Source organism: Leopardus geoffroyi, chromosome B3, assembly GCF_018350155.1.
Source record: "Leopardus geoffroyi isolate Oge1 chromosome B3, O.geoffroyi_Oge1_pat1.0, whole genome shotgun sequence".
In the NCBI taxonomy this organism is placed as follows: Eukaryota; Metazoa; Chordata; class Mammalia; order Carnivora; family Felidae; genus Leopardus; species Leopardus geoffroyi.
The window spans coordinates 46,868,961-46,941,049 of record NC_059337.1 but is presented as its reverse complement, the minus strand read 5'-3'; the positions used below and the strand labels follow the sequence as shown (position 1 = coordinate 46,941,049).

The 72,089-nt window shown below is 42.8% G+C and overlaps 1 long non-coding RNA gene across 2 annotated transcripts; it reads right to left on the bottom strand.

Annotated features, from left to right (window-relative positions):
* Positions 1-33,594: 33,594 nt before the first annotated feature.
* Positions 33,595-55,607, bottom strand: LOC123582166. Of its 2 annotated transcripts, XR_006704256.1 has the most exons (3): positions 55,478-55,607; positions 36,825-37,010; positions 33,595-33,685 (listed from the first exon to the last, which is right to left on the bottom strand). It is a non-coding gene; the product is annotated as an uncharacterized LOC123582166 (long non-coding RNA). The 2 variants fall into 2 exon arrangements; XR_006704255.1 differs by lacking the exons at positions 33,595-33,685; positions 36,825-37,010 and adding an exon at positions 49,566-49,718.
* Positions 55,608-72,089: the final 16,482 nt, after the last annotated feature.

Sequence of the window (72,089 nt, the reverse complement as noted above, 5' to 3'; positions counted from 1 at the left end):
CAAGTAAAGCAACCAAAATAGGGAGTTTTCTCCACCTACACCGTGTGGGCAGGGAATTGGGACCTCTGTGACTAACCATCTACCATTAAGTCACATTTCATTTTGTACCATGTAAGTAGCCTTCACCTGGGGAAGTTGAAAGCAGAGGTCTGAAAAAAATTGGACAGTAGGCATTGAGTAGGTTTTGGCTGGGTAAGAGGAAGAACTGGGCATATACACAGCCTCTGGTCAGGACTCACTAGCTGCCCGCACTTGACACCCTGAATACCTGGGAGGGGGTTAGGAGATGATGAGTTCTAGATAGTTCAGGGTGAGCAATATGGTGCTGGGACAAGGTCAGCCGCCAGAAGATAACATTTTTGCAGATATTTCAGTCATGCTCCATGGCCACACTTGGTCTGCCTTTAAAGTGGCCTCTTTAAGATAAAGATATTTAAACAAACACTGAAGCTGGGGCCACAGTCCACTGAAGTGGGAAGGGTTCTGTAGCATCACATGGAAAGAGCTGGTTCCCAGAGAGCCAGCACCGAGCATCCTCAGGCTTGCTGGGTGGGAGGCAGACGGGCCCAACACGTCCCCTCAGCAAGGAGTCCCTCAGGACGTGTGGCCGCTGAGATTCCCACAAAGAAACAAGGCAGATAAGCATCATGTTCCCCACAACTCTCTTCTCAGATGCAGGGATATGCTAAATACCAGCATCAGCGGCAGAGAAAAAGGGCTTCAGGAGACCTGTTGGACCAGACCAATACCATTTGTCCACATCAGACAAAGCTGGAGAAACAGATTAGATACTGGCTCTGGAGGAATTGCACTGGTTGCTGGGAAGCTGGCCTCAGAAAGATGCTGCTGAGAAGGCCTTGTCCTCAGAGCCCAAAGGAAATTGGGGGAAATCATGAAGGCTATTACTGAGAAGCATTGTCCACAGCGAGGGTGGAGGAGATCGTAATGGACAAGAATGTGGCGAGGAAAGGCTCCTACTTCTCTGACTCAATTTGTCCAAAGCAAGGGTTCTTAACCTGAGGACCATGGACTCAGAAGAAAAAAAAGTTCTTATTTTCCTTAACTTCTCTTAAAAGTTATCTTTTTATTGAGAAGTTGACAGTAAGGACTTTCTCAGAGAAAAAAAAATGTTATCCTTTTCTTTCATTATGAATATGAACAACCAGCCACAGAGGTGGGAGCAGTACCTGTGACACCAATTGACATTATACATATTTTCATACCACATTCCAGTTGTAAATATTTCTAATATCATTTATGTTCATTAATTTTTGAAGATTACAGTAGTTATTAGGTCTGCCACTAGGTCTTGCTTATTTGTGCATTAAAGAAAGCACATACATAGAGAGATATAGATATATGACATACGATATATATCTCTATATAATACTATATCACAAATATGGTTTTTTGTATTATTTTAATAGTTGTATCTCAATATAATGGATTTCCTTTGTCATGCTATGTATTTTATGTATTTAAGAATGTTATTCTGAGATGGAGTCTACGGGCTTCACCATACTGCCAAAGAGGTTCATGGCATAAAACAAGAGAAACCCCTGGAAAGCAAAATCAGCTACTTAGTTTTCATTATAGGTTGCTCTTGTAGCAACCTATTTCTGTTGTGAATTGGTAAATAATTGTGGAAAATATAACTGAGCCGTTTCCTGTTAGGCAGTTTTCAATAGATGCCTCCAGAGAACCCACTTGGCAATATTCTATCTTCATTTAGTTATTCTTGTTTTGGGAACTCCTTTCCTTGCTGTAATGTGAATTCTTCTACTTTTCAACATATGGCTCATGTTTCATATCTGGGCAATGGCTGTAGGTCTTGTAGGCCCAAGAAATATGACCCTCCCACTTCCACCATGGGCTTGATCAACACCTTAGATTTTGGGGTGATTTTTCCCCAGTCTGCTCCCTCTACACCACTTCTCTAGAGGAAATGGATACTGCATGAGCACTGCTTATATTTTGGAAATGGTTGCTCAAGATTATAAGCAAATACACTAGAATCAGACTTTCAGAGTTATAAAGAATATGGAGGGAATAAGGAGACATAGATGGTACCATCAATGGAAATAATAATGGATGGCATGTTGAAGGCTATTGTACTTTATAGAAATTCTTATTTAACTCTCTCCATAGAGTAGCTGATATATTATCTTCTGATTTAATTTATAGAACAATCCTCTATGGCAGATATTTTTTTAATGTAGTCACATTTATTAGCCTTTGACTTTATAGTGTTTTCTTTTGTATCTTGTTCTTTTTTAATTTATTTAAACTCAAGTTAGTTAACATACAGTATAGTCTTGGCTTCAGGAATAGAACCCAATGATTCATCTTTTACAAATGACGCCCAGTGCTCACCCAAAAAGTGCCCTCCTTAATGCCCATCACCCATCTAGCCCATCCTCCTACCCGCCTCCCCTCCATCAATCCTCAGTTTGTTCTCTGTATTTAAGAGTCTCTTATGGTTTGCCTCCCTCTCTTTCTTTATCTTATTTTTCCTTCCCTTCCCCTATTTTCATCTGTTGAGTTTCTCAAATTCCACATATGAATGAAATCATAAGATATCTGTTTTCTCTGAGTTATTTCACTTAGCATAATACCCTCTAGTTCCATCCACGTTGTTGCAAATGGCAAAATTTCATTCTTTTTCATCACTGAGTAGTATTCCATTGTGTGTGTGTGTGTGTGTGTGTGTGTGTGTGTGTGTGTGCGTGTGTACCATACCACATCTTCTTTATCCATTCATCAGTCAATGGATAATTGGGCTCTTTCCATAATTTGGCTATTGTTGGTAGCATTTAAGGCAGATATTAATGTACACATTGTTTCTAGTAAGGAAACTGAGGCACAAAGAAGTTAAGTAAGGACATTCAGCTAAATGGCAAAGCCAAAGTCTGAATCCATGCCATTTTCACACCTCATGCCCTTAACCATTATGCTAATTTGCCTTTGTAGGAGGCAAATTCTTTCTATATATAGAAAGGCAAATTCTTTCTATATATAGGAAACCCTAAAGACTCCACCAAAAAACTACTAGAATTGATAAAATCAATAAAGATGCAGGATACAAAATCAATGTACAGAAATCTGTTACATTTCTATACACTAATAATGAAGCAGCAGAAAGAGAAATTAAGAAAACAATCCCATTTACAATTGCACCAAAAAGAATAAAATATCTAGGAATAAACTTAACCAAAGAGGTAAAGGATCTGTAGCCAGAAACCTATAAAACTTTGATGAAAGAAACTGAAGATGATACAAAGAAATGGAAAGACATTCCATGCTCATGGATTAGGAGAACAAATATCGTTAAAATATCTATACTAACCAGGGGCGTCTGGGTGGCTCAGTTGGTTGAGCATCCAACTCTTGATTTCTGCTTAGGCTGTGATCCCAGAGTCATAGGATCAAGCCCTTGCATCAGGCTTTGTCCTGAGTGTGGAGCCTGCTTAAGATTCTCTCTCTCTCTCCCTCCCTCTCTCTCTCTCTCTCTCTCTCTCTCTCTGTCTCCCTCTCTGTCCCTCTCCCTCACTTGTTCACTCTCTCTCTCTCAAATAATTTTTAAAAATGTCTATACTTAACCAAAGCAATCTACACATTCAATTCAATCCCTATCAAGATACTAACAGCATTTTTTACAGAGCTAGAACAAGCACCTAAAATGTGTATGAAACCACAAAAGACCCCGAAGAGCCAAAGCAATCTTGAAAAAGAAAAACAAAACTGGAGGCATCGCCATTCTGGACTTCAAGTTATATAACAAAGTCATAGTAATCAAAACACTATGGTACTGGCACAAAAATAGACACATAGATCAATGGAACAGAATAGAAAACCCAGAAATAAACCCACGATTGTATGGTCAATTAATCTTCGACAAAGCAGGAAAGAATATCTAGTGGGAAAAAGAATCTCTTCAACAAATGGTGGTGGGAAAACTGGACAGCCACATGCAGAAGAATGATCCTGGACGACTTTCTTACACCATACACAAAAATAAACTCAAAATGGGTGAAAGACCTAAGTGTGAGACCTGAAACCATAAAAATCCTAGAAGAGAGCACAAGCAGTAATGTCTCTGACATTAACTGTAGCAACATTTTTCTAGATAAGTATCCTGAGGCAAGGGAAATAAAAGCAAAAATAAACTATTGGGACTGCATCAAAGTAAAAGTAAACTATTGGGACTGCATCAAAGTTTCCTTCACAGTGAAGGAAACAATCAAAAAAACTAACAGGCTACCTACAGAATGGTAGAAGATATTTGCAAGAGACATATCTGATAAAGGGTTAAATTTTGGACTCCTTCCAAATCTCTAAAATGCATAAAGCAATGTAGAAATGAAAGATATTGTCTATGTGATATTAAGGTTAAAAAGATTACTAAAAGTAAGAGCTGAAAACCCAAACTTAATAGAATTATAATGTGATTATTATCCAACTCAAAAGACTTCCCTACAGGTGGACCTTAAATGCTGAACCCTCCGCTCAAATAAACTTGGCAAAGGAAAGGAGAGTCTTAGGGATAGAAAATAGATTAAGATCAAAGTTAGAAGTATCTGTTATCTTAAGGAGCTTCCAAAAAAATAGATCTTTTAACATAATGCAGGTCTCACCAGTTCAACAAAAAGTAACGATTACATTTACCTCCTTCCCACTCCACCTTCAGGCAAACATCTGCTGAATAAAACAGTAGTTTAGAACATTCCTGTTCCATTAAAGATCACACTTACCAAACAAATTTAATCCAATTGCAGGGCATATAAACATGATTCAATTTAAAATAGATGAAGATTTTGTCGTTTCAAAGAGCGGAATCTTTGTTGTTTCTTCCCAAATCTATGGTGATATTCAAATTTGAGAAAATGTGTATGGTGGGTCAGCTGTCACATGTGGTTTGGAATTAACTTTTCCAGAGGTTTTTAAAATTGGTTGGGTTGTTTTTCTCTGGGCCTGGACTATGCTACAGAGATGAGGCCCGGTGCCCATCTGCATCTCTTTCCCCAAGACCTTGACTTGCATTTGGTTGATTCTCAGCATGTGTATGTCTTAATTGAACTGTGACAGGTGGATATGAATAGTCCATGCGTGAAGGTCCCTGTAGCAGGATACCCCACATTGGGCATCAAATGGAAATAACCTCACTGAGTGTGCCAATACCCCCTCTTTCCATTCTGTTTCCCCTCCCTTTGCTTCAGGGCAAGTGCATTCTGGAGCTCCCTGTGGTGCACACTGGAAGGAATAAGCCCGTGAAACAATTTGCATTTGGCCTTCATCCAGGGTCCAGAGTCAAGATTATAGTGAGAAGCTAGGGCTGCCTGGAGCATGACACGTTTTAAAAAAAAATACCCCAGTGGGTCTTTTATGTTTGGACTTAATAAGTTAAAAATGAAAGATGAGGGGGCGCCTGGGTGGCGCAGTCGGTTAAGCGTCCGACTTCAGCCAGGTCACGATCTCGCGGTCCGTGAGTTCGAGCCCCGCGTCAGGCTCTGGGCTGATGGCTCAGAGCCTGGAGCCTGTTTCCGATTCTGTGTCTCCCTCTCTCTGCCCCTCCCCCGTTCATGCTCTGTCTCTCTCTGTCCCAAAAATAAATAAACGTTGAAAAAAAAATTAAAAAAAAAATGAAAGATGAAATGAGAATGTATAAAGTCATGTGACTCAAAATGTACAATTTACTCATTAGTCACTTAAGCATCAGGTAGAGCAGTGAATACAGGCCTGATGACAGCGTGATTCTGGTGTTTCTTTGGCCCACTCCTGTTGGGGTATTGCTGGAAATGTATCAAGGAGCAACGGGGAGGATGTTTTTCCTCATTCTGTCTCCAACTTCTTTCTTGGTTGCTGATCTGTACCCCGCCTTGGGTTGCATGTCACTTGCCCCTAGTATCAGAGTTACTTAATTATAGAGAAGTTATGACCTCGGCCTTCACACCCAGGGTCCTCCTCACCTGGATTTCCTTCCACGGCTCTGACTCAGAGGTGTGTGTGTTCAAAGTGCAGGTTCAGGAGCCCAACTTCCCGAAATCTAGTATGCAGTTTAGATTTAATATGTTTGTATAGGCAACCAATGAATTACACTTTGGGAAATACTGCTTTAGCTATGGCTATTTCTAATTGACAACTTTCAGTTTTCTCTACAATGACAAAATGTAAACTCTCCTCTCCTCCCACATGTCTCCTGAGGAAATTTCTTGCTGTAGCTGCTTTCACCTGGAAAATGCTTTTCCATGTCAATCAGCTTCTATTATAATCAGTGGGAAGAGTGGTAGAGGGTATGGGTCTGCATGGCAGCCAGACAAAATTCCACAGGGCTTCAACATAAGAAACTTATTTCACACCATTCTGGAGGCTAGAAAGTCCAAGATGAAGGTGCCAGCTGATTTGGTTCCTGGGAAGAATTCTATTGGCAGCTTGCAGACATCTGCTTTCTTGGAATGTTTTCTCTGGTGTCTCTTATAAGGACACTAATCCTTTTGGGTCAGGTCTCCACCCTTATGACCCCATTTAACTTAACTACATCCCTTAAGCACATGGAGAGTTAGAGCTTCAACGTATGAATGGGGGGGAGGTGGGCAATTCAGTTTGTAACAAACAGTAGACCACTTTGAATCTGGGTGGAAGTAGAACTTTCATGTCTTGGAGTTACCTGACAAAGGTTTCTCCTGAAAACAGATATTGTTGAAGGAACCTGAGAGTTGAAGGATAGCCACCAGTTGTGGCGGGGGGCGGGGGGGCAGTAAATTGAGATAACCCTCTGGTTCCACCTTGTTTCTATGCACATGAGTTGTGGGCAGCAAAAGCAGCCTGGACCATGTGACTTCACTCTCAGCTCAGACACTTAGTGAGGGCCATTAAGGACAAGCCCTGCAAAGAGCTGTAGAGAAGCAAAGAGGAATCTGACCATCACTGCCCCCAAGGAAGCTCAACTGGCACCTATTAGGGGTAAGGGGATATATACCAAGTTGCTCTGCTATGTAACTTCACGGTTTCTCAATGCTATGAAGCAATACTTTCTGGAGGGATCAGGGACAGCTTTAGAAGATGAGGCATTTGAGTAGTTTTTTTTTTTTTTAATTTTTCTAATCTTTATTTTTGAGAGAGAGACAGAGCAAGAGTGGGGGAGGGACATAGAGAGAGGGAGACACAGAATCCAAAGCAGGCTCCGGGCTCCAAGCTGACAGCACAGAGCCCCACGCGTGGCTCCAACCCACAAACGTGAGATCATGACTTGAGCCGAAGTCGCATGCTTAATGGGCTGAGCCACCCAGGTGCCCTAGAAAATGACACATTTGAATAGTTTTGAAGAATAAGGTTTGGGTTTGGACAGGCAGAGATTGAGGAGTGGCATAGAGGAAAGGAAAAAGGAGGGTGGTTTCTAAAGAAGAGGTAAGTTTGAGAGCAGAGGCCGAGGCTGGCTATTAAATTTGTGGGGTCCAGTGCAAAATGAAAACGCGGGACCTCTTATTGAAAAAAAAAAAAACAGGGAAAAAAGAGCCACTGAAGATACCAAAATACAAAACTTCTTCCTTTCTTCCAGTTTCCCAACTTGTCATGGTGGTTTTTTTTTTGTTTGCTATTTAGTGTTGTTTTAAGTAAAAAAAAAAAAAAAGAAAGAAATTACAGTTTTAATTTATTAGCATGGATTTTATGGTTCCTTTTTATATCGTGCAGTGCCAATTTAAAATGCCAATGTAAGAGTATTTTAATCCTCTGCCAGAAGTATCACAATTTTGGAATTTTTATTTCACGGTCTGCACATGCATGTGCATTTCTTCCCCGAAACAATGGAAACACGGCACAAAACTGACTCAGCTGCTTTGATTTCACTCCTTGGCAAGCGCATATTCTACAGACAACAGTCTGCATTCAGCTCTCCGATGAGTAAGGAGAGACTGGAAGGACCAGGAATTGTGGGCTCCTTTTCCGTCCATGTCCTCCTTCTCCACATGCTAGTACATGGAAGCAACAGGGACAAGAGAAGATATGAGAGGCTTCCTCAATCGTCTGTGTTCCTTAGAACACTATTGTCTTCTTTCCATGTTGAAAGCCAACTTCTCATTCAAACAAAAGGCATGGCCATCGGGGCTGCCAGCACACCCTCTTTCTCAGTCATAAAGGTAACACGCTTCTTCTACACTGGCTTTGGGTCTCTGTGAGGTTCCACACCCCACGCATTGAGAGGCCATCAGAATTTTGTGCTCAAGGGTGCATCACAACGACTCCATGCAGATGGGTAGGAAATCAACAGCGGAGACACCCACATTTGATATATCTCCTCGGCTCCTGTGCATGTTCCATTGACCCACTGGATTTCACTTAATAAACACAACTCAGAGGTAAAATATTTAAGAATTTAAACATGGCAACAGTAGGGGCATTAAAGCAAGTTGAAGTTCCTTCTGAGCATGGGGTCCTGTGTGATTGCATAGGTCACACACCCAGGAAGCTGGCCCTGGAAAAGGCATAGAAATAGAAAGGTTTCTGGCTTAGGGAAAGTTGATGAAGGATGTTTATCTTGAATGTAAAGCATAAGACACAAAAACTTAGAAAAATAATTTGGACCAGAACGAAGAGAGCCTTGAATGCCATAGCCCCAAGTCTGGGCTTCATTTAAATACAGTGGTGGGGCTGGAGGTTTTGAATAAAAGACTGGCATTATCTGAAGAGGGCTTTAGGAGGAGGACAGCACCAGTTGATAAAGTACATCAGAGAGGGTAACATAGCTAAGTGGGAAGGAACCGGCTGTGAAGTCATTACAGCAGTGTAAATGAGGTCCAGAATTAGGGCCGTGGTCAGGAGTAAGGAGAGGGGTTCCAGACACAAAGAGTCACACTTTGAAATTCAATTTAGAACAGTCCTTTCTGCACTGCTTGTCTGGTTTTGTTTTCAAACTTAAAAGTTTATTTTAAAAATAAAACTTTCTTTTCCCTTTGGAATTCTGAAGTTTCACATGTCTATGAAAAAATTACTTGGGTTTTAGAAATTTACTTTGGAAGCTTAAGGCTGTCAATCAACTTATAAGCTATGCCCTGAGTACTTGCAACCCTCAATGCCGCTCCCCACCCCCCAACCTCCACTTCGCCCCCATAGAGCAGTGCTAGCAATGTCCCAGTGTCTCAATGTCGGGGGATATGTTAGAAAACCATACCCCATGCAAGTAAGGTTTAAATGTTTCCCATCCTAAATAAATTTCTCTTGTCTATTTTGGACCATACGAAAATGATGTACTAAGAGTAACAGAAAAATCTAAGTGAAAACATCCTTTTTGGGAATTAGAGGATTAAGCTCTACCTTCAACTAGTCTTATCAAACCTTTGGAGGTAAGTCTGTGAAAAGGGATTCCTGGAAGTCCACAGGGGCAAAGTTATGTCCTGGCGAGCTGTGTGTAAAGTAGTTAGATGAAATTTAGCCTGGCTCTGATCGAACTCCCAGTTCTAGATTGGGTCAGGCCACATCTGTGTTTGTTTAATGCGTCAAAAGGCACATTTTACAAAGGAGGAGGTAGGCAGGGTTTTCTAGTTCACACCTTGTTAGGAATATTCCTTGACAATGAATGGGTATAAACACAGGTTGTGCGCAGTCATCAAATGCTTTGTTTGCTTTTGTCCTATAGATTCAAAATGTTTGCTGAGGTCCATGTGCCAGATACTTTTCAAAATAAAAACGATTTATTGTTTTCGCAGAAGCACAATTTTGCCGTGGCTCTGAGAAGATGTTTCTAAATACTCCATCCACAACTTCAAACAAGGGCAACAGGCCTTGCAGGGCTCTAAAACACTTCTCACAGCAAATCCTTACTTTAAAGATACCATAAATGTCTCAGTCACCTTTGGTGTTCTGCAGTCCTTGGTTACATCGTGTCATTTCTTTTCTTTTGTGTTCAAGGATGATCCAAGTGGTTCTGAACCATCTGAAGCTTAGATAAGGCATGTTGATGCCTAGGAATGAGGACGATCTAGAGGGAAATTATGTGGCACCTTAAGCAGTCATCTGGCAGTCCTCAGGGCTGGCAATGTGTGACAGTACATTCGTCTTGGTGAAACAGTAATTCTCAACGAGAGCCAATTGTGTCTCCAGGGGACATTTGACAACGCCTGGAGGTATCCTGGATTGGGGAGGGGGTGTTACTGGCTTCTTGTGGATAGAAGCTGGGAATTCTACTAACCATCCCACAAGACATAAGACAGCCAGGTATCTAGTTCAAAATGTTAATAGTGCACCCTTGTTGAGAAACCCTGGTATAAATTAACTACTGATTAAAGGAAGGGTGCCATTATTCCTGGGGATACCCTGACCCCTGCATCAAAACCTGAAGGATTCCCTGTCTGAAGTGATGGTCCAGCTGGTAAGGTGGAAGCTGGCATCCAGAGGAGTGATGAGTCTTCCAGGAATTCCCCTTCCCTCGCAGGGGAGGAATGCATCTTTAACTGGCAACATCCATCTCTATAGCAGACATCTGTTATTCTCACTGTCCAATGCCCATTCCCTTCTCCACCTGGGGAGAGCACCATGCTTGTCCTCTGAGGAACTACCCTTCCCGGAGCCACAGGGTGACTGACCATGGAGCAGAGGCTAGGATGGCAAACACTGAGCCAATTCATTCCCGAAGAAACTGTCTGTATTAAGCAGTACCTAGATTCCCAGAGCAGCTTCTTTTTTTTTTTTTTTTTTTTTTTTCCTTTCCAAAGTCTGGTAGCTCAATCTTACTTTTTCCTCTCTTTCCACTATACTCTTTTGATGATGCCTGTGTGTGTGTGTTTCAGCTCGCAAGAACAGGCTGTAAACAAAGAACCAAAATGCCTCCAGGCCATTGTTCTGAGAGACTGGGTGGTGTCACGGATTTAGGTGATACCAGATCTGCAAGCTGCTCCATTTCAGGTGCCTGGGTTCTGGAGATTTATACAGACCAACTGCACAGCTCCAGCCCGGGGGTCCACCCCTGCTGCTGAGCGCTTTTGTACACCGGGAAGAGTGGTCAGCACTCCATGCAAGCTTCAGCTGGTCATGGAGCCCCAGCCCCGCGAGCACGGATATCCTCAGCTCAGAAAAACAAAGCCGGAAAAGTGTGAAAGGAACCGGGAAATACAGTCCGAAATACCTCTGATTTCCTTCTACTTGTTTGCTGGGCAACTCTTTTAACTGAACACATGGTGACACCACCGATGGTGGGGATACTGTCATAAGTTGTGTGTTTGATACTTAGGGATAATTCATAAAGAGTCCCTCAAAACTGAATGAAAGTATCATAAAATATTTTTTAATAATTTTGTACTCCATTCTATTTTTTTTTTAATTTTAACTACAAAAAGAATACGTCTTAGTGTACAAAGTGCAGACGTAGACCCCCTCACTCCTTCCTCTCCTGTCTTATTCATTCCCTAAAAGAATAACCACAGTGAAGAGGTTTGTGTATGATCTGTAGGTCATTCCAGATATCTTTTCCTGCCTACCCGAGCACACATAGTTTGTTGTTTCCCTTGGAAATCATAAAATCAGGATCACACTCTCCATATTCTTCAGCACTTTCTTTTTTTTCCCCACAACATACCTCCTTCTGTGTCAATACATAGACATCTTATTTCATTACTTTTTAAATTTGTATTTTATACACTACATCAGCACATTACTGGTTAATTTCTGAATCACTCATACAAGCTGATTAAACAATAATGGTGATTCTAGGACCACCTCTGGCTAATCTGGGTTTCTCTGCTAAGTGAGGATCTCCTGGCCTGCTGCCCATGATGTATTATTGTCCTTGTTACAAAGAGCAAAAATGTGCCTCGAGTTATTTCCTCCAACCATCAAGCCTTCAGAGACAGGGGAAGGACCTGAAAGAACTGCTCAGCAGAGAAAGGTAGAAGGTCCTGGAAGCACATTCCTCTACCAAATGAGACCCAACGAAATAGAGCAGCCAATTTCTCCCACACATCCCCTCCCCCAACCTGCAATCAGCAATAATTTTGGAGAAATAAAGCAAATGGATCGCTGCATTCCTACACGTCTATTGCACTTGACTATTCTTTGCAAGAGCTACTCAGGAACAAATGTTTGGAAAGGAAGTTGGCCGGCCACAGTGTCTTTTTTTTTTTTTTTTCCTTTCCCCCCCCCCCCCTTTTAACTTATTCTGCTGCAGCTGCAAAATAGAAAAAGAAGAAGAGAAGAAGAAAAATCCAACCTTCCTCAACCAAAGAGCTTTCTGGGAAAATTCTTCCAACTCCATTTTTTTTTTTTTTTAAACACTTGCATAGTATACATTTGTGCTCACACAGGCTGAATCTTGATAATCTGCTGAGGCCTTTTAATTTTTTTTTTTTTAGGTTAAGGATTTAGAGATGTATTTTCTCACAAATCCTCTGAGTCAGGATTAACCGTTGAATTCCTTGGCTCCTATGTAGTTTTAAATGAGCTCTAAAGACAGCTTGTTTTCTTTGGGGTTATTCCCACGTGGGCTAACAGGCAACATTAATATTGATTATGACTAAGTTCTTTCCACAGTCTGCCTCAGTGTTTGTGTTTAGCATATGAAACCTTGGCCTTCCCTTCATTGCCTGTATCATTGCTGGCCTGTGTTCTAACAAAGAGTAGCAAGCATCATATTACAGAGTAATTGATTCTGGTATCTTAGCATGGCACAGGAAAACCCTTGGGTCCTTCCAAATCTGCCCTCCAGCCTCATCTACCTCACTGGGAGAACACCAGACCCACCCGAAATCCCTTCCATTGTCACAGCATTGGGCCTCCTCAGTCTACAATGCCCTGACCTTCTCCCCTGCCACCTGCCAAAGTTCTCCCCATCCTCCCAGGCCCAGATCAAGGGCCACCTTCTTTCTGACATTATTCTTACCCACGTCTCCCTCTTGCCCTCTGTAGGCAGAATTAAGCCTCCACGTTAGGTGGCATTTTGTTTATGCTCTTACATGTTGTGTCATGTTAGTTTTCAATAATCCTACCATCATTATAATAAAAACAGCCACTTTCAAGTATTCACTAGCTGTCAGAAACTGAGCAGAGGGCTCATATGAGGTCTTTCAAATCTCCTTTGATTTTGCTCCATTTTACAGAGGAGGAAGTTAAGGTTCTGAGGCATTAAGTTGTCCAGATGCACCCACTAAGTTACAGAGCCAAGCCCCAGCCAGTCTGATTCCAAAGCCTATGGTCTGCAGCCCCTGGGCTGCGTAGCACTTTGACATCGGTCCCCTTCTCTTTGTTGAGGTGCGAATTTCCAGGGAAAGCACTCTGTGTCACCTGCGTCTGCCTTCATTGTTCCAGGTAGAGAAAGCTCTCAACACTGCAGCACTTTCTTTCAAGTGGGGTTTCATCCAGATGTTGGAGGCTGATGAGCAGACAGGGCCAGGATGCTTGCTGATGGGGCAGGCTGAGCCTCCTGATGGTAGCTGCAGTCCTAGGACAGAATACTGCCAGTCCTGCAGAGATGTGTGGGGGCATGCAGCAGAGTGAAGGAGGGCCCACTGCATTCGGTAGAGGCCAGGGAGGGAGAGAGACTGAGTCTGAGGACACACAACAGTGGGGAGTGTGAGGTGTGTAAAGGCCACTCCAACCTTTGAACATCTACCATGAACCAGGTTCTTAAGTTTTGCTTTACACCCTTTCCCATTCAATCTCCTGTTCCCATTTTCAGATGGAAAACAGAAACTTGGGGGGGGGGGGGGCTAAGAAACTTGTCCCAAGTCACATGGCCAGTAAATACCCAAGATTCCTATCCAGGCATGAGCCAAAAGGTCACTGGGAGAAAGTATGCCTATTTTCATCTCAGGTCTCACACCACTGTGCTGTCACTTCCCGGGACCATGGTTCTAGGCGTAATGTGCCTTGTGGAAAAGGAACATATCAGCTTTGTACAGAAACATTTACTGCACCGATTAGTAATGGGCAAGGAGGGAATGCATTTCTGTGGCACGGGGAGACGCCGCTGAACTTTGACCTGGCACACTTAGTCAGCATGTGAGCAAAATGGACTACAAAGTGTAGCCAGCTGCCTCTCCCAGACCCTGGGAGTCTGGTGGGATGCTGCAGCCATCCTTGCAAATGGTGACCAGAGTGGGGAGTAAAGGAGAACCAGCATCCTTTGAGGTACATCCAATCCACAGAGGCCCTTTGATGAGGCATGGGGAAAAGCCTGGGGGCCAGAAGAAAGGTGATGTCACTCCTCAGCCTCATCTCCCCTGCTCTGAAGGTCTCACCCACGCTTCACCTCTGTAGGGCTCACATACCGTGTGTCTAAACATTTGAAAGTTATAAATCAAACCAACAACCTGTTAAATAAAATGCGTTCTATCCTTCTACTTCGACAAATGTAATGATAGGGAAGGGCCAGGCTGAAATTTACAGTTCCGAGGCTCTTGGAGCTTTCGGCTGAAACAAGGAGGTACCAGGGCACGTGGCCCCTGGACAAAGGCCCATTCACTGTCACTTTCTATCCTGTACCACAGAAGGCCTCAAATGTACACGTGGGCATATTCCAGCCCACACATTCTAATTCTGTCCATACCATCAGGATAGATCTGCCCTGTGGCCATTCGGAGCCTAGGATTTCATCATTTGAGCAGGGAATTCTGGGGTGCCAGGTATCTGGAATGAGGCCTAGATGGGAGTTATGGGCTCCTCACCCTATGTGCAGGGGTGAGGCTGGAGGGGAGCCAGAGCCAGCCCACCTTAAGTAACGGGCTCAGGCAGGGTCTCTCTTACCAGTGTCTACTCTAAAGCAATGAATACTGAGACAAAGAAGTTGCATTTGTGAATAAAAGCCGAGGGCAGAGACCTGGCCCACCTTGATTATGACTGTAGCCCTTGCACCCAGCACAGCACCTAGCAGAGAGTAGGTGCTCCGTAAAGGTGACTGAACTGCAAACACAGAAGCTCAGATTTATTTTAAGTCACTTGTTGTTAGGATCCCAAAGTCACTATACCCTTTGAACATTTCTGGAGTAAAGTGGGATTTGAGTAGCTGCTGATGCTCACTTCCTGGGTCAGGGGGTCGATACTTTCTCTCCACCCTTGGGCAACTCAAAATACCAAAGATAAGTAATTTTATATTAAAATGTCTGCATTTTATCCAAAACCTGTGTTGGAAACATTGAAAACAAGTAGCCTTCTTTAGGAAAGTTAGTTTTAATCACCTTTAAGCAGAAAACTTTAGATTCAAACACTAAAGTTTCCTCTGTTTAATCCTCCCCAGCTGGAAGGGAGGTAAAGAGTCATACCTCGAATTCACCAGGCCAAATGGCTCTCATCACTTCCTTGTTTCCTTTTAATGCCAGGTCCTCCATTCCACTTGGGGTGGTTATCCTGTGCCCTGATTTCTGGGACTGTAACTGCCTGGTTGTGCACGGGCACAAGCCAAGTGGAGCCCACGCTGGTTCTACTCCAGTTACCACACCATCCTTCCTCAAGGCATGCATGGAGGCTAAGCTGGTTTTACTGAAGTCCCATGACCCATCCTTCATGCCTACAATTGCATTCCCTTAGATCATTAATTACAAGTTCAACTGGGTTTCAACAAGGTACAGGGCTGAAACTACACATCAGCTTCATTTGGGGGGATGCCATACCAATGAATTTAGTTGTCCACATTTTCTATTCTGTTTTCAGGTGAAACATCTTGGTCTCTTCCATTTCCTGGTCTTTCTTTGCCAAGGTTCATGTAAAGAAATTGAAGTTTTGGTGAATGACAGCATGGTAATGCCATCCACAAACTTTGAGAGATAGGGAAGGATGGGTCAAATATTGGTTAAGTGATGGACACCAGGGAATCCCTTATCTTCTTTTCTTTTTTTTCTTTTCTTTTGAGAGAGAGAGAGAGAAGGCACAAATGAGTGAGGGGCAGAGAGAGAGAAAGAGAGAGAGAAGTGGGGCTCACCTGAAGTGGGACTCAAGTTCATCTGATGTGGGTCTCGAACTCACCAACCATGAGATCATGATCTGAGCCCAAGTCAGATGCTTAATGACTGAGCCACCCAGGCGCCCGGGGAATCCCTTATCTTGATATCAGTCCTATATGTTCAAGAAACTTGAGCCTTGGAGCACTCAATTCTTTTACCACTCCTTCTCTGAAGGATATTGCTGTCAGGGAGGAAGACTTTGAAATGTTAAATAAGATATTTGTGGTTTTAACAGGTTTTTCTCCTCTGCTGTTTGGTCTTTCCATAGCCGTCTTCACTGGCCCCTCCTTCCTCCTACCTAACAGGTTCTGCCAAACCTGTGTCCCCCAATTGACTGCTGCCCTCTGACCAAACAGAAGTGGCAATGCCACCAAGAGATTATGGATCTCCTAACCCCCAGTGGGTCCCCAGGCTTTTACAGTCCTCTGTCCAAGAACCTCAGAACAACTTCCACAGGTCAGACAATTGTTGATGTCAGTGGCAATTATTAACTCTTTGTTCTGAGGTAATTAATTAAGAACCAAGATAAGGAACATTCTTCATGTTTCTCCTACCTGGCTGAGCTCAAGTTCTTGCCTTCAGGGCTACCCTCCAAGGTTGACGTAGCCATAGTATTTCTTCTTTGTCTAGACAGAGATATTTTATTGATATATATCAATCAATCCCAGGTTTGTTTTTTTTTTTTCAAAACATCATAATCAATTTGACCTAGACATCTGCTATAGCTTCTCACTTTGCTGCAGGCATGGAATTCAAATACTATGTAGGCATTTGGAGGATTTTACCTTGAAACGTGCTCTAGATGTCCATAATATTCTTCAAGGAACAAATATTGTCTATTATGCAAGCTTTCTTGTGATTTATTAACAGAGGAACTGAATGCTTGGTTATAGCTGACTCTGAGAGCTCAGCGAGGTGCCTGTCACACAGGTCTTCAGTAAGTGTTTGCAGAAGGAGTCAACTATGAAGTTCAACATGTCAAGGGAATAGCTGGCAGAGGTGAGAATCTATTTTCTCACTAAGCTCTGGAATCGTAATAAGCAAGGAGATGTAAAGGCAAAATTCTTTGAATGGCATAGGTGCTTTGAATGGGATAGAAAGAAAAGAGAAAAAACAGAGGTACAAGTAGTTGAGGTGAACTTATATAGACACTGGACTCGGACTTCAAATTCAAGGTGATAGGCTGACTTCAAAGCCCCTTCTCTTCCAAAATCCTTTGGAAGTCACAGGAAAAAAGTAGAGTATAAATAGTGCTGGAAGACAGAAATGAGTGCTACCAGAAACTGAATTTCTATGCAATAGTGAAGATGGAATAATGCCAATGGCAGCAGGGGGAAGTCCCAGGGTCCCAAAACAGTTCTAGGAGAATGTCCTATAGAGGTAAGAATTTCTCAAGCCTGGCAGAACACTGAACACAGAGTGAACAGTTACCCAGACCATCACAGAGCTGGTATGATCAGGGACAGAGGGGGCTGACGGCGACAAGCTCTTCATGCTGTGCCTTCACTCTGATGCCCCCCCACACCCCTCTGTACATGGCACTAGGCTGGGCTAACTGGAGAAAACAGTTTCTCTAAACAAGAACATTTGTGTGTGTGCTCAGTGTGGAGAAAAGCTGTCGTTCCTGGTGTGGACACGGAAGCCAAGAATAAAGCTGAACAGAAAAGCTGAGCCCAGAGTGCCTCAAGAAGTGTGTATCTGTGTAGAGTGTGTGTGTGTGTGTGTGTGTGTGTGTGTGTGTGTGTAGGGGTGCACAGAATGGGCATCCACTACAGGAAGAGAAACTTGGGGGATGTTTGTAAGGGATTTTTGGAAAATGCTGTTGTTCAATCTGAAATGTAACTCCCCTCTCTGTTTCCCCACAAAACTTCAGGAAACACTCCGTGTTTTTGAACTGGTATTTAGATGTTTTCAGAGGAGGAGGGTGATGATATTAGCGTCAAGTAGCAATAAGACAAGAGCAGGACAGATCAAGGAGAACAGAACTTAAAAAGAAGAGAATTGTGACAATCGTCTTCAGGATATATGAGAATGTATGGTAGCCAGAAAACAGAGAGGAACCATAAAATTACTCAGAAATTCAAAAACGTTACCTAAAATAAATTAAGTAAAAAGCCTAATGTGGACATAGTTGAACAAAAATTAATACTTTAAAAGATAAAGTCAAGAATGTCTTCTGGAACAGAGAACAAGAATCCCGATGACGACATGACATCAGAACCCCAAGTGTTAGAGAGAAAACCCTGAACACTTCAGAGAGAATATCAAATATTTAAAAATTTTTGTAATGTTTTATTTGAGACACAGGGAGAGAGAGAGTGAGTGAGGGAGGGGAAGAGAGAGAAAGGGAGACACAGAATCTGAAGCAGGCTGTAGGCTCTGAGCAGTCAGCACAGAGCCCAATGCGGGGCTTGAACTAGTGAACTGTGAGATCATGACCTGTGCCGAAGTCGGACGCTTAACCAACTGAGCCACCCAGGTGCCCCAAGAATATAAAATATTTACAGAAAAATACAGAAGAAAGGAATAAAGGGAAAAAAAGGAAAAGAAAAAAGAAAAAAAGGAAGGAACGAAAGAAAGAAAAAAAGCAAAACTAAGAAAAAAATTGTAACGGCTCAAAATCAGGAGTGCAAACGACACACAATATGTGGCCATATTGACTACAATGCAGTAAAGTTAGAAATTAATAAAAGAATAAAGGGAAAAAAGAAATTTATTTGAATGCGAAAACTATAGATAACTATTAGGTTAAATAAGATATGAAATGGATATGAAAGCTGGATGTTTGAATACGCCAGAAAACACGTGCTCTGGAAAGTGTTGAAAAGCAGCAAGGGCAACAAAGACACGCTGATAAGCATTAGTGTGGATCTGAAGGGTTGTTTTAAAATATGTGATAACTGCATATAATTTTTATTCAAATATTTGAAGTCTGGATAAAAGAAATGATTTTCTATGAGAAAAAAAGTTACCAAAACTAGTTTGATAAGACACTGAAATAGAGTTAAATCCATTCTACCCAGTGTTCACAGGCTTATCCTTAAAAACAATTTCTGCAAAGCCTTTAAAGAATATTTCGTTGCCAGGTCATGTACCTATTCCATGGCAGAAACAAACACACATACACTGCTTGCAACTCATGTTGTACCACCATCATAAAATCAAAATAAATACCAAACAAAATAGATTATATAAACCAAATCACATATGAACCATTCTAAAAAATTCTAAGTGAGTTTTTCACAAATTCAACCAAATAAAGTATTAGGAGAATAATACATATTAACCAAGAAGGTTTTACGCAGAAATGTAACAATGACCCAACACTGTTTAAACTATTACATTAATAGTTTAAAGTAGCAACAACTGATGCTTTCAGTAGGTGCTGACAAGGCATTTGGTAAAATTCAACAATCATTGCCAATTAGAAAAAGAAATTAGGCGGGGCACCTGGGTGGCTCAGTCGGTTGGGCATCTGACTTCAGCTCAGGTCATGATCTCACGGTTTGTGAGTTCGAGCCCAGCGTGGGGCTCTGTGCTGACAGCTCAGAGCCTGGAGCCTGCTTCTGATTCTGTGTCTTCCTCTCTCTCTGCCCCTCCCCCACTTGCACTCTGACTCCCTCTCTCTCAAAAATAAATTAACATTAAAAAATTAAAAAAAAAAGAAGTCAGGCAAGGAAACTTGGACATAGTCCAACATTTTTGTTGCATAAGAGGAGAGAGCTATAATCTTTCCTATAACTAGCTATTTGGAAATCATAAAAAGGTTAGATTTCCCCCCTATTTTAGAGTTTGTAAGAAGTAATTGCTTATGAAATGTGATTTCTAAGGAAAAAATAAACACAAGTTTTCAGGAGACCGATCTCATGTAATATTCTGGCCCAGTTAAGAAGATGTTCACAGGGGCGCCTGGGTGGCGCAGTCGGTTGAGCGTCCGACTTCAGCCAGGTCACGATCTCGCGGTCCGTGAGTTCGAGCCCCGCATCAGGCTCTGGGCTGATGGCTCGGAGCCTGGAGCCTGTTTCCGATTCTGTGTCTCCCTCTCTCTCTGCCCCTCCCCCGTTCATGCTCTGTCTCTCTCTGTCCCAAAAATAAATAAACGTTGAAAAAAAAAAAAAAAAAGAAGAAGATGTTCACAGCCATCTTGGCTTCAAAAGTGTTAGGTCATCAATTTTTTAAAAAATATTTATTTTGAAAGAGAGAGAGCATGAGTGGGGAAGGGGCAGAGAGAGAGAGAGAGAGAAAGACAGAGAGAGAGAGAGACAGAGAAAGAGAGAGAGAGAGGGGAGGGGGGAGAGAGAATCCCATGCATGCTCTGTGCTGTCAATGCAGAGAATGAGGCAGGGCTTGATCTCACGAACTGAGACCACAACCTGAGCTGAAATCAAGAGTCAGACGCTTAACTGACTGAGCCACCTCCGTATCCCGAAAAGTCATAGATTTTTAAAGGTTTTCATCAAATGGGAATTTCTAGTTATACTTCAAAAGTACTCATTTCTGGTGCCCCAGTCAAAATAATATTAGATGAAGCATTCAGTGGTTCAAGATTTGCAAATGATTTAAGAGTACATTTCAAGGCCATCTCACTTATAAGAATTATTTCAGAGCCCAGCCAGTCATTTCATTTTTAATTTAGAGATAGGTGTTTCTGTGTAATTGGTAATTCTGCTTCTGCTTTTTACTTCTGGGAGTACTTAGGGGCCACATGACATCCCTCAATGAATATGACAAGATTTGGAGAGACAGCTTAACACTGATGCAATATCTCTTTGGTGTAAGACAATCACTATATTCTATTTGATAAACCCAGGGATGATATCTCAACTGCTTAACAATCATTGTGGCAAAGGCAGAGACCAGCCAGAACAGATGCCTGCCCCATCAGAATGGGTACCCAGTAATCTGTATCACTGCAAACGAGCTAAAGGGCAAACCTGCTGAACATAAAGCCTAGATTGGTCCCCATGAGCCATGGTTCCATGTTGTCTGCAGAGCAATTGAACACTCCGTTTGAGCTACAGTCTCTTAGAGGATTTATTTGTTCTCACAACTTCCGTAAACAACTTTATACTTAAAACTCCATTGTTAATTGTCCTCTCTGGTTTATTGTATTTAGCAGTGTTGCTGTTTCCATCGTATTTAACACATATCCTCACTTTTTCTTCTGACTTCACTGTTCATATCAACATGGAGAATCATTGTTCTTAGTCATTTGAGCTTGAAATTTATGAGTAAATCTATTGGTGACAGATTGGAGATGGCCAATATCAGGGCAACTGACTTGAGTGGTCCCAGGACCATTGTATCTGGAGAGCCAGATAGATGGACGATCTGTAGCAATTCAGTCTAACAATGGGCAGCAGGGACAGGCAGAACATGGTGTCAAGCAGCAAGGAACCAAGGGTCAATGAGCAAGACCCAGGGAGGAAGAAGTGACAGAACATCTGGTCCCAGAAGTGCTGGGTGGGGTCTCGAGGAAGGGAATCAGGCCCCTGAGGGCAATGTAGAGCTTAGGTGCAGAGGTCCAAGGGAACAGCGTGCCTATTTGCATTTGGAAAAAAAAAATTACTTTCAAGGAGAAACATCAATGTTATGGTCTAGTGTACCTTTGGAGCCTAGGCCAGAGAGTGGGTCTTTATACAAGGCACCAGATGGCTAGATTTTGTTCCTCTCATTTTCTGATTGGCTAAAACCAAGCCCCAAGGCTCCAGGAAGCCATCTTGAATCTTTGCATATACATCATCCATGGGAGGCGGTGGGTTGGAGGGTGATCCAGGCACTTGGCGAGAAAGCCGGTCATTGGAAACAGGAGTAAGGGAGTTAGACTTTGTTCAGTATAGGCTCCAGTCTGTGGCTCTGGCAAGCAGGAGTCCTTGCTGCGAAGTGCTGCGTGGCTGCCATCAAGCTGTATCATAAGGAATAAACTGTGTGTCTGCTCATTCCTTAGAAGCCCCGATATCAGAAAGCCAAGTCAGTGAGAAAGGGTGTGTGGATGGCTGGGGGCTAAGTACTAAGAAGTTAAGGACCAGACTTAAACTGCAATATGCTAGCTGCTTTAATAAAAGTGGCGGAAAGGACACAGGATTTGGGGTTCCCTGAGGGCAGGTCCCTTGGCGTGCCTCCGTCTCTGTTGCATTCCCACCACGGAACACACTAAGTGTCACATAGCGGTGCTCAATCAATATAAATACACGAATACAGATCTGCATTTAGTCTTGGCTCTGCCACTTACCAGATTACCATTAAAGCTGGAATATTACATACACAACGTGCATAACAGGTGCTTAGTAAGTGGTTGTTGCGATGGTTGATGATCACCCTGACTGCTTTCCAACTAGAAGCTTCTTGAGAGGGACTTACTCTATGTGTCTTTGCAGACTATGGATTCAGCACATCAGTTTTTACTTCATAAATGCTCAGCAAATATTTTTTGCTGAATAGCTAAGTATATAGTGCTTACACAAAGGGCAGCCCAATGTTGTATTAACAGCAGGGACTCCAGAGCCAGATGCTTATGGCTCAATCCAGGCTCCACCACTTGTGAGGTATGTGACCTTGGGCAATTGACTTAACCTTTTTGCTTTAATTTCCTCATCTGAAAAACAGAGGTAATAGAATACCTTTCTCACATATTTATAGCCAGGGTTAAATGAGATAATATATGTAAAGCACCTAAAACAGTGCCAGGCATATGGTAAGTACTACTATTTAAATATTTCCTAATGCTTAATTTTAATCCAGTTTTGAAACTTTTTATTTTGAAATAAGAGTTCACTTATACCCTTTGCTCTGTTTCCACTAGTATCGACAATACAGTGATCAAAACAAGGACATTATGACTAGTTACTAGTTAAATACCAGTTAATGTTTAATACAAAACTATTAAATAATTTACAGATCTTATTTGAATTTCACCAGTTTTCCCACTCACCTCCTATTTTCTGGGCAAATCCAGGATCTGGCATTGCAGTTAGTTGACACATCCTCTCAATCTCCTCCAATGTATAGTTCCTCAGGCTTCACATCACCCTGACGAATATTGGCCAATTGTTTTTCACAGCGTCCTTCAATTTGGATTAGTCTGACAACTCCTCAAGATTTAGGCTGAGGTTGTGTATACTTGGCAAAAATACCACAGAAGTAATGTTGGGTCTTTCTCAGCGCATCGTATCAGGAGGTCGCGAATGTTGATATGTCTCACGACTGGTGATTTTATTTTTGATCACTAGGAAAAGGTGGTATCCAGATTTATCCACTATAAAGCTATACTTTACCGTTCATAATTAGTTAGTGTCTTATGGGGCGATACTTGGCAATTGTGCAGATATCCTGTTTCTCATAAACTTTTACCCGCTGATTTTAGCAATCACAGATGATTCTTGACAGTAATAACTATTACTGTGGTGTTTGCCTAATGGTAATTTTAAAAATTTTATTCAATTACTTATTTATATCAGTTGTATTCGTGGTTATTTTATTATCATTATTGTTTGATATTATTATATTACATTATTATATTTGATTGATATTATTTGATATTTGATTTGGTCCTAGTTTTGGCCATTAGGAGTTCTTTCAAGTTGACTCTGTGTTCTTCAGATATGCAGTCACAGTTTTTTGAAGTGCTTCCATCCTTTATGGTACCATAAGATGTTCTAAGCTCATCTTGCATTTTTCCTGCCCTAGCCTTGGAATCAATCATTTCTCCAAGGAGTCTTGCCTTTTTCTTATTGGAGAATGGTATTTAGAAACCAAGATCTGGATGCTAGGTGTGCTTGTTGTTATTGGGGTGTCATTGCTTCTAGATCTTCTCAGTGGACAGAATTAGGAAATATACACATATATAGTCACATAAAGATATACAAATTTCTTTTAATTTAGTTTTAATTAGTTAAGAAAAACATACATTTTGTTCTCTTCTGAGATATTTTCCAAAGAGACACAGACCATGATCTTGTAATTCTCCATATTTATTTACTGCTTCAGTAGGTACCATAATATGAGAGTGCTGTCTAATGACTCAACAGAATGAATGCTCTTGACTTGAGAAAAAGAAAATGAAAAGGCTTTGCTCCCTCTAGTGGTCAAACTGAGTAACTGGTTTTTATGGCCTTGGGACATAAAGAGACAAGAGTTCAATATATAAATGAGATAACGGAGGGATGAGCAATTTGTTAAAGATATTGACCAAAAGGGGAACACATGTGGTCAGATAGAGTTAGTATGTGACTCTCCTGTGGCATGAATGAACATAAAGGAAATAATTTACTAATTATTGGTAATGGTTGGCTGGGTTGTTTGAAATCATAACATAACCAACATTTCACAAAAGCCATTCACCGTAGATCATCTCACTGGATCCTCACAACAATTATGTGAGGCAGGTGAAGCAGATTTTCATTACCCTCACTTTTCAAACAAGGAACCAGTGTCAAAGAGGTTAAATGGCATGCTTAAAATGATACAACTTGTTTGGAACAGAGCTGGAACTTGGTTTAAACTTGTATAGTAAGGAAGAGTTGGTCTGTTTTTGTCATTGCTAGCCCTCTTCTATTTCTGCTAAGGATTGTAAAATATGTTAAACACTTTGCTGCAAGTGAAAAAAAATACAAAACATGAACCCAAAAATCCAACCCCATAATTTAGAAAGGGAAGAAAGGAAGGAAGGAAGGTAGGAAGGAAGGAAAGAAAAAACATCTTCCACATTTCGACTCTTGCAAACATTTTTAGCAGTTCGTAAAAGTGAGAAAAAGACAATCCTGACTATCAGTGAAGTTCTTTATCAAGTTAACACCTAGTTAAAACAGGTAATGGAAGCTTTATAAATACAAAATCCAGACTCTCAATAAACTTCCTACCACCAGATGTGGACTGAGATACGCACCAGTCTGGGAAGCTGGCCACCATAAACCCTCTGAGAGCCATTGAGGAGTCATATAACCATCTCACTCCACGTGATCACTGGTCTTTGTAGTGTTACCCTTGCTTTGGCTGAAGAGAGATATCATCATAAATCCACCCCTAACTAAAAGGATGCCTTTCCTCGTTTTCATCTACACAGATTTGAAAATAGGGAAGAGATTGATCAATACCCTCATCTTTCTGTAATCATCTGGGAGGCCAAAATGGCCTTGAGGATGATATATTGCACACACAAGGTGAATCCCTAAAAGCTTCTGGTCTCTGAAGGTTATTATGGAAACAAAGATGAGAAGTAATAAAGCCATGTCATCTATTTAAAGTGAGGGACTTCATCTTGTCTCTCCTGGTACTTCCTCTCCCTTCTCTATTCCTAAAATGCTGACTGGACAATATGAAAGGAAGGGAAAGGTACCAATTTCAAACCTTCAGGAAGTCCATTTGGACAGTTGATTCTAGAAAGGTAAAATCTACCAAATAATCCACAAATAAAAGTTGGTGTTAGGTTAGCTTCCAAAATGATGCCAGACTCAAGACTTGGGATGTGTCGTTTTTATCCAAGTAAAAATGCAGGAATGACACAAAAACACTCCCCTCCCTGTCCACCGGGACTAACAGAATTCCAAGCAAAGCTGCATTATTATTGGACCTAAGAGAGCTGGCTGTTTGCATGAAGTTCAATACAACTGTTTATATCACTGATGTACTGTGAAATGTAATTGCTAAATCTGGTTTGGAAAATCAAAATGGGCAAAATGTGCCGTGAAATAGAATTTCCAAGTCTAGTTGGGAAAATAAACAAGAAAAAAAAAAAAAAAAACCTGTGAAAACATAGGCATCAGATACTCTTTGAGGTCAAGCCTATAAAGGGAACTCACAGGTTCTATAGAATTCTCACTGTCTTTTTCCCCTTGTCCTTAGCTAGCCAGTGAAGAGACAAAGAGCAGGCTCATGTCAACATCTGGCTAGTGTCTAGGCGTGAGCCATAACGCTCTCCTCCCACACACAGGTGCTGCCATATGACGTCTGGCCGCCACATGGCACAGCCTGAGGAAGGGCATGCTGGGAAGAAAGTGGGTATGCCCTGTTTTCTGGTCCATCACGCCCATGGGCACCACCCCCGGAGTAACACATGAAATGGAGGAATCCTCATCTCCAGCTAGTTCTACGGAGCAGGGAACAAAAAACACAGAGACCATGACAGTCATCCCTGCCTGCCTGTCCCAAGGAGGGTGTCTTCAGTACATGGTCATCTGGAGCTTGCCGACCAGTCACAGAGAAGTTGTCTTCTGGGACCAGACCATCTAAAATCCAACATAAATGGGATAAGGCAAGCCCCCTACAGAGGTGAAAACATGTTGAAGTGCCACACGGCAGTTCAGACCTTTACTGTGTGGACCGTGCTCACTCCTGCAGCCTTCTTGCCGGCATATGCAGTTATTACTGTGCTGAGACTCTGCTCAGGTGTTTCCCTCCAGGAAGTGTCTGAATTCCCCCATTATCGGGAGGGCGTCCTCCTTCTTCTCTGTTCCCAGAACTCAGGCAACTGCTGAGCTGTGGCGGCATAGCAAGCTCATCATAGTAATTCCATCCCCCTCATAGGCCAAACCCCTGAAGTCCAGGTCATTCATCCTTGCAGCACCACCCCCCAAGGGGCTTACCAAACCCCAAACAGGGACTTGGTAAGAACAAAATCTGTGCTGATTGCGTGAAAGGATTAATGAGGAAGCAAGAGAATCGTCATGTTTATCAGGACACACCTGGGGCTGAAGTGCAACTGAAGGAATTTCGAGTCCAGCTCCATGGCCCCTCAAGTGCGGCCAGCGGAACAAGAGCCCCTTTGGTGCGTGCTGCTCCCCTTCCCCTGGCAAGAGTAGATATTTAAAGGGGCATTCTTTGACTAAATCCAAATAAGCTCGGGAAACGCTGCTCACTGCATGTCCTTCCTAAAGAAATATATGTATAGGAGTGTTACATGTTACAAAGGCCCTAGGAAGACCTATGGTTAAGAATCTTTTCAAAAGTTGGTTTCATCTGGTGTTGAGCAAACTAATTCTTTTAGATGCCAGGTCTGGCAATTATGCACTGTTTTATGAGCCAACCCTGATGCGCCGATGAAAATTTGAAAGAGAGGAACTTCCATTACAGCAGTGCCTCTCAAAGTGTGGTCCCCAGACCCACAGCAGCAGCAGCTGGGAATGTGCCAGGAATGCAAAGTTCAGGCCTCACCCTAGACCTACTGATTCAGATACTGGGGGCAAGGGTGTAGCAAATTGTGTTGTAACAAACCCTCCAGGTGGTTCTTGGGGGTCCCCCTTATTCATTCAGAAAGGAGAGGCTTGTCCAAGGGGTGAGTCAGGGGAAGGAATGGCTCAGCCTTCTCTGATTCTGGTGTCAGATCTGCTATTTGCAACATGGGTGCATTACGGTCTTCTACCTTGGTAGGCTGTAAGCTCAGTGGGCCAGAATCTCCTGTGGGGAAGGCCTGTGGTTTTTCAATGCTGCTGGTGGCTAGGTGGGTAAATGATCCAGAGATGAAGTTTGAGAAGGGCTTTTGCCCGCAAATCAAAAGCCTCACCTTCCAAAAAAAGGTAACTCTTAACAGAAGATAGCATTTTGATCATTGTTTGCCTGTCTTTTATGTCTTAATTGGCTCTGAGTTTGGGTGGGGAAGAAGGGAAGATTTTGCAGGCCTACCATGTAGCACAGCCCAGAAGTCAGTGTGGATCGTGCTCCTAGGGTTAACAGTCTCGGTTATTCTTTAGTCCCGTAACACCCCAATTTTGTTGGCTGTGTAGAGTGCTATGTTGAGAAGGATTCTGTGACCAGGACTGGACTCAGTGGGAGGAGTGCTAAGGTTAGTTAATGAAGTCCACATTCATTAGAACATGAATGAATTGCGAACACTGTGCCTGGGCACTCTTTCCCCTCTTCACCAAGCAACCTTCTAACACAGAACTTGTTCTTCGAAGTGGACTAGCCTATGAGGAAGGAGTGCCCTGAGCCAAGAGCCAGTTACAGGTAACTCCCTAGATGGTTCTCCCATAGAAAAGCAATACATTGGCCTTTGGCTTTATTTCTAAGTCTCTTGTGTGTTTAGTGATGGGTCCAACCAGAGCCCAAGCACCGCCAGCTGAGACTCTAGGTGCTGGCAAGTTGAACTGGGCTCTGGCCACTGAACCTTGCTTGGGTGTCTTTCATCACAACGGGTGACTGGGCAGGATGGACCTTTTCTCAATTCACGCCTTCCATTTCAAAAGGCAAAGTATTTGGGCAAAGGGGAATGGTGAGGTGGAATTATCTAGGAATTTGATCCTTGTGGTCACTTCACAGATTAAAATGTTCCATCCATCCCTTTTCTCAAGAGCAGGAATTTGGTACCCGTATTATCTAGATCATTACATTACTCCTCTTGGCATTTGAAAAAAAATTTGTTTTGTGTGCCTTTGAGAAAGAGATTTAATGTGTTTACCTTGCTTTGATGCCTGCTTCCTCTCTCAGTTTCTATTTCTACAACCAAGGAAGCCCTTGCATGTAGTTTTGTAATGTGAAGCCCACACAAAAAGCTTTTTTTTTTTTTTTTTTTTTTTTTTGTGAAACTACTTTTCTAAAATTACTTAAGAGCTGCCAATTCTGAAAAGCAGGCTTTATTGAATTAATTTTGAACAACAACCCCAACTAGTTAAGGGAGAAGAAAATTGAGAGGCATGAGCACTGTCAAAGTTTTCACATCTAATCTCCTATATATCCCTGCAGCCAGAGTTAATCAAGAGACTATTCCTGCCTAGAAGAGTAAATGTTTAGGACGAAATGAGCAAAACTCTTGTGACATTGACAAAGCTTTTAGAAAAAGGTCAGAACATGCCAAAGTCTTCTCAGAACTGGCAGTAAAAATGTAGACCTTTCCTGTCATTTTCCACATCTTGCTATGAGGCCTGGGCAGTCATGTATTAAAAAAAGGAGCTCAAAATGACACCTTCCAGATTTCTAGTGACTTCCAGTGTACCATCACATTTACAGAGCAGGGATTGTGGAGCCAAACTGCCTCCATCTGTGTGTGGGTGCCACTGTTTACTAGCCGTGTGATGCCAGGCAAATCATTTCTCCTTTTGGAGGCTCGGTGAGCTCTTATGTAAAATGGGGAGCACAGAGTATCAGTTCACAGCCTTGCAGAGAGAGGAATGAGCTTACTCATGTCAAGGACGTTACATTATAAGCATTTTCCTACATCATTAAAATTCTTCAAGTGAGCATTCCTTGTTGGTCATATAATATTCCATTGAATGGAAGACCTCTATTTTATTTAACCAGACTCTTTGATCTTTCAAGCCTGCTTCTCTGTGTCCAGAAAGAAAATGTTGCAGATTTATGCCAGCTGCCCCAAACACGATGTCAGGCTTTTACACATGCCTGCCCTGGGGGCCTCCGTTCTCAGAAAGACAGAACTGCTGTGTGACTAGAGACACCAAGACTGCCTGCCCTGCATGTGTGTGGACTGCCTGCTGGAACCCCGCAGCCTCACCTGCCAGGGGAAGGAGGGAGTCTGGCACTTGAGTTGAATGAATGCACCTTTCTCAGGGCAACACAGCTGCCGGGAGAAGGTAGAGACCCCGGGAAAGAGAGGGTGCAGCAAAGGTGAGGAAGGCAAATGGCAGAGGGAGACGGGGAAACGCTGTGCCAGGGCAGCGTCCCAGCAGGACTTCTTGGCTTTTGCCCCCAGTGCTCCCAGCACATCCCTGCCTACTTTCTGCTCCTATACATTTCCTTGGGCATGGCTGGCACAGAGCCATCCACATGAAACAGCACAACAAAAACAAACTCTTCAGCAGATGCTGCAGCCCTAAGAAGCTCTTATATTCAAGACCCCAGACCTTGGCCTCAACTCAGCAAATGCGGGAGCCTGTGTACAGACGTGCGGGAGGACCAGAGCCCAATGCAAACAAAATGCTCCAGAAAGCATTTGCTTCAGATGGACTTTCTGGGCTCTCATAGGATGTGGCAGGCCAGCACAGAATGCAGCTGTCTGGCTCTCTTCAGGATAAAGATGACCAACGCTATGTGATATAGGAACTGGAATGTTAATTTAAAAAAAATTTGTTTACCTACTTCTGGCACTGATAGACCTGTGAGTGTACTCACATTTTTTGGTCCTTTTTTTTTTTTTTTTTTAAATGTTTTATCTTTCTGGAAAAGAAATCTTTTTAGAATCTAACGTGCCCACATTTTGACATAAATCAGAAAGCAGCAACTGTTGGGTTTTGCTGACTGGTCTTCATCTTGATTTGATTTATCTCTGATTGGGGTGGGCAGAACGTTAGACGGAGTCATCATTTCTAATCTTGAATTTGTCACTTATTTGACGTGTGATTCTGAATGAATTATGTGTGCGATTATGAATAAATGGTTTAATTCTTCTGGATCTCAGTTTCCTCAAATGTAACATGAAGCAGTTGAATGATCCAACTGAGAAACCCAAGGCTGATATTTAAAATACTTACCAGCCAGAAGTGCTTGGGTCCCTCCAGTCAGTACATACGTTGACAACAGTCCTGTGGTAGAGATCTGGGAGCTCCCTGCCCTGCCTAACATGAACCCTTTGGTTCTGTGCTCAGAGGGAGCTGGGGGGTGGATCTTAGGGAATAGGCCCCATGGCTCAGGCATCCTGCTGAGAGCTCAAGACAGCAACTGTTTACTAATAATTATGTCCACAGTAGTATGAGTCACAACAGCCCAAAATGGAAACAAACCAAGTGTCCATCAAATGAAGAACGGCGAAAGAAAACGTGGCATATCCATATGAGGGGACATTATGCAACCATATAAGGGAATGACATTGTGATACATTCTATAATATGGAAGAGCCTTAAAACTTTATGGTAAGCTTAAAAAGCTAGACACAAAAAAGACACATACTGTATGACTTTGTTTATATGAAACGTCTAGAACAGGAAAATCCATAGAGATTTGGATTACATAATACATAGAATGTACTTTCTAGTACATTCACCATTACCAGGGGCTGGGGAGGGGGTAGGGTGGGTGGGAGACAGTGGTGAAGAACTGCTAATGAGCATGAGATTTCTTTCTGGGATGACAAAAATGTTTTGAATTAGCCAGTGGCAGTGGTAGCACCAGTCTGTGAATGATCACTGAATCATACACATAACAAAGGGTCAATATCATGTTATGTGAATTACATCTCAATAAAACTGTTCTTTAAAAAGGTATTATGAGATGCTATGCATGCATATATTTTAAACTTTAGTGACACACACAAGTACCCAAGATAACACAAAATGGCAAAATCAGCACCAGAAAAAAAAATAAAGAATTTGACTTGACTAGTAAGTATTAAGAGATTAAAATAAGAGTTAAATCTCCCTTCTACCCCAGAAATCCAGGCCCAGATGGTTTTACAGGTAAGTTCTACCAAACTCTCAAGAAACAGTTAATTTTAATCTTAAATAGACTGTATCAGAAAACAGAAACAACAAAAAATTTGTCCTGTTTTTTCCATGAGATCAGTGCATTTTAATTAAAACTCAGATAAAAACAATATGAGCAGGAAATTATAGGCCCATTTCACTTATGAACATAAATGTGAAAATCAAAATAAAAGTTTTAGCTTACCAAATCAGATACTGAATTATTTTTTTAAATGCATCATGATTAAGTAGTTTATGAAAATGGTTTGAAACCAAAAATTTTATCAATGTAATTTTCCCCGTTAATAGACTGAACAGAAAACACATGATATCTTAAGCTACCAGAAAAAGCAGTGATTCAAGTGTTATTTTTAAAACAATTGCTTAGACCCTAGAGTAGAAAAAGAGCCTTCTTGATTTAATAAAGGTTATCTGTGCAAACATACAGCATGTGTTACACTGAATGGAGAAACTTCAGATGCTTTTCTCAGCTTGGGGGCAGAGAGGGGGGCTATTCCTGAAGAAACCCACTGTCCCCTGAGAACCACGGAGACCAGAGATCCCTGTGTCAAAGAAGTCACAGTTTTCCTGCCGCCTTTCCCCACTCTCTCATGCTTTGATCTTACAGGGGCGAAAGACCATGAATTCCCAAGATCAGGAGGGCCAAGACCGGGATCAGAGCTCAGAAACTCAAACTCCTAATCTTGGCCTCCACCTTGTTCCAAGCCCAGGCTGTGAACATGCAGAAGCCCAAACTGTGGATGATGTGTAAAGTCTAATTTTTCACTGGATGGAAAATATGAATTATTGAGCTGAGACTACTTTTATTACCTGAAAGAGACCACAAAAACTCCGGAGACTTGTCCTACATTTCATCCAGGAGCAGAGAAGAACTAGTCCCACACAATAAACTTAAAGAAATTAAAGGGCACAAATAGAAAGGCTTTGTCATTACAATCCACGTGCAGTGACTATCAGAGATAATCATTACATTATTTGTCACCAGTCCTGGGGAGTGGATATTGTTATGAGAATAACATCAAACCCACAGAGGGGAAAACTCTTGCTTGTAGAGGTCAAGGGATTTGAACAGATTCACAGAGCTGCAATGTGGCAGAGCCTGGATTATGTCCCGCATTTCTGACTCTACACAGCATTTGTGAACACAGCATTTGAAGTATAGACTTGAGATAGTGTAAGATCTCCTGACCTACATCAGGATCTTCTCCACACAGAAGTTTCTACGTGAAATACCTGTTTCCTGGTGATCCTCCTGGGTTGGATCTCTTTTTAAATGACCCTAAACAAAACATTCCCATCCCAGTTTGCACCTCTTTCCCACATCATTCTGTGCCTTATGATGATGGCACAAGACCTGCCACCAGCAGGAAGACAGGTCTCTCCCCATCAGCCTTCTGCTCCCACTTCACCCTGTAGCCACAGACACTAAGCCTCTTGTCTGGAGATCCATCAGCCCTGTGCAGACCCAGTGTAAAGATGCCCCAAACTCCAGAGGATACAAAGTGTAATTTCCAAGAACCACATTGAGGTCCTCTCTGGGCAAGGGATACAAAGGAGCTAGAGCCCTCCCACCCCTCCAAGTCCCTGTAGCAAGATGGGAGCAGCTCTAAGACACCTCCCTTTTATAAGTCCATACTCCATCTCTGCTCTCTCCACTTGTTTATACTCTTGTTTTAATCTTGTAGCCAGTCAACTTGCTGAACTATCTTATTGATTCTAATAGTTTTATTCTGTTGATTATATTGATTTTTCCAGAAATTTTTAAAAAAATGTTTATTCATTTATTTTTGGGAGAGAGAGAGAGAGAGCACGCGGATGCCCTCACAGTGCACATGAGCAAATGGGGGGGGGGCAGAGAGAGAGAGGGTAAGAGGGAAGCCCAAGCAGGCTTCACGCTGTCAGCACAAAGCCTGACATGGGGACTCGATCTCACAAACTGTGAGATCATGGCCTAAGCCAAAATCAAGAGTCGGAAGCTTAACCGACTGAGCCACCCAGACATCTCAGTTTTTCCAGGAATTTCTATTGTTGTGTAAGCTACCAATAATTTTGACTGGTTCTCAACCTTAAAGGAACATCCAGGCAGTCTTTCTGCACCCAGGGCCCACCTCACAGGCTGTACATAACCTCCGCAGTCACAAAGGGCTCCAGACTTGGTTTAATGGTTTGTCATCGCCATCGTGAAATCAAAATAATTTTGGAACAAGGGGGTCCCCTATCTAGAGGACAGTGGGTGATGGTTATATAACAAAATCTACAACAGTCAAGAGTTAGCAAAGTATAATTTCTACTCAATGGCCTTGTCTTACCTGGCTATCAAAGTGTTCTTTTGTTGACATGCCAGCGCTGTGTTGTCGCTCTTCTTTCTATTAAAAGTTCTGTATAAAGAAGCTGTTTTATCTGTTAAAAAAAAAAAAGTAATCAACTTAAGGATGTTTTAAGTGACTTGTGACTGAGCCTAATGCAGAGTGGAGCCATGAGAAATCCATTGTCCTAATAGGTCAGCAATCAAGTCATTCCAATTTGGATTATTAGAAGAAAACAACCAAATAAAATAGTGAATATAAAAATCATTTTAGGAAACTATTGGCCAGATTCTCTTCTCGAGCCTGAAGACCTTGCTAACATTCGCTAAGGAATTCATTATTTTTCCTTTTTCTGGGAAGCAAATGGGCTCAACCAAGTATGGCTGCTGTCTCAGTCCTCAGAGCCACCACACTAAGGTCTGAGTGCTTTTTCCCTGACCAAGTTTATAAGATTCGATGAAAAGTCACTTCCAGTGCAAGAATTATGCTTGCTTCCTGCCTGGAGAGGCACTGACCCCTTAATTCAATGAGGTAATACAGTATGAAACCCAGGGGAAGGACTGAAAGTGTCAGAACACCCACCACTACCACCACCCATGGTGAACTGATTTCCAGGCCCAGCCTTGAGGCTTGGCTGTGGTGATGGGCCAGTCCCTCTTGGCCCCCACCTTGTCCTAAGGAACTGAGACAGCTGGGGGGTTTACAACTTGCTGCTTGATCAAGAAGTTGACCCCTCCAGTTTCTGGTGGAGGGCTAGAAGCTGGAGCATTGTCTCCAGTGAGTGCTGAGGGAAAACAGAAAACAAACAAAAACTCTGACCAGCTGACAAGACCAATTTAAGGTCTCTCCCAAAGAGGAGAGTGGTCTTTACACCTGGCATTTCTAGAATAAAAACCTTATCCCATTGAGTGGCCTTGAGAAAGGGCACATGCTTAGCCCAGAAACAAATACTCAGGGGGACATGAAGGTATCAGGAGATCACACACGTCTGTGATTGCCAAGGGCAGGACCAGGGCAAGGGGTTGCCGTGGCAACAAATCAGCTTCTGTTGATTATAGGGAAAACTGTCTATCTGGAACCCACCTTAAGTCCGGCCATTCACATGGTACAACTTCAGAGGGCCTTGGGAGGCCTTTAAACCTTTTTTATTGAAACACAACAAATATTCAGAAAAATATTCCCATAATTGAACAGCTCTATGAAATTTTACACACTCCCCACACCTATGTAGTGACCACAGAGATTGCTACCAGCTCCCCAGAGAGCTCTTCCAGTCAATACCCCCTTTCCAAGGGTGACCATTATGCCAACTTCTAAGGGCATCCACTGTTTCACCTGTTTTGTACTTTATGTAAATGGAATCAGAAATCTGGGTCCTTTTTTGGGCCCAGCTTCTTTGGCTCATCATTGCATTTGTGCGATCCAGCCATGGTTGTGAATGATTCATTCTCATATGTGAATAAAGTATTATTTATATAACAAGTCTACTTGTTTGATGGGCATTTGGGTAGTTTCCGATTTGGGACTATTATAAAGAATGCTGAACATTCTGGTACATGCATTTTGCTGAGCATGTACATACTTACTCCTCTTCAGCAGGAATGGAATTACTGGCCCAGAGAGCATAGATTGTAGTAAATACTGCCACCAGCTTCCAAAATATTTGTATCAATTCACATTCCCTTCAATAGTGCAAGAGAGTAGCAAGGCTTTGTCACCCCTGAAATGTGTTCCCTGTTGGTCCCCTCAGAGACATCTGAGGTGTCGCCATTGGACGTGACTTCCTGCAGGGAGAGCCCATGCCCTTACTGGTTATCTACACTGTGTGGGAGTTAGTCCTCATTCAGGAAGCTGAGAGACTTTGACAAGAGTCAAGATCAGGGCAGGAGAACCTTGTGCACTTTGTGGCTGGGAAAGTAGATTTGGGGACAGTAGAAACGCTGTGATCCTAAGGTTGTGTCCCTGGCTGTCGGGTCTGTGCCTGGCCTCAGCTGCGCCCCATGAGAACAACAGGTTTGGCACTTGTCTGGCAGAGACCTGGTCCCTCACATTCCCCAGGGAGGAAGAGAAAGCAGTGCTGGTGCCCCTGTGTCCCCCAGGGAAGAGTGGAGCCCCCTAGCTGTGCAGCCCCTCGGTTCTTTCTGCTTCTCTGGCCTGGTCCACAGCCTCATCACCCATGCCCATCCCCATCACCCCCAGCCTCCTTTTCTACTTTTCTCCAAAACAGGAATTATTTTGCACATTTTCTTTCCAAGTCCAAAAATAGGAAAGAGAAGGGAACAGCTAATCTGGTCCAGCTGCTGGTTTTGCTACTTAACAAAGATTTTTTTTTTTTTTTTACAGTAATTCTCTCTCTGGTTTTCCCTCACATCTGCACAACCTCCTGCTTCCCCTTCTCCCCTGACACCCCTTTTTACAAAACTGCTCTCTCTAGAGTCCAGAAAATGTTTCTTCCTTAGCTTCCCATAATGTATCCACACAACCAAAGGGGGTCCTCCTCAGTAGTGCCGAGCCCCCCATGCTGGGATTTTTACCTCTTGCCATGTACACACTCTGGGTGGATCATTGGCTGGTTTCAGTGAGTTTCAGCACATCTCACCCCAAGTCCTGGCCTTCTGGTATCACAATCTCACTTCTTAACAAGTTTGAAGGGTAGGGAGAGGTGATAAGAAGAACCTCCAAATAGGCAGCCTCAGTAGGCAGACAAGATGTAAAGTGAATTGCACTGCTTTGTGAATTACCATGTGCTAAACCAAATTCATGCATTCATTCATTTACCCAACCTGCATTTCCTGGGCACCTAACTTATGGCAGGCTTGGTGCCAGATGCTGGGGTGGGTGCAGACATGTACTTGCCACATTGCTCACGCTGAGGAAATTCATGCTGAAGACTGGTAGTAAAGGGACTGTAGGACTCTTCTAATAGCAAAAGACACCACTGACAGCTATTGCAGGATAAGAGGCTCAAACTGGAACTATCCTGGACAAATTCAGACAAATGACACCCTATTAACAGGGTAGGCATTTTGCCCATAGCTTAGGGCACTGGCTTTAACCAAGGTGGTTTCCAACTAGGTCACAGTGGAAATGGGGGCACTAACTCCCCTAGGGTTCCCAGACCCCTTTTCCAGTGCGGTTGCCAACTTGCAGCCAAATTGATAAGCAGAATGGAGTGGATTTCTGGTCCTAACAATGTCCCATCCCAGTTCCTTTAGCATCCAGCACAGTCTTACCTTCTGTCCCCTCCTCAGGCTTCCCTCCATTGCAGATCTGTAGATGTGGGGCCACCCCTCAGGTTGCAGTCTCCACTGCCTGCTTGCTAAGTGATTTCATTGCCATCTACTGTGCCATCTCAAGTCAAATACAGAAATTTGGAGAAGGTCGTAGATATAATCCTTGTCCCCAGATTCTGCATGGGTCTAAAATTTTAAGATATCATATTAGGGTGCTTGGGTGGTTCAGTCAGTTAAGGGTCCAAATCTTGGCTCAGGTCATGATCTCACACACAGATCATGAGATCGAGCCTGTGTCAGGATCTGAGGTCTCAGCATGGAGCCTGTTTGGAATTTTCTCTCTCCCTCTCTCTCTGCCCTTCCCCTGCTCACTCATGCTTGATATCTCTTTCTCTCTCTCTCTCTCTCAAAATAAATAAATAAACATTTTTTAAATGCCGTATTTTGTCTGAGTATGTGGACCTTTTTCCAATATAATTTCTGAAATTTCATTTAACAGGGAGTTGTAAGTCATGCTTGGCTAACCAGTCTTGAGAAGGAGTCACTGTTACCAGATCCAGGTTACATTTCCTTAGAAAACTTATGGGAAGGGATTTTATTTAACAGCATAGAGACAGACAATCTCATTTTTGGCTGAAGAGAATCTAGGGGACAGGATTTTTCACATTCTTACCAGAGAGACCCCCCTATGAAGCTTTCAGTTTTTCCCCCTAGGTTTCTGCTCCAGGACTGAGAGGAGAGAGAAACTCAGAAATAAAAGGAAGTTGAATCCAAGGGGAATTACTAAGGCAGCAAGAATTGAAAGAAGGCAATATGCCTTATCTATTTGGGTATCTCTAACTGACAACATCATGAGCACTCAGTATAAATATTTGTCTAATGAATTCATGAATGGATGAGTGAATGAATGAAAAAATTAGACAATTGTGCTTGGAATTGGAGAAGTAACAAGAACAAATCCCTAAAAAGTCTATTATGAATGACATCACTAAAGCAAATGGGGGACAAAAGTGCCATGGTTCCTGAGGCTGGTCATTGGCTTGGGGGCCTCCACATGTCTCTACAAACTAGTGGGGCTGGTCAGGGAGGCATGTTGGTGCTGGAATGTGGGTTCAGGACTCTTTGTAGCATATAAGCCAGAGATTCTGAGAAGCTTTCATAGAGGTAGCTATTTTCTTTGCCTGCCCATCATCCACTCCCCTTTCTATTGCTAGATTATCAATTGTCCTTTGGCGGATCCACCTCTTATTTAATCTCAATCCATGTGGTTCAGGTGGGATTTACCACACTTCCCAGATCCAGTGATGACCACATGACTTTAATATGTCTAAAGTTATGATTGATTTAGAGATAGGGCCATGACACAGTCTGGCTCGATAAGGGTCAGTCCCAGTACTTTTGCTGGAACTATTGGGAAACAGGCATGGCTGTTCTGCTATGGTTGCTAATCTGGGAGATGTCAGATGGTAAATATGCTGGCCGCCATATTAGCCACTAAGTGGGAATAGCCTGACATAAGCTAAAAAATTATTTTTCTGTGTTAAGTTTAGGTTGATTTTTCTGTCTCTTGTAGCTGAGACAGGGCTTTGTTTCTGTGCTCTGAGGCCCTAAAACCACCTGTGGGGTCCTCTGGCCCTTGGTCAAGCATTTTTGCCAATTTTCTGTTGTCCATGCTGGGTGATGAGCTAGGAGGCACCTAGTTTGTGAGTTTGAGACCACAGCATTTTCATCAAGCCTGTCCCCTTGTGTTTAGGCTTCCTGAAAGATTCCAGCTGAGCTTCTTTTGGACTAGAAGATTATCCCTGTGGACAATGCATCAGCATTCTGAGAATGCAGTACACTTTCCATGGTGGGGCTGAATTTCCAGCTTGGTCTCAGCTATTCCAAGGGTCAATGGCTGGGCTGTATTGCCATGGGGACCCTTGAGGTTCTATCTTCATGCCTGAACAGCTGGCTTAGACCAGGGCTGCTTAAAACGCCCATCCACAGACTAGTTGTTACTGGTCTATGATGAGATAAGTCACTTGTATCAGAAAGTATATCAATGTACTGCTTACTTCATAAGGAAAGTCTTACTACAAAAAACCCCCAAAACCAAAAAAACCCGAAAGCTAAAAACCAAAAAAATAAACCCTTAAAAATATGATTGTTTCACATGATTGTACAACTTTCTTGAGGACCAGTAATAAAAGAATTAGTGAATCGACAGTGGCCTGCAGACCATGCTTTGAGTATCACCTGCCTAGATAGCCCTCAGTTCCCACATTCACACAGGAGAATTGGTCTTGACCACAGTCACTTTCATAGATGTGATCCCCATGAAAGGGAAGCCTTGCTATCTTCTGAGAATGATGGATCTGCTATGATTCTCAACCTTGGTGGTACACTGGTATCATCTGGGAAGCTCAAAAGATGGATTCCATGTCCCAGACACTTTGATTTGATTGGACCAGGGAGTGGTCTGAGCATTTGGTATTTTTAGAACTTCTTCAGGTAACTCTCATGTGCAACCAAGGTTGAGAACCACTGCTACAGTTCTAGGTTAGTGGTTGTTCAATGTTAAATGTGTATAAAAATCATTTGGAGAGCTTCTGTGAAATATAATCCTGAACACCAATGCCAAAGACTGATACAGTAGGATCCTGGGAATTGTTCTTTTTTAACAATTCCTTAGTAGCCCAGGAAACTTGATGTAGGTAGTCCATGGACCATGACACCTTGAATAGCACTATTTTAGATTATTGTCTGGATAGGTAAGATCAAGGTAGGCTGGAATAAGCAAAGATTCGAAATGAGTTTTCAATTGTTGAAATGTTGAAGCCTTGCCAGGTGAATTTGTTTCCTTTACTTTTCTGAGGATCTCAGCTATGTGGGACTGTCATAGCAGAGGAATGGAGAGCTATTAATAGTGTCTAATGAAATCCAGGAATCAGTGGGCAACCTTAATTGTCCTGGAGCTTATCAATCACTATATTATTAATGTCATTAATATACTGTCTTATTTCATGTGAATGTCCCTGCCTTGAAGCTCGCAAACCACCTTTCTCTGCTGTAGCCTAAAAGGAAATGCTATAACAAGACGTCCAAGACAGCCTAGGCCAGACTTAGGAGTGGCCAAGTCCAATGAGTAAATCACAATGGCACTGTGATAGCTCAGGCTTCTTCCATCAGCTTCTGTACTTGGTGGAAGTATTTTACCTGTTGAAAGCCTTTATAATGGCAACAAGGGGAAAGAGATCTTTTATTAGGATGAGGTTATACATCCATTCAAAAGTTCACATCATGAGCCAGGTTTTCCTCAGTTGGTTCAAGAGGTTAAAAATCAGAAGGAAAGAGCAATCAATCTCAATGGTAAAACACACTGAAGTCAAGGTGATCTTCAAACAGGAAGCACCCACATCCCCCCCACCTCCTTCTTATTGATGGGCAGCCCCTAGGTCCAGGTAATGCACCTCCAAATTCAGGCCTAGAATGAAGATATTGTTAATGTTTAGAAGGACACAGGCTCTGAGGACCAGTTCTATGGGGGGAAGTCCTATTAATGAACAGTGAACCACTCCTCCTGGTCTAAAACATCTAAAGTCTGAATACTTGTTCAGGATTCTCTGAGCAGGAAAAAATGGAAGGTATCAACAAAAGATCTTTTCAGTGATTTCTGAAATGAGTTTTTAATGATCTGGAGATCCCAAATCAACTAAAACTTACTTCAGTGGAGTTAAATGTACAATTTTCCTCTGTGGGGAGACTTCTTCCTCCTGAAAGCTGGATATGTATAATTTGGAAGATCTAATTATTCTGATTTCCCTTGCATATATTCTGATTACCCAGGACAAACTCATTTTACATATATTGTCCTTGTATAATAATTAAGATTGTTTCCTTTCAATCACAAGAGTCCCAGTTTGGGTGACAAATTATATAGAGATTTTTTGTTTTAATTTGTAGGTCAATGAATATAAGTTTTGTCTTTTTTTTTTAAGTTTGTATTTTTTGAAGTGAGAAGCCAGGTTAGGAAATTGAAGTGGGAAAGATATTTGTTTAAAAACAACTATTGCAACATTTGCAAAGTGATCTAAGATGGATTCAGTAGGAATCCAACAATAATTTTTAAAAATCTCTCAGGCAGTTAAGACTTTTTGATGGAAATTGTTGACTCTTCTCTGCCTCAATGCCCTTTCACTTGAGGAATCCACACTTGTTAAAGGCCATCAGATAAAATTGTAGCTGGATTTAAAAAGGAAAAAAAAACAATTATTTTTTGAGTCTTACCATGAGCATCTACTCCACTACCTAAGACAAAATAGCAGAGAATCAAATCCCTTCTTCCAAGGAGGATCCTCAGGAAATGAGATATAAACAAAATGTTCTGCCATGAAACTATTGTCCCTTGAGCAGTACTTAATCCAAAAAAAAAAAAAAGAAGAAGAAGAAGAAAGAAGAAAGAAAGAAAGAAAGAAAGAAAGAAAGAAAGAAAGAAAGAAAGAAAGAAAATGTGTATGTCTTTAGCACTGAGTGGATAGACCAACAGAATTGCCAGTACCTGCCACCCAGCCTCATGTCTCTTTCTGGGTCATCCCTAGGCTCAGTTTCAAGCTCATTTCTAGGTCAACCACATTCAATGTAGGGAATAAAGACTATGTCAGCAGCTTTTATATCAGTAGAGCCTTAAACTTCTCTCCTCTGGTGTTCCAGGTGTTCCTGAGAGGTGTGGAAATGTGGCTAGTCCATCACATCATCATTATCAACATGGCTACCACTTATATGAGTGTATATTACATAAGAAGAACTGTTTCAAATGCTCTACATGAAGCAACTCACTCATTCTTAACAACCTTATAAGGAGGTACTATTGTAATCTGCCTGTGGCAGATGAAACTGAGGCACAGATAAGTGAGGTGACTTGCCTAAGTTCCCACAAATAGTGAGATGTGGAGTCAAGATTCAAAATGAGGAAATGTGGTTCCTGAGCCTTTGCTCCCAACCTCTTTCTTCATCTCCACTCTAATACAAATGACAATATGTATGGAAAATCTATTTCTCCTGACAGCATTTCCCTCTGGAGCTACTTCCCTCCTTCCCTTTACAGCAAAATTCCTCAAATTCCTCAAATAGCACAACTATACTTGCATCCCTTCCAATCTTGCCTCCCTTTCAATCAGGCCTTCACCCCACCACTCCGCTAAAATTGCTCCATCAGAATAACCAATGGCCTCGATGTTGATAGATCCGATGGAAATTCTCAGTTCCATCTTCCTTGATGAGTCAATAGTTAACAAGTTGCTCACTCATAACTCCTTGAAAAAAAATCTCTTTATCGGCTACCAGGGCAACACATTTCCTTACCTCACTGGCCATTCTTCTTCAGGCTCTAGAGTTACCATCTCTTGATCTCCTCCAACACCACAATATTGGTGTGTCTCTGGGCTCAGTTCCTGGAATTCTTCTTTTGTCTGTCTATACTCTTCATGATCTCACTCTACTTCATAATTTTCAATATCTGTATTATAACATTTTATGTCCAACCTATGTCTCTCTTTTGAAACACATCCACCGTACCCCTCATCCAAGCCTTCATCATCTCTTGCCAGGACCGTTGTAATAGCTTCTTCATTTGTCTTCCTGCTTCTACTCTCATCCCCTTTTCAGTCTTTTCTCAATATAGCAACCAGAAAGATACTGGTTTTTTTTTTTTAATGTTTTAACATTTATGCATTTTTGAAAGACAGAGAGAGAAAGAGCATGAGTGGGGGAGGGGCAGAGAGAGGGAGACACAGAATCAGAAGCAGGCTCCAGGCTCTGAGCTGTCAGCACAGAGCATGATATAGGGCTTGAACCCACAAACTGCAAGATCATGACCTGAGCCAAAGTCGAATGTTTAACTGACTGAGCCACTCAGGTGTCCCCAGAAAGATCCTGTTTTTTTTTTGTTTTTTTTTTTTTTAATTTTTTTTTTCAACGTTTTTATTTATTTTTGGGACAGAGAGAGACAGAGCATGAACGGGGTAGGGGCAGAGAGAGAGGGAGACACAGAATCGGAAACAGGCTCCAGGCTCTGAGCCATCAGCCCAGAGCCTGACGCGGGGCTCGAACTCACGGACCGCGAGATCATGACCTGGCTGAAGTCGGACCCTTAACCGACTGCGCCACCCAGGCGCCCCAGAAAGATCCTGTTTAAATTTGATTCATATCATGTTACTCTGCTCAAAATAATACAATGGTTTTTCATTGTACAGAGTGTGGCAGATTATATTTTTCAAAGATGGCTATACCAGTATTTTCTATCCCACAGGCTCTTCTTATAACATGACTTTAGAGAAATGGGATTTGTATTCTCTCTATTGAATCTGGACAGGCTTATGACTATGGCAAAAGTCATAAAAGTAACTTTCAAGGCTAGACCAGCCTTTGCATCTTTCCAGATTCTAAGTGCCCCGAACACTGTGGGAAATCATGGAACACAAACAATCCATCCTTATAATGCCCTGTCTGAATTCCTAACCCACACATGCATCATAAAATGATTATTTTATGAAACTACATTTTGAGGTGGTTTGTTACACAACAAAGGTAACTGGAGCATCGGATAAAAACCAAAGTCCTACGGTAGCTACAAGGTCTCCCATAATCTGGCTCTTTGTTATGGCCCTGACTGACCTCACCTCCTACCACCCTCCCCCTTCCACTCTAGGCATCCTGGCTTACTTGCTATTCTTTGACTGTAGCAAGCCGGTCCCTGCAACAGAGTCTCTACATTTGTTATTCTCACTGCCTGGGAGGTTCTGCCTCCCAGTTATTTTCATACTCAATCTCTCATCTCCTTCAAATTTCTCTTTTCCATCTTCCTTGCTAGGATATCCAGGCTCCAAGATGGTGCCAATGATAGCTGCCTCCTGGCATCATGCTATGGCACGGTCTCCTCCCACACGGATCATCTACCAATAGAATGTAGCAGAAATGAAAGAATATGACCAGGCTAGGTTGCAAAAGACACATTGGCTTCCATGTTGCCCTCTTGGGTCATTCATTCTGGGGGAAGCCAGTTACCATGTTGAGAGGAGACACAAGCAGCAAGGTGGAGGCCTGTAAGGTGAGGAGCTAAGGTCTGTTTCTTCCAGAGCCAGCAAGTGTCTGAGGCCTCCTGCCAAACCCATGAGAGTAAGGTATATTGCAAGTGGATTTTCCAGTTCCATTCAAGCCTTCAGATGATTGCAGGCCAGCTGACATCTTAATCGCAGCCTTGTTATAGACTCCAACCCAGAACCACCCAGCTAAGCTGCACGTGATTTTGACCTACAAAAGTTGTGAAATAACAGATGTTGTTTTAAGCCACTCAATTTGGGGATAATTTGCTCCTCAGAAAAAGATAACTGAAACACCTGGCTACCCTATTTAACAATGTAACCCCTCTCTTCCCAACATTCTGTCCCTCTTTCTTGGTATTTTTCTCCACTGCCCTTATTACCACCTAATATGCTACATATTTTACTTACTTATCTTAATTACTGACTCCTCTCCTGCTCCCCACTGTAATGTAATCTCTAGAAGGATAGACATTTTTGCCTGTTTTAGTCTCTGCAAATCTGCGGTCCAGGCACATGGCCAGCATTCAGTAAATATGTGTTAAAAGGATAAATCTCCCATGCCACTCTGTGATCAATTGGTTATGGCTATCTGAAACCCCGCGTTAATAGCAAGGATCGCCTGAGGTTAGCAAGAAGAGTGCTGCCATCTATTAGTGATGACTGCTATGGCTATAAGAGCTGCAGTGCCATCACGCTTACCATGCAAATGCCCTCCCCACTCCACCCCTGCATCTTTTCATCAGGCACAATTCCTACCCAGTTAGCCTATACCAATGATTACAGAGTTTATGTTTTGTCGAGGCCACCAGATTAAGCAACTCATTCCACAGTTCAGCATTCATAACATTAGTAAAAATATTTCTCTCCTAATTCTCAATATAAATGTCAACATTCAGTTTGTCTGTTGGCTCTTGATTATCTTCTGGAGAGGCAAAGAATAACTGGTCACCATTATTTTTGAACTAACTACTTAAAACACAGAAAATAAACATTAAGAAATGAAAATTATATGGCTTACAGGGGGGAATTTGAACCTTGAATACTGTCCAACCATAGAAATCAGAGTTTATGTAGGAGTTTGAAAGTAATTTTCAAAATGGATTCAACATTTATGCAGCCCATGAGAATATCACCAGCCCTGATCACAGGATGGAGTGCAGCATGCATGAAAATCAGGTCTGCGCCATTGCTCATGGGCCTAGAGATCCTCTTTGAACACATTACTCTTCTCTGTTCATTCCAAAAATATTTTCTGATTGCCTACTGTGTTCTTGACATGGCTTTAAGTACAGGAAATTCAGTAGGGGAGTAAGCAAAGTTCCTGCCTCAAACATCTTACATTATTTTCCTGAAATGGCATGATTTTCTATCTGGCTCTGCTCACCCCAGTTAGACAGTCAAACTCATATGTCTAAGAGATTTCTATGTTCAGCACTGTTCTTTGTCCCTTATCACACGGAATTGTAAGATAGTAGAGTAGGACAACCCACATAGTTTTGATCGGCCAGTTTTTAATTGGTTTTCCTCAAATCCAGAACCCTTATCTTTTATGAAACAAGAGGCAAAAATTTTAATTCCACCTTCCAAGTCCAAGCATTACTTTTACAGGATCTGGGTATCTTCAAGGTAATGATTGCCCAGGTTCCTTCTGGGGAGACTGGAGAAGTCTGTCGTGAGAAAGGCATCCAGCAGCTGAGTGGGCACCAGGTCTATTCAAGACCCATCTGTCAAACTGAAACCTGGATTCATCACAGGCATGTGAAGCAGGTTTGGGTAGGTGTGTGGGTGATGATGTAATGGGTTCAGTTTTCAATTTGTTGGCCATTAGAGAACTTTGGAAAATCCAAGAAGATAGTCCTATTAGTGTGAAATACAATCAATGATCCATTCAGCATTCCATCACTGTATTGGTGACAGCTGACATGCAGGAACTACAGATCAAGGAAGAGAGGGTTGAGGGTATATTTCTAGGGCACATCAACATTTCACATACATTAACTCATTTGACCCTCACCGTAATCACTATGGCAGGTTGAATGGAGATTATTTTAGTCTTTGTTTTATAGACGAGAGATGAGAAATTCTGAGAAATCAGTTTGCTCAAGGTCTCACGGAGCAAAGTCAAGAATAGGCCTGGTATGACCCCTTCTGCAACATTTACTATCCTGCAACATGGCCTTCTAGAGAGAAAGACTGTATCAGTATTATCCAAATTCTGTTGCTTCTGCATTTTTGATAATCACTCTGGAAACTCCTTATACATGGGAAAGGGAGAAAAGGCTCTATCAGCTGGATTTCCTTTATGTGCTGTGGATGGAACATAAAACTAGAGTCTTAGCATCTAAGATCTAAGCATCTTAGATGGCTCCTGTCACCCTGCCTGTAGCTGACTGCCCTCTGGCTCCAAACATACCTCTTTTTTCCTACTAAAATCTGACCCAAAGAAATATAGTTGAAATCCTGACAATTTTGTATTTTTGTAACACAGTGGTCCAGACAGAGATGAAAAGATTCAAGCAAAAATCTTTTTTTTTTTTTTTTTTTAGGAAAACAAGCTAGAAGTAATTTCTTCTTTGCAAATTCCGAGCTTCACCTTTGTGTGCCTTGAAATTCCTTGGCGATGCACTTAATTTCGGGGAATCTGAGTTTACTAGAGGAATGTTGGGAGGAAGAAGGCTACCTGCCCTCCCAGCTCAGTGTTAGATTTAACTGTGAGTGTGTCTGCTTTGGTTTGTTATAACTATAAGACACAGTGATGGTCTGAGTCTCTCCCTCACTACCTGGAATGAAGATAGGGTATTTGCTGGCTCTGTTCCAGACCAATAACCAGGGGATAGACAAGGAGACACTGAATTACAGTACTTTTTGAGAAGAGGAGTATGAGCTTATCCCATCCTCTCTACATCTGCCAAGTTTCCAGAAACTTCCAAGGGAACAAAATTAGCCTACAGCACCCTTTGGGAAAGTCTGGTGGAGGGCACTGGCACTGGTTTTTCCTTGATAAGGCCTTACTAATGGGAATGTGATTTACAAAAAACTATACCCCATGAACAGACTAATAAGAACTACCCCTACCATATTATCATGCATTTTATCTGGACACTTTAGGAATGTTACTTCCTCATCTCACTTAATATTTGCAAAACACCAGTGAGAAGCATAATTTTCTCCATTTTACAAATGAAAAAACCGAGAGTCAGAGGTATCACATAATTGGCCGAGATTCACAAAGCTGGTAGGAAGCGGAGCAATGAGTGTCTGACTTCAGTGTCCATTTTGCCCAGGTGGGGATTCTGTCCCTGGGTCTGTAGCCCTTTGTTAGGGAGTTCATTTCAAATTCAGCAGGCTGCTTTCCAAGTCAGCCTTCTGTCCTGGATGGGGGGCTCCCATAGCCCCTGATCACACTGCGGAACAGTGGAGTTGGAGGGCTAGTTAAAAAACAGAAGTGGGGCGCCTGGGTGGCTCAGTCGATTGAGCGTCTGACTTCGGCTCAGGTCATGATCTCACAGTTCCTGAGTTCGAGCCCCGCATCGGGCTCTGTGCTGACAGCTCAGAGGCTGGAACTTGCTTCGGATTCTGTGTCTCCTTCTCTCTCTGCCCCTCCCCTGCTTGTGCTCTGTCTCTGTCTCTCAAAAATAAATAAAGGTAAAAAAAAATTTTTTTTAATTAAAAAAAAACAGAAGCAAGGTTGCCACATGTAGCAAATGAAAATATAAGACACTCACTTAGCTTTAAGTTTGATAAAAAATGAGTAATTTCTTTTAAAAAATGTTTTTAAAGCAGGGCCCATGCCCAATGTGGGGCTTGAATACATGACCCTGAGATCAAGAGTCTCATGCTCTACTGACCAAGCCAGCCAGGCACCCCAATAGCAAATAATTTCTTAGTACATGCCAGATATCACATGGAACATACTTATACTAAGATTTTGGGGGTCTGAAATTCAGTCAAAACTAGGCATCCCATATGGAGCCTGGCAGCATGAGATGGGAGGGAAGCACAGTCCCAGCCTTTAACCAGCACAGTGCTGGGCTCAGCTCTTCTTCCTGGCTTGGTATTTCAGGCAACCCTTCCCTCTCCCAAATTTCTCAAATCTCCAGAGACTCGGCCTGCTTTCCTCTCCTTTCATGGAGCCACTTCCTAATCCCAACGGAAAATTTTCCTAGAGTCCTCATACTTCCCAGCTTCTTTTCTCTGGCCCTCCAAATAAGTACACATGCTCTCTTGCTTCCTTTTCAGGCTTTTCCCACTAACCATCACAAGAACACCAACAGGGGCGGTAAAAGGAATAATAAGCATGAAGAAACCCAGAAGCTTCCAAAATGATTATATTGGTCTCTTGGTAATTATTTCCCACTTTCTCAGCAACACCCCCACTCCCACCTCCTACCGCTCCACCCCCAGGTCTCTCTTTCTGAGCTGGTTCTAGACTTCTCCTCAGACTGGTGCCAGAGTCCATCAGCCCCACAGGCTTCTCATTCATCAGTCATCTCTCTCCACTGACCCTTGACCCAAGCAAGGCCAAATGCTGCCTTTGTTACACACTGCTGCGTTGAACGAAGCTATAGCCAGAGGAGGGGTGCCCCCTCCTGCACTGGCAGACCTTCATGCCCGTGTATAAACTATCTCAGGAAACAGACTCCCTTCTTCCTTTACCATGTTCAGTCCTTGTCTTTAAATCCTAAGTCCAGGGCAACTGCGACTATGCTCCTGCCTTTAAACCCCCATTCTTTTGGCACCATCAAGTAAGCCTTAGGTCCTTCCTACACAGCCAGTACTACAACTGTTTCATTTCTCTTGATCTCCACCAGTCTGGCTCCTCACATTGCTGGGCATCTAAGGAAGAGCTGTCATCACCTAGCAGCCCACTGGCTGATTCTGGCCCACAGATTTTGGGTGGAGAAATTGTACAATGCGTTAAAAATTAGCTAACATCAAAAAGTTTTCATTGTAACTTCTGCTTCTGGCTTATCTTTATAAATCAGAAGATCTCAGGCTACCAGGCCCACATTTCTGCCCATTCCGGGGTTCCTGCACACCCTGGTTCCCCATTTCCTCCCTCCACTTTCCTGCCAGTCCCATCAGGACTGACACTCAGCCATTCACCGGAGAATTACAGGACTTTCACACACGAATGGCAGACTAGACATAGACTCCTGATTAACACATTACATAACAGGCTGAGAACCAGGTTAAATTATAGTAATTTTTTTTAATGGGTAGTTAAAATAGTTCTAAAAGAAATTATTAGGGGCGCCTGGGTGGGTCAGTTGTCTGAGTGTCCGTCTTCGGCTCAGGTCATGATCTCATGGTTCCTGAGTTCAAGCCCCATGTCGGGCTCTGTGCTGATGGCTCAGAGCCTGGAGCCTGCTTCAGATTCTTTCTCCCTCTCTCTCTGCCCCTCCCTGGCTTGCATTCTGTATCTCTCTCTCTCTCTCTCTCTCAAAAATAAACATTAAAAAAATTAAGAAAAAAAAGAAATCATTTATTTTCTCTTATGACTGGATATGCTAATTTGAGGATTATTGAAAAGCATGCATATAGTTATTCTGGTTGTCCTTTACAGGTTTAGAATTAACTGAATCTAGTGCTACAAAATATATAGACATTATAAAATTACATCTCATTAAATTTAAAGGAAAAGTTTGCTGGTAAATAATTGTAGATTTGCTCATTGAATTTATTTCGAAACACTTTTCATGTTACAATCTGCCAAATCATATGGAATAGGAGTCTCTTCATTTTTGCCAACATGGGAATAATAGGCGAAAGCCATGGGCAAGCGGATGGAATGTGGAATTTCACTCTCCCTCTGCAAAGACTCAGAAGAAAAGAATATGTTTGTCAGCATCTTTATGATAACACCACAAGCAAAGACAAAACTGAGTTTCTTCAATACTCCCCAAAGCAGAGAAACATCTCGTGTTTACTGTTGACAACAGTGTTGTCTGTCCTCAGAGCTCAGGCGCTGGCATCATCTGCTACACTTGATCATTTTACCTACAAAGTTATCCTCCTGAATAATGTAAGAAATACTTCCTGGCAAGTATTTGAGAGCCATTTTGCAAAATAAAGCATCTTGATGGATCAATAACATACATAGATGCTAATTAACATATCCATCATACAATCATTATATTCGTCACATTATAAAGTACATCTTAATGGAGAAATGTTTTCTTTATTTTTGTTGGAAAAGTCAGAGAATTTATCCCCGCTTATCCAAATCTGGCCCATATTGTTAGAAGAGATCACAAAACTATAGAGTCACAGATTTTAAAGATGTCTTGGTGTTGGGTGACGCATTTTATCCCTTTTCATCATCAGAGTTAACTGGAAGAATGCAGGACAGGTTTGGCTCACAGAGAGCGAGCCAAAAGACGACCCCACCTGAGCAGAGTATATGTCCAAATTCTGCTCAAATTTTGCAAATGAAGAAGCTGAGACTAAAGAAGAGGAATTAGCAGGACAAAGCCTCAAGGTTGGTACAAGACACAGGAGTCTGGGTTGGTGTGCTACTCTTTCTAGCATTGCCTCCTTAGAAAATGCAAAACGATGTTGAGGATCCTCTGCGGAAGAAGTCAGGAGCATGCACTGTACCCTTTAAAAGATTTTCATTAAAATGGTGAAATATACAATGTTTTTATATAAAGGGACAAAAAGATGTCCATATGTGTGACTAGAAGAATATATACCCAATGCTAACACTAGAATATAGGCTCTGATTACTGCTGTCTTCACAGCACTAACAATTTTGGGGCACAGTAGGTGTTTGATAAATAGGGTGACCATATGTGCTGGTTTGCCTAGGACATCCCCATTTATGCCTCTCGTCCTGAGGGTGGGCCCCTTAGGGCTCCTTTCCATTCTCCAATATCTCCAATATTAACTAAATATTAATAAATGCACTTGAATGAATAATTTATGCAGGATGGGATTCATTTTTATTTTTCTGTTTTGATTTATCTGCATTTTCTAAATTCTGTATTAATAAACATGTGTATTTGCATATTAGGAAAAAACATTTTTTAATTAAAAATAAAAAATTTGGGGCGTCTGGGTGGCTCAGTTGGTTAAGTGGCCAACTTCAGCTCAGGTCATGATCTCGCAGTCTGTGGGTTCAAGCCCCGTGTCGGGCTCTGTGCTGACAGCTGGGAGCCTGGAGCCTGTTTCAGATTCTGTGTCTTCCTCTCTCTCTGCTCCTCCTCCACTTGCACTCTGTCTCTCTCAAATGAATAAACATTAAAAAAATACAATAAAATAAAATAAAAAATTTGCCTCTTGATCAAATCAGCTTCAGTTCAAATAGTCAATCCTATGAATCATGGAATTTCCTGATGATAATCTAAATATTGCAATAAACCTCCAGAATTGAATTTTTTTTTAAGTTTTAATTATTATTTTGAGAAAGAGAGAGAGTGCGAGCAGGGGAGGGGCGGAGAGGGAGGGAGAGATAGGATCCCAAGCAGGCTCCACACTGTCAGCATGGAGCTTGATGTGAGACTTGAACTCATGAGCCATGAGATCATGACCTGAGCAGAGACCAAGAGTCGGACATTTAACCAAATGAGCCAGACAGGTACTCCCAACGTGGAATTTCTTTTTTAAACCTACAATTTACAAATAGAATGTTAAATTGCTCTAGAACACTAGAGCAAAACTGAAAATCACAAATATTTTTTAACTCAGATTACAACATAGTGTGGTTTTCAAATTAAGCCACTTCTATGTAAAATTATTTGGCAATTGGATCTCTATGATAAGTAAAGAGACTCTCTGAACGTGTTCTTTTTGGTTTAAAAAAATAATTAATTTTTTGTTAATTTCTCTCTAGGAGTGTTTTGTGTTAAGAATTCCTACTCGTGGGGCGCCTGGGTGGCTTAGTCGGTTCAGTGTCCAACTTCAGCTCAGGTCGTTATCTCACAGTCTGTGAGTTCGAGCCCTGCGTCGCTCTGTGCTGACGGCTCAGAGCCTGGAGCCTGCTTCGGATTCTGTGTCTCCCTCTCTCTGCCCCTCCTCCGCTCATACTCTGTCTCTCTCTCTCTCTGTCAAAAATAAATAAACATTAAAAAAAAAAAAAGAATTCCTACTCGTCCCCATTTTTGTGAAAGGCGGATATTCCTAAAAATTTAATGAAGACCTGCCTGCCCATAAACCATGTCAAGTCACAACTTTTTCTTATTGTATTCAGCTGAGGAAACAGAAATGTTTTTAAACAATGAACTTGATATCACAGAAATACACTTTAAAATTTGGGTGGAGGTACGTAGAGAGACAGGGTGGTGAATACACGGGAAAATAAAAGAGGGAAAGAAGGAAAGCCTTGCCCACTGCCTTCCAACAGGGAAATGAGTGTAATGGGACAGTGAGAACTTCAGGGCTTCCAATAGCAAGAGAGACACCCTTCCCTCCCTGACACTCCCACCTCCCAGCTTCCAAGATGCTGTGCCCTTTGACTTCCCAGCTCTTCACACTTGGCTTCTGCCCTTTTCACCATCCCTGGGGCTCAGTTCTTAGCATTCGGCTGTGGTTCCTTTGCAAGGCTCTTCCTTCACTGTGGTGCTGGTCTCCCACTAATCCATTCTGATATCCAGAAATGTCCATCTCACCCCAAATCACCCTAAGAACAGCACATGTACACAGGCTTTCAGACCACTTTCCTTGAGATGCCCTGCCATCACTGGAACGTAAATGAATAAATGTGATCAAGCACCTACTATGTGCAAGCCACCGCAGGGGATGCATTTTAATCTTTTTTCCATCATCAGAGTTAATTGGAGGAAAGGCAGAACAATATTGGCTCACAGAGAGGGAGCTGGAAGTGGACCCCACCTGGGCAGAGCATATGTGCATGGGACCCATTTACTGCTTTCATCACTTGCCTTCGTGGGACTGAGCCACATCTGGATCCCATTACAATTATGAAAGGTGCAGGCTTCATGCTTGCTCCAAAGCCCAGCTCTGATTTCACAACCAGCCTGGAGAAGCAGGAGGCAAGTAAATACTTCCTGTTCCATTTGTAATCAACATGCACTTGACATCAATAAACCAGGATAATTACATTATCATTATCATTACCATCATTATTATTGGCCACAATCGAGGAGACATTAATAGAGGTTTCTGCAGGATCCTCTTGGGACGGATGGGACTAACACTGGAGTAGGAGGGTGGAGGAGGATGCCATTTGTCGCTTTCCTTAGCCAAGCAGATGAGGCAACTCTTAAAATGCTCTCAAAAGACATAAAGATTTGATCTCACAGACCAGCAGTTGATTGCCTCCATTGTTTCTTCCACACAAAATGACAAGGTCTCCAGGCCTTGAATATTTTCTGGAACCCCAGAACATTGGAAGAGGAGGGATTTTTAAAGATAGTCAAGTCTAGCCTCTTCTTCTCTCTTTCTTTTTTCTTTTATTGTTTTATTTTTGCTGTTGGGGAAATGTAGACCAAGGGACTTGATAGCACATTAGTCTGTAGAACTCAAACTAGAACTTCAGCTTTGGCCTGTCGACTTCCTCCACTGGTTGGGAAGAGCTTAACCGAGCTACCTTCATTCTTATACGTCGGCTTCTTCACCAGAAATTAGACTTTCTAATGGCTCAAGATTCTTCACCGTGGCCCTTAGGCATTCTCTTGTCCATTATCTAATGCAATATAAATATTTGGAAAACAGCCACTTGGCTTCTCCCCTGAAAACAGAACTGCTACAAGTGAATTTTACATCAGACTAGCTCTGCTGAAAACCCTCAGGGCAGTGTGGGTTGTTAGACGCTGGCAAGAATTGTGGAGAGATTTTTCCTTTTGAAAAATGTCTATGTAGGAGGTGTGTGTGTGTGTGTGTATCTTACTTGGATATACTCTTTGTTGGATGGTATCCTATCATCAGATGAAGCCTGAAGGAGTATGGATGATGGTGGAAAGAGAAATGGATTATTTTGTGTTATCCATTATTTTGTGTGATATCACATCTATGATCCCGCTGTGTTTTTAGAATCGTTCTTTTGGACAGTGGGTAAGTCACCTTGTCAATGAAACTATCTGGTGGTGACAGATGATAACTAGACTTAACTGTGGTGATCACTTTGCAATGTACACAAATGTCAAGTCACTATGTTGAATACATAAAACTAATTAAATAATGTATGTCAACTATATAGTTCAATAAGAAAATTTTTATTAAATTTTTTTAAATGTTTATTTATTTTTGAGAAAGAGAAAGACAGCGTGAGCAGGGAAGGGGCAGAGAGAGAGACACACACAGAATCCAAAGCAGGCTCCAGGCTCTGAGTTCTCAACACAAAGCCAGATGCGGAGCTCAAACCCATGAACTGTGAGATCATGACCTGAGCTGAAGTCAGACACTTAACCGACTGAGCCACCCAAGTGCCCCAATAAGAAAATTTTTAAATGAAACTACCTGGGACTTTGCAATGTACACAAATGTTGAGTCACTATGTTGTATATGTAAAACTAATTGAATACTGTATGTCAATTACATAGTTCAATATAAAAATTTTTTAATGAAACTACCTGGGACATCCATACTCATAAACATGCATGAGCACATGCATGCACACACACACACACACACACACACGCACCACCTTTGTTATCTTCATCACTTTCACTGTATCATTGGTACAGAAATGTACAAAGAGAAACAAAACCACCCACGCTCCTTATACTCATAAGAGTCTCTGGTGTCCTAGTGAATGGGTGGTAATGACTGGATGGAATCGTCCCTGAATGTATCCAAACCCTTGGAGTCTTTGATTAATAAACAAATATTGTTGATTCTAAAGTTATTTTAATTGTGATTAAAAAGAGCAAAATATGATTAATAAACAAGTTTTTACTTACAGCCACCAACTAAGTCACTTCTTTGATGAGCATTTTTAAAAGAAATAAATTATGAGACACCTCTTAGCTTCCATGATCAATCATGTCAAAGTGACCCTTTTCAAGGGCAGCTTTTCTGTTTAGGAAAAGGACAAAGGAGTAGTCCAGGGCGGCTGCTCAAAAGAACTGGCTGGACAAATGCAGAGAGGTGTCCTTTTCCAAATGTGGGCCTCTGGCTCATTTCCTTCAATTTGCTCACCTTTCTTGTATGAAATGACCTGATTTTCCTCAACATCTTGATGATTTATTGTAAATAAGGGTTATTTATAAGAGATCTTCCTGGAGGAATAGCAGAATTATGTAATGGCTTCCCAAGAGGCCAGCTTAGCATTGTAACTCCCCTTCCTCCAATTCAGGGCAGAAACAAGAAAATAAAACCTCATTTAACTGTTTATTCAACCCAAATAAATCTGGCTCCAGGGCCTGCCAAGATTTTACAGTGCCAGAGGCAAGGGGGTGAGAAACCAGAAAGGGAAAGGAGGAAAGAGAATTGTAAGACGTGGGCAAGCGAGGGAAGCAAACAGCTCACACGGCGTGAGCTTCCTGCCTCCACAGACCCTGTTTATGAAATCTGAGCTCCTGCACCCCCGACACATGGAGTCAGGATCCAAAACGGATGGAAAATGAGAAAACTTCAAGCCATTTCCTGACTTCTCCAGTGTGTTCTCACCTTTTACCAGTTGGGCCCCAGACTGGACAGGTGCGAACAACATTTCCTTCACACTGTTCCCCAGTCCTTGTTCCTTGGGGTTCAGAGGGGCTGCATGTTAGAAGGGACCTCAAAAGGTCATCCAGCTGATTCTGCTGCCTCTAGGCAACAATGCCTCACCGCAGTTGAAGATTCCATACTTTGTTTTGGAATATTCCACAACCCCCGTTGGTTGTCTGTTTCAAGATTGAACCATCCCATTTTCTTTTCTTTTTTTAATGTTTATTTTGAGAGAGAGAGAGAGAGAGAGAGAGAGAGAGGCAGAAAGAAAGGGAGACACAGAATCTGAAGCAGGCTCCAGGCTCCCGTGCTATCAACACAGAGCCCAACACAGGGCTCAAACTCATGGACCATGAGATCATGACCTGAGCCAAAGTTGGATGCTTAACCGACTGAGCCACCCAGGCGACCCATGAACCATCCCATTTTCAAAGTGTTTGCTGGTTAGAAGCAAGAGAGAAAGGAGAGCTTTATAAAAAACAAACTTTGGCTTATATTCCTTCCACATGCTTTCCCGTTTATTACCTTCTGTCCTAGGTGACAGGCATGGCAAGTAAGTTATCTTCATTATACTGAGATTGGGGGACAAAACAGTTTGTCTAAAGCACCAAACCTCTTTGCTTCGGTGTCACAGATCACTGATGACTTAGTGGGCCTCATTCCCTTATACCCACTTACAACCAGGTCTGTGGCTCTCAGAAAGATAATCTCTCAGCATCATGAAAGTATTGAGAAAAACATGGAAGGTTGAAATGCAGAAACAGTGAGTGTAGGCAACAAGTTCCAGAATAGCAGCTGTGAAGGAATGCAGATCCTCACAGTAGTTAACAATGTCCAAGAACCAAGACAGGCTCTTTGTTTATTTAATTTTAAGATAGAGGACACCTGACTGTGTTCATGGGGTAAGAGGATGGAGACAGTGAAGAAAGTGAGGTTGAATAAATAAGGGGGAAATGTTTACAAGAAGGAATAATAGAGCAAAAGCCTGATGGGAATAGAATAGTTTGTGGTACACAACTCGGTTGGAGCAATTAACTGTGGACATCAGAAGGACATCACCTCTTCTGAGATGGATGGGAAAGGGATGAAGGTGCAGGTGCATGAAGACAGAGTGTAGGTAGAAGTGGAGGGGGCTACCTGACAGCAGGGGTCAAAGTCATCTGCTGAGTGAGAGCAGAGGATGTTACTGGGGGGTTGAGAAGTAGTGGGGATTCTTGGTGGCCCTATAGGAAGTGGGAGCATTACCTAGGGGAAGAGAAGCTTTGCAGAGCAGCGCGGAAGCCAGTGAAGGAGTGCTGATTTCCACCCAAGGTTGTGTGGGACTTTTGCTAATGTCACTCGGCAGCCTAGGTTTGGGGATGGCAATCTGGGCTGGTTGAGATAACTCAGAGTTGGAGGTTCTCAAGAAGGTGGGCAGAGGAATGAGGTACAGAAGTTGAAGATGCTGGTTAGAAGGATTTGGACTGGAGGAGGCAGAAATAGAGTCAGAGAAGGCTGGGTGACAGCAAAAAAGCAGGAGGCAGAAAACCAGGTGCCATGAAGGAGTTGAAGAGTCAAAGGCCTGGAAGGGAGGATGCTGGGGTCAGACGCTGAGACACTTGGGATTTGAAACCTTAGAAGTGGAGCAGTTCTGGGAGATAACACAGTCTCCATGGTGGCCTCAAAAGTGGGTAGCTAAAGAAGAGTGTAATATGAGACTAACAATATATCCACAGCTTGCTCTTTGGGTAGGGAAACCGGGGACCTTGCCAGGATCCCACTTGGTGATGGAGGGGTGCACAGTGGCCTACCCCTTATTCTTCTTTTCTGACCATAATTCAAACTCAACATTTCTATCATTAAAGCTATCCCAAAGGTCCTGTGAAAGAAGCTGACAGTTGATACAGCTGCCACAGGTGCTCTGTTCTCAGATCGGCTCTGTCCAGGGAGGTTGACCCAGGCCTCATCCAGCCCTCTTTTCTGACAGAGGCACTGACAAAGATTCTATGCTTGTCCAAACTTTAGTCAATCTCCTGAACCTTCCCCTAGGCCTATCTGTGCACTTTCTTGTAAAATCCAGTTTTAGCAAGAACTGCTAAAGTCACTTAACCAGGACCCCCTGCCCTGGATATCTGATGGGGTTCCACATCCTCCCCCCTCCCCCCAGGGGGTCTGCTCACCCTGCCCTGTCTTCAGCAAGAATCTTGTTAGGTCAGTTGAGTCAGAATCTCTCTATCCCTGATGTTTCTTAGCAATTTTCTATCCACTGACTTCCACCCCACTCCTTGGCTATAAATTCCCACTCGCCCATGTCAAATTCAGAATTAAGCCCAGTTCTGTTCCAGGGTCTCTTATCAACCACTGTGATAGTCCTGAATATATATATTCATGTTATAACTACTTACTGACCAGCTCTGTTTTTAATTTGATAGCACTGAGAGACTTTAAGGAGTCTTCTTGATTTCAATCTTGAGAGCTTAGGGGTGTGTATTGAAGAATCATAGCACCTCCTAATAATTCCTTAACTATTACCTGCAAGTTTATCAAAACTCTCTTTAATCCATTTGTGTTTTCAGCATGTACAACACCCCAGGGGTAATGTGTTACATAAATTTATCACTTTATCTATAAGGTAATTTTTTCTTTTACTTGTCCTGAACTTGCCCCTTTCAATCTTTCAAAGATACTGTGTAATTTAAAATTTTGGATTTACACACTTTATAATTTTGGAGATGGTTTTCCCCAGCCTTCACCTCTGTAGAGTTGAGCTTTAGTCAATTTGTATGTTCACATCCAGTCCCAATACCTTCACATGCCCCTCCTGACAGTGCTGTTAATCAGGTAGTGATGCCTCTTGATTTACCTCAGAGCTTTCAAAGCACTCATAACTCACCTTATTTGAGCCGCACTGAAATCCTAAGAGTTAGGAAGAACCTTCTACTCATTGCATAGATCAAAAAGAGGTTGACTTGCCCAAGGACACACTTGACTTTTGATTCCAAATTCTAGGCTTTCTCCATACCTCAAGCACAACAGCACTACAGTTAGGAGAGTGACTTTTCAGGTTCTAGCTCAAAGCTCCACCCTGTCCCTTTCTATGAACTTAGACAATTTATTCAGTTGCTACAAGTCCAAGTAACTTAATCAATAAAACCAGAATGGATGCTTTTATCCTGAAAGTCTGTTATGTGAATTCAATGAGATTATATCTATGAGTGCTTAGAACAAAATTCCTTGTCCTTTTGCTGAATTATAAGAGACCTTGACGTTCATAACTTACAAATATAGTTTGGAAAATTCTTCCATGACTGCGCTACTTAATAGTTTGCCAGGCTTAAGCTCATTTGTACGTTTTCTGTCTGCTCGCATGTCATTGAAACAGCCCAACAACAGCAGAATACACGTTATTTTTAAGTGCACATAGAACATTTACCAAGATAGACTGTATTCTAAGTCATTAATCAAATTTCAATAAATTTAAAAGGATTAGCATCCTATAAAGCTTGTGCTCTGCCTGACCACAGTGAAATTAATGAGAAATAACATATATCTGGAAAACCCCATATTTGGAAACTAACACATTTCTGAATAAGCAGATGGGGTCCACAGATCAAAGAAGAAATTAAGGGGGAAATTAGAAATCAGAAAGTGTTTTGAGCTAAATTAAAATGAAAGCACAGCATATAAAACTTAGCAATATAAATACTGCTAACTCAATATTTAGAAGGAAATATATATGGCAATATTATAAGCTAATAAATATGCTATATCAGAAGGAAGATCTTGAACAAATGACCTAAACTTCCATATGAAGAAACTAGGAAAAAGGGAGCAATGATAATAAAGATAAGAGCAGAAATAAGTGAAACAAAAAAAGAGAAAAACCATAGAGAAAACCAATAAAGACAGAACTTGATTCTTTAATAAAATCAATAAAGTTAATAAATATCTGCCTTGATTGATTAAAAAAATTATAACAAAAATTAAGAATATCAGGAATGAAGGAGGTATCATTGCTGCAGGTCTTAAAGGCATTGAAATGAACAAAAGGAAGATAATCTGAACACATTTATGCCAATATATTTGACAACTTGGATGAAATGGACAAAGTCATTGAAGAACACCAACAACCAAAACTCACTCAAGAAGAAATAGAGAACCTGAAAATCCTTATATATATGCTAAAGAGACAAAGTCTAGAGTTATGAACCTTCCCATTGCAGAAACAAAGACCTCAAGGCCCAGATGGATTTACTGCTGATTCTATGAAACATTTAAGGCAGAAATAATATAAATTCTATATAAATTTTTCAAGACAATTGAAGAGAAGGGAAAGGGAACATTTTCCCATTCAGTCTATGAGGCCAGCATTATTCTAATATGAAAACTGGAAAGAAACATTACAAAATTATAAACCAATCTCATGAACATAGATGTAACACCCATAATAAAATTCTAACAGATCAAATCCAAGAATACATAAAAAAAGATAATATATCATTAAAAATGGGGCTTATTCCAGAAATGCAACTTGGTCTAAAATTCAAAAATCAATGCAATTAACCATATTAACAGAGTAAAAAAGAAAAGCTATATAATCACCTCAATGCAAAAAAGAAAAGAAAAGAAGATGCTACTCCATTTCTGATTAATAACAACAACTCCCAGGACAGTAGGAATAGAAAGTAACTTCCTCCACTTGATAAAGGCCATTTATGGCAAAACTAACAGCTAATATCTTAATGGTGAGTGACAGAATGCTTTCCCCTACGATTAGGAACAAGGTGTGTACTTCTGCTTTCAGCACTCCTATTCAAATTGTACTGGAGGTACAATAAAGCAAAAAAATAAATAAAAGGCATCCAGATAGGAAACTATCTTTATTTTAAGAAGACATGATCATTTATTTACAAGATGCTAAGGACAATTTTTTTAAGTCACGAGAACTAATAAATGAGCTTACAATATCACTGAAATACATGAAATATTTATGTATAAATCTTACAAAATATGTGTAATATCTGTACGACAAACATACAAAAAACTACAAAACACTGATGGGAAAATCAAAGGATCTAAATAAATGATGAAATGATAATACCATGTTCATGGATTAGAAAATTCAATATCATTAAGATGTTAATTCACTCCAAATAGATCTATAGGTTCATTGCAATTCCAATCAAAAGCTATCTCAGCGAAATCTTCTTGTGGAAATCTACAAGTTCATTAAAATTTTTTAATGGAAAGCTGAAGGAACTGGAATAGTCAAAGCAATTAAAAAAAAAGTTGGACGGGGAACTCAACTTTTCCCTGGATGGGTGGATCAGTCAGTTAAACATCCAGCTCTTGGTTTTAGCTCAGGTCATTATCTCACAGTTCATGAATTCAAGCCCTGTGCCAGGCTTTGTGCTATCTGTGCTTGGGATTCTTTGTTTCCCTCTCTCTCTGCCCCTTTCTCTCCCCTCAAGAATAAATAAAAATCAAAAAAAAGAGTAAAATTGGATACTCACACCACCCAATTTCAAGTCTTTCCATAAGCTTCAGTAATCAGTACAGTATGGTATTGATGGAAGAATAGACATGTAATAAACCAATGTAATGGAATAGAGAAACCATATATAGACCCATACATTTACCTCAATTGATTTTTGTCAAAGGTGCAGAGCCAATTCAATGTTTTCAATAAAAGGTATTGGACCAAACAGATGACCATATGGAAAAAAATAAAGTTAAATACATACCTGTAACATATACAAAACTTAATTCAAAATTGGTGAGATATAAATACAACACCTAAAACTATAAAACTTTCAGAAGAAAACTTAGAAGAAAATCTTTGCTAACTTTCATTTCCTTGCAACACCACTAAAAAGCATGATTTGCCTAAGAAAACATTGGTAAACTGGACTTCATCGAAATCAAGAACCTTTGCTTTTGACAGTCAGGAAAATGAAAATACAAGTCAAAATTGGGAGAAAATATTTGTAAATCACATATTTGATAAAGGACTTGAATCCAAATGTATAAAGAACCCTAAAAAATTAGTAAGAAACAAAATTTTAAAGTTGGGGGAAATATTTAAACAGATGTTTCACCAACAAAGAAATGTAAGTGACAAAAAGCATGAAAAGATGCTCAACATTGTAAATCATTAGGGAAATGTTCATTAAAACCACCATATGTTAACATTACCCACCTTTTAAAGAGGATAATAAAACAACAGCACCAACAAAACCCCCTAAGTATTAAGAATGAAATTCTTATATTTTTCTTGTAGGAATGCAAAATGGTACAGCCACTTTGAAAACCGTTGGACAATTTCTTAATGTTAAACATATACTTATGCTACATAGCAATCCTTCTCCTAGACATATACCTAGATATCTACCCAAGTGAAATAAGAGCTAATATTCACACAGTACTTGTACATGAATGTTTACAGTAGCCTTACACATAACTGGCAAAAATTGGAACCAAATGTCTTCCAAACTTGGGTAAACAAACTGCGGTATATTTATACAAAGGAACACCATGCAGCATTGAAAAAGGAATATGCTACTAATGCACAGAACAACATGAATGAATCTCGGGTGTATTAAACTAAGCCAGAGTCAAATGCTACCTTGTATGAATCCACTTAAATGGCATTCTTTTTTTTTTTTTTTAACGTTTATTTATTTTTGAGACAGAGAGAGACAGAGCATGAAGGGGGGAGGGTCAGAGAGAGGGAGACACAGAATCTGAAACAGGCTCCAGGCTCTGAGCGGTCAGCACAGAGCCCGACGCGGGGCTCGAACTCACGGGCCGTGAGATCATGACCGGAGCCGAAGTCGGACACTTAACTGACTGAGCCACCCAGGCGCCCCTTAAATGGCATTCTTAAAAAAGCTAACTATAAGGACAGGAAACAGATTAGTGGTTGCCAGGAGTTTTGGAGGGAGGGACGATGGAACTATTCTAGATCTAAATTGTGGTGGTAGTTATCCTGCTGTATCTATCAGAACTCACAGAACTATACATTAAAGATGGTTAATTGACTGTATGTGTATGTGTACTATATCTTACTTTTTTTAATGAAAACACACACACACACACACACACACACACACACACACACACACAAGATTCAGAGATTAAGTTCACTGAGATCCAGAATTAGTGAGTGGTAAAATTGGGATGTGAATTCAGCTCTGACTCCAAAGCTTGTGTCCTTATCCACTATGGCAGAGGTGCCACAAGATCCCAACACAAAACAGTGGAAACTCTGTCAGCCTGGGAATGGCTATGTGAAATATAAACTTCTGCATGTTAAGCCACAGGTTTTGGGGCTGTTTGTTACTATAGCGTAATGTAATCTGTTCTGACTGATAGATGCAACCACTATGCTGCACTCCCCAGTAGCTTCCTTTTGCAAGACCTGAAGATCTGTGTAAGAGTTTCAGATTATAACCTGGAACAGCAAAGAAGAGAAAGCTGCTGAGGGTCTTGAATCCCAGACTTAGAAGTACAGACGCCACTGGCTAGGTGACTGGGACTTCCACAGAGCTGGACATCTTGGATTCAATCTATGAAAGAACTATGAGAGGTAGTGGCCCAGTTGCAAATCTCTACACTCTGTGACTGGGTTCCCTCTGGCTCTACCCAGGAGCCATTTTCCTTGGTTTTGAGAAGCTAAGTCTCTCACTGGCAATCTCTCCAAAGGCCAGGCCCTTTGGGCACCAAGAGTATCCAAAGCCTTCCTATTTGGAATCTAGTGCCCTGGCTGGCTCCTGCAGTCTCAGGCTATGTTTTCCTGTGCAGGTTACAATGTTCTATGGAAAATGTGAAGCAGAAATTGTTGTGATAAGCCCGGAGCTGAGGGGCCTCTGGGGAGCAGCCCTGGTGAGCTGGGTCACCTCATTTCGTGAGGGCCAGCCCTCGGGGAGGCTCCACAAGCTTAATTAAAGCCAGCAGGGGCCTGTTTGAAGCAAGAGGAGCAAAAGAATGAGGGCAGCAAAGAGCAGGCTAAACCAAACCCACCTCCTCTTGCTAGAGCCCAACCTGGGGAGTCCCAGAGGCTGGAGCCCAGTCAAAACCAAAGCACAAGATGAATGAGGGACAACACAGGGAGCACTGAGGGCACCAGGGGAGCAGGAGACGGGGCCTGGGCAGGAAGGCAAGGTGGCTGACTTGGGGGGAAATCACAGCTCTTCTTTGGGGAACTAGTTCCTAGGGCAGAGATGCTGGTGATCACCAGGATAACCAGCTGGGGGTGTAGGAGTTGAGGAACACAGAAATCCCAGACAAATGTGTTCATGAAACATACACAGAAACATGGTATAGACAGACATTGCTACTCTACCTTCTTTTGGTCCCAGCCCAAAGAACCCTCTTTCTCCTGAAGACAGTCTCCTTTTCTGCACTGTTCATTCACCCTTGCATGGGTACGTGTGGGGGCAGCAGGGGCTCCACCTTCTGTCCCATGTATCCCTAACTGTAGCAGCCCTGGGCCCCATCTACATACCTGGAAGATGCTGACTCTGGTTTGCGGGGCTACCAGCCCCATACCATGCTTTGGGTTGGAGAGAAACAGACATCTTTTCCTTCCATGGCCATGAGCTTTAGGAATGCCTTTGGGAGGACTTGACTTCTGGACCAGAAGAGGTGATGAAGGGGTTGACAACAGGCCTGAGTATGAATTTGTACATTTGTACCTCAATTTAGAGTTTGCAAAATCTTTCCACATATCTTGTCTCATTTTCCCCAATTAACTATGAGATCAGAAGAGCAGTTCTTATTCCCATGTTACAGATAGAGGCCCAAGCAAAATGAAATGACTCCCCAAAGTCACAGGGATAGACTCAAGAGCCTTTCCTGCTGCTTCAATCAGGGCAAGTTTTTGTGTTTTTGTCCCAACACTGATAAGAGATTTCTCCTGTTAAAAAATAAAATTGTTTAAAATAGCCACAAAATGTCTGAAGATCAATACCGTCATTTTTCTGTTGAGTAAAGAAATGAAATGATTTGTCCAAGTTCATGCTGAATAAGCATCCAAGGTGGGGCCAGACCCATTTTTTCCTGCTTCCAGGCCAGTTTTCTTCTTTACGCAAAATATGGTCCTGGGCCAGAACCGAGCAGTGTCTTTACTCCTGGGTAACTCTGGGCATCGCTGTTCTTTCTTGCCAGGGTCCAGGCAGAATCTCAAAATTGAGGGCAGGAAGGAAACTGAGTCCTAGTCCAAGGAACAGGGTTTTACACTTCACCAAAGAGGGCACCAACGCCAGGAAGAAGTGACTTTTCCCATATCACACAGTAAGTTAGAGGCAGAAACTGGATAAACCTGGGCGTTCCCACGTCTTCAGGGCAGGGCTCTTCCATCGCACTGGAGCCTGCCCCTTCCCCTGCCCCTTGAACTGTCCGGCCAGGTCGCCTTCCCCCAACCTATGCCCTGACTACCCACCTCCGGAAATTCCTGACTCTTGCCTCCCTGACAGCCAATCGCCTCCTCCCTTGGCCTCAGACAGCCCGCCCCTCAGAACGAGGCCGGCGCTTTCCTCGAGCAGCTCTTACAATAGCTGTTCTCCCCCTCTAGCCCCGCCCTAGCGCTGGGTTCCAGGCAGCACAGTTAAGATTCCCTGTGCCCAGGAGGTAAAGGGTCACAATCTAGTACAGAGTGGAAATGCTGGAGGTGATGGGGGGAAATGTCCTTCTGTGCAGTTCCCTGATCCTGGAAAACTTTTCATGACTTCTTCCTTGAGAGCCCTTAATGTCACCACACTGCGACACCTGGCTGAGAAGCAGCCTCCATGGGGGAGTTCCAGCTCAACCGTTAAGGGAGGGTTTTGGTGGGTCCATGCTCTTCTCCCGCCTTAGACTTGAATGACTCCCAGCCCCACCCACCCTGTTTCTGAGGGGCTCATTCAGCTTTGCGTTCCCAACACATATACACATCACCAGCAACGGGTGCTTTGCACATAGCACCAGATATTTGCTTAATATTTATGATACGTTATTCTATTATATTATCATACTATTTTTACTATAATATTTCTGTTCTATTTATTTATATGATTATTTACATATTCTATATACTTAACGACATTATTATACATATATACTATATAAAATAATGTATATATAATATATACTATCATTATCTATTCCATATAATACATGATGATACATGACATATAATACATTATAATATGTAACTTAAAATATTATAATTAATGTTAATTTATTAGTTCATAATTACTATATCCCCATATACTTGTGCAGGACCAAACCCCAAGGGAGACAGAGAAGGCTCCTGAGCCATGTAGCTCACGAGTTATAAGGAGGAGAACCAAATCCCAAATATATTGCCCCAAATGCTTTTCTTAGGCGTTTCCAATATCTTTAAAGACTCCTTAGAACCCTGTTCTCATTAGTTTCCATCTCCTGAATTCCTAGTTTTCTGAGATTGAAGTGTACTAGCTTCACTGACGCTCCTGACACACTGTAAAATTACTTAATGGTGATCAACAGGACGCTGCGTCCTGGCCAAAGCAAACAGCCGCCTGGTCTGATGGTCCAGGGTGAGCTGGAAGCATGCAATCTGTCAGTTCTGTGAGAGTTCTGGGTTTGGAAAATGCCCACAAGCGTCTGAGGGTCAGGAGGATGGATCAGTGGTTGGTTTCTACCTCGCATGTCACCCCTCCCATGAGCCTCAGTTTACTCACCTGCAGCAGGGTTGAGTGAGGGAGAGGGAATAATGATCTCTCATGGTAGGGCTGTGAGAAATAATTAGAGAAACATGGCAAAGTGTTTGAATGAACAAATTCATCTGAAAAACCATTTGAATGGGTCTCTGGGGAACAACAAACAGACTTTTACAAGTTCACAGTTACTTAGCTAAGATCAGGTGATGATATTTTATTTCAGGAAAAAGAAAACACCATGTGCTAGCAGAAGTTGCTCATGCTTGGGCCGAGGGAAGGACATCTGGGAGGAGGGGGGTGAGGGCTGCCCTGGTTCGGCCCCAGTCCTGGGAGAAGGCTTCACCCTTTCCGGTCACAGGCTGGCAGCATCTCCATCAACACCCTGGGTCCTGCCACCTCCCTGCCCAGATGTTTGGCTTCTCCTGACACCTCTACCATGGCACACTTTCAGCTTCATGTTTTCTTCCCGGGTTTTCATTTTCTCTGCTTTTGTCTTCTTGTAGAATACTATCAAATGAAAATGTCCCATTACGGTTCAATATTTAGTTCTGACATATGGTGGGAGCTGGCCAAAAGCATTTATCTTCTTTACCTCTCCATTTTCCAGACTATTCATCAGGAATAAGAGGGTCGTAAGTCCTATTTGACAAATATATGTTTATGTTTTTGCTTTTCTTTCTTTCTTCTTTCTTTCTTTCTTTCTTTCTTTCTTTCTTTCTTTCTTTCTTCTTTCTTTCTTTCTCTTTCTCCCTTCCATCCTTCCTTCTTTCCCTCCTCCCTCCCTTCCTTCTTTCCTTTCCTCTCTCTCTCTCTCTCTCTCTCTCTCAATGATTTCCAGGATTGCTAGCTCTGGGGAGAAGGGAGCTCAGCGTGTAGCTACAGAGATGGCATAAGCAGTCCCAGCAGCTCAGAGGGAAATACTGATGATGCTTTATCCCCAAAGTCATAGAAACTGCTCTGCTCTAGACCTGGAAAGGCATACTTTCATGCCTCTGGGAAACCAGAGGGGCCTTCTGGGCCTCAGGTCCCATGTCAAGTACCTGCAGCTGTAAGATTCTGGGAGGATGAAAATAGGCGAATCTGTGTCCAGCAGCCTCGCCCTTGCTGTGGCCCTGCTCCTCCTCCTCGGAGGTTCATTTAAGAGGGAAATTAGCTGAAGGTGGGAGACCCAACGTGGGACCGGCTGCGCAGTTACAGCTATATTATCTTGGCTCACCACATAACTCCTCTGGGCCCCAGTTTATCCAGAAATAAGGACGGGAGGCTTGGACTAAATCCGTGGATTTCAAAACTTTACTTCTTAAATTTTTTCAGCAGGGGCATCCTTTTCTCAAAATCCTTCACAGGACCTCATGACAGGAAATACATAAAGGTGGAGCCACCCTGCTTGAAGGTGGGTGGGAGGGCTTGCTTGCTGGCTCCAGGGCCCGGGCTGGGCACGGTGGCGACGGGGATGCCTGCTCTGGTCCCGTCCAGCTCCCATAGTCTATGATTCAGGAGCCATAGCCCCTGACTCCACAATGAGGATGCAGGAAAGGAAGGAACCAGAGCACCATCTTCTTGCCCTATGGTCCCAGCATCCCTGCCTGCCTTCTCTACTCCAAAGCAACTGGTGGAAAGTAGGACCCTCCGTTTCCGGTATGGCGTTATGTAAGAGTGGCCAGCCGGCCCCCCGTCATGGCCTGCTGTCGCTGTCTTCCTCAGCCTCCCAGTTTCTGAGGCCCTGCAGATGTGAAGGCTGACCTGGGACCTGGGAGAAGTCCTGGGGGAGTGTTGGGCGGGGGGGAGCTGGTGACCTCACAGGGGAGGAGATCAAAGGAGGCTGAGCTCATCTGACCCAGGCCACAGACACAGGGCCGGGGACAGCTGTGAGAACAGAGGGAGGGCACCCAGCGCTCCAGGCGGGAGGAAGGAGGCTCCCACTCCTCCTCAGACTTCCAGGTGGTACCTGCTTTCCCGCAGCACAGGCATTTTTGTGGTGGACAGTCGGAGAGCGAGGGAGGGCTGATAGAATTCCTGGGTTGTTTTGTTTCCTTTCACTAATTCCTCATCCTGGGCTTCTCTCCCACCTCCTCAGACTTTATAGGAATTTTTGGTTATTCAACACACCCTCTTTCCTGTCAGACCATATTTCATTTCTCACATTCCACCCTGGGGCCTAGGTTAGCAGAGCCCGGCTGCCCTGGTTAACCTAGGTGAGATATTAAACTCCACCCGCCCCGGGAGGCACCCATGGCCATCCCCCGAGCCGCGGGTTCTCTCCCTGGTGAAACGGAGGTGATAACAGTTCTCATGGCATTGTTCAATTAAAAATTCCTGAAATGTTTCCAACATCAGCCAGCCAGCAAGGAGGGTGATAGGGAACAAATGGTGACAAGGAGAGAAAGAAAGAGAGAGGGAGAGAAGGGGATGGGGTGGGGGAGGGGAACGACCATGTGAGGGGCCAGGAATCCGCAAGGGAGAGCCCCGGAGACCAGGAGCCAGGAAATGCAGGGCCAGAAAGAGAAGCTGCCAGAAGAAAGATGGAGGAAGGGGGGCAGATCAAGCTGCTGAAGTAGACTTGGGAGGCCCGAGAGGGCAGAACCCGCACATGGAAAAATCAAAACAGCCAAAAGATAGAGAGCTTTGGCTAGAAGTCAAAAAAGTGTTAACATAAGTGAGCTGGCACCTACTTGGCATTCGTTAGCCAGCTTTCCTGTATTGTCCTTAATCATTCTCCCTTCATTATTCTTTATCACAGTCTTCATTCTGGTCACTGGAGGGCCTATCCCCAAAATGTACCCGAAGCCACAGGGAAGGGAGTAACAGAGATCTCAACCTTGTAGGAAAGGAGGACACTTTTATCCCAAAGGCCTTTGTGGGCTTTCAAGAAATCACAGAGAATGAAGCCCAGCCGTGGCTTCCCAGGCAGGTGCTTGGCAAATCCATTTTGTTGGAACCGATGTGGTCACCCATCCCGTCAGGGAGGGAGGTCCACGGGCAAAGATAAACAGGAGAGAGACGGGGAAGGGCCGTTATGTAACGTTCCCAAACACACCACTTCAGAGAGCATGCGGAGGAGGAAATGAGAACCAGTCATTTCAAAGGCAAAAAAGCAAATGGAAACCCCCACAGGCACCCATTTCTACACAAAGCTGTGCGGGGGAGGGAAGTCCCTGGAACAACAGGCCCCGCCAGCACCAGGAAGCTGCTTGTGGAGCTGTCTTGAGGAAATAGCCACATAAACGGTTTCCTCCAAAGAGTGTGGGATCCTCCTCCGGTGTCCCCCAGCCCAGGCCACCATGTCACCCACAACCCAGGTTGTTCCTGTCAGAAACCTTGGAACAGTCTACTTGGCCTCTTCCTCCAGGTTCATCGGCATGTTCTGGGAGCACTTCCTCCCTCCGCGTCCTCTGTGGTCGCCTGGCTCAGGCCACCACCCCCTCTCACCTGGGGTATGTTCTGGTAGTAGTTTCCCGATGGCCTCCCTGCAGCCACTCCTGTTCCCCCTAATCCATTGCCCACTCCATAGCCAGAGGATCTAAAAATGTAACTCTCAGGTGCCTGGGTGGCTCAGTCAGTTAAGCTTCCAACTCTTGATCTCGGCTCAGGTCACGATCTCTCAGTTTTGTGAGTTCCAGCCCTGTGTCAGACAGCGCAGAGCCTGCTTGAGATTCTCCCTCTTTCTCTGCCCCTCCTCCGATCTCATTCTCTCTCTCTCTCAAAATAAATAAATGAACTTAAAAAAAAAAATGTAACTCCTATGGCATTTGTCCTATGGTGAGAGCCTGCCCATGGCTTCTCATTGTCCTCAAATCAAGTCCAACAGAGTGAGCATGGCCCACAACGCTGCTGGGATCGGCCCCTGCTCCAGCCCCAACTTGCAGCTCTCCTACCCAGGGCTACTGGATGCCAGGCCTGCTTCCTATCCTATCAACACCCCAAATTCCTTCCTGCCGTGTGGCTTTAGCATCTGAAATTGGCATATCAGGGTGTCTCCTTTCTGTGGAACCAGATTCACACTCAGAACCTACTGAGGAAAGGGAAACATCAAAGGAGGGGGGGCCATATGATCTCCATGGCTTGCGGGGTCCTCTGCTGGTCTGTAGTCTTTGCGGTACATCCTGACACAAGGTCCTACCAGGCAATGGGGTGTTCTTGGAAACCCTCCAGTAGCTTCCATGTCTCCTTACCTCCAACATCACCACATCTGTTCCCACTGACAGACCACATGCTGACTCCAGATTAGTTACAAGCCATTGTTTTCCTGAAGGTTTAAGAGAGCATCCTCAAACCATACCCAGTGGGAGTCTGGAAGTTCTGATTTAGGCTAACTTGTCTTTTGGGCTGGCCTCACACCAGTCTTTGAGTAGTAGATCCTGCCCCTACTCCTCCATTCTTGCTATCTCCTAAAGCACCTTTGTTCCTGTTTGAGGGCTCCTTGAAAGTCCCATATCCAAAGCTGTTATGAATATTTGTCACCCCCCAAATTCCTATGTTGAAATCCTAACCTCTAATGTGATGGCAGTAGGAGGTGGGGTTTGGGGGTGATTAGATCTAGATGCAGTCGTGAGGGTGGGGTCCTCATAAGGAGATTAGTGCCCTTATCGGAAGAGGAAGAGACACTGGAGCTCCCTCCCCATGTTCACGCACTGTGGACAGGCCATGTGAGAAGGCGGCTGTCTGTAACACAGGAAGAGGGCCCTCGCCAGACACTGAATCTGCCAGCAGCTTGATTTTGGACTTCTAGCCCCCAGAACTGTGAACAATAAATGTCCGCTATATAAGCCACTCAGTCTATGGCATTTTATCACAGTGGCCCAAGCTGAGACAAAAAGCCAGTCGGCGTTCCTCAGGATTCTCACACTCCCCATGGGAAGTCAGAGCCCCATCCTGTCCACCATGCCCCTGGCTCGGTGCTGGCAGACGCTAATGGGCCATTCCTCTTCCCAGGCTTCTCCCTGCTCAGAGGTACAGAGTGACAGTGACTGCTTCATTTGCAGTTTGGTCTTTATCCGTGGGGGACGTTCATCCCTGGCTTCTCCTGGAATCACCTGGGTCTGTGCCGCTGTGCAAATGAGTATTTTTTCCTAGGATGCCGCATCGTGGTCTACGATAAAGCCTATTTTTTCTATTTATGTGAATTTGATTTTGTGAAAAAGCTCTGGTCTTTTTATGTTGTATGGACATTTGTTTTCTTCCTGAACTGTGTTCATTACAAAGAGTTCTCACTTCAGTTCCCACCCCCACATTAGCCGAAATTGTGCTTCTCTGCCTCCATTCGGGGTGGTGGGCACCGTCTTCCTATCATTTCTCTGTGATGCCCCCTGTTTCTCTCTGGCAAGTAAGGGAGGGTCTATTTCAGTCCTTCTCTATGGGCATGGTTTTCCCTCAGACTAGAATATTCCTTCTTCCCCAGTTCCTTTCTCCAGCTGGTTTCTGTTTGTCTTCTACATCTCAGCTCAAAGTTCCCCCAGGGAGTTCATTCATTCATTCATTCATTCCTTACACTATACCATTTCCTGGGCTAGATATTGGAAATATAATAATGAGCCAAGACAAGCATGTCCCTTGTGGGGCTCACTGTCTTATAGGAGCAGCTAGTCAAGTTGGTGGACATCGGAGTGCAGCTGTGATGAGCTCCAGGAATGCATTACTTGGGAACTGGACCTAGTTAAAGAGGTCGGGGAAGCTGTATGAGACAGTAGGAGAGACATGGACATTCCAGGCGGAGGAACAACCCATGGAAAGGTCATTTGTCAAGAGGCGCAGCACATACCAGAGCCTGAACGAGGGCTGGGGTGGCTGGGCCAGAGAGTGCAACTGTGTGCACGATGAGTCTGGGGAGGGAGGGCAGGGCAGAAGATGCAGGGCTTTGTGGAATATGCTTTGGAGCTTGTTTTGATTCTAAGAGCAAAGACACATTGGGGTTG